Source organism: Buteo buteo, chromosome 21 (genome assembly GCF_964188355.1).
Source record: "Buteo buteo chromosome 21, bButBut1.hap1.1, whole genome shotgun sequence".
Classification (NCBI taxonomy): domain Eukaryota; kingdom Metazoa; phylum Chordata; class Aves; order Accipitriformes; family Accipitridae; genus Buteo; species Buteo buteo.
In genome coordinates, this window is record NC_134191.1 from 18,338,028 (window position 1) to 18,402,671 (window position 64,644).

Sequence of the window (64,644 nt, forward strand, 5' to 3'; positions counted from 1 at the left end):
TTGTCCAGATAAACAAGTGTCAAGCCTGCACTATGAATTAGTTGTGGTGGCTTAAGTTAGCCTTTATTATCAGCAGAAGAACACTTGTTATTTGATCTCTCAGAAGAATGCCTGGGCTGCTCCTTTGCTCACTCAGTTAAGTAACACATGGGATAAGGTTTTTATTGTGTCAGGTATTATTTTATACCACCTAGAGGAACAGATCTTTTGCTTAAAAAAAATAAAGTAAAAATCAAGATAGCTTCCTAAATTCCAGTGGGGGTCAGTCAGTTTAAAGCAGCTTTAGTCCTGAAGATGGAAAATGACTGTAACTTCAGACAGGGTTACTTTTTCTGTAGTCAAAGGTGATAAGTGATAAGATTTGAAGTTGAAAGTTGAATAAGGCAAGCTCATAGGTCAGAGACTGGTATAAGGAAAAGGAAAGAAGGCAGGTTAGCTATACTTTAAGATGCTGATTATGTATGGAAAAGTCACAGCCCTTGGGGAAAAAAAAAATTAAAAAAAATCAGTCTGTCTTTAGTAATACTACTCCAGAGTGTATCAATGTACTGGTGCCGAATGGGTGGCTGCAAAAAAACCCGAACCAAAACTCAAGGTGCTGGCAACTTTCCTCTTGTCTTCAGTGAAGAAATATCTGCTTGTTCACAGCCTGTGACGTAATCATTTGAAGGTGGTTTGTGAAAGGGTGAATGAGAAAAACAAGGACATTTGAGTAGGTTTTGCACCATGAGGATATGTATGCTATCACCTCTGCTAGTAAATCCTTGCAGTATATAACTTGAAGTGACTGCCTTAGCCCAGTGTCCTGGCTCAAACATGGATGCTGATAAAGATATTGGGTTTGGTTTGGTTTTTTTTTTTAAGGAACAGAAAATAAAATTATGGTCTTCCTATAGGCCCCAGTCCTATAAAGGCAGCCCGTCTTCTTTATTGTGCCAGTGGGGCTGCCTAGGTGAGTAAATTCTTGCTGGGTAGTTTATTGATGTTGATGCAAACAGTTGTGTTAACTTCAGAAGGCTTAAGATCAAGCTCCAGATTGAAAGAAAAGGTCCATAATCCTTACAGGTATGATTCATACTTCTGCAAAAGGTCAGTTTTAACTTGCCTATTGAAAAAAAATCTCAAAGTCCAGAAGCATAGTCAGTCTAAATGTATTCTGCCTGCCAGATGGAGATAATTTCTTGTCGACCCATGTAACACTACTGGCTCTCTGATACCACTGGTGAGTGGCCAGTTATGTAGACCAGTGTGGGTCCTGCTCTGCATAATAACCCCAAATTGTCATGTAGCACTTTCTATTCATAGATCTTCAAGCACTTTGCAGAAATACATTTCATTGTGTTTTACAGAAGGCAGAAAAGGCATACAAACTGCAGTTACTCATCTGAAGTTTGCCAGTGGCAAGCTGTGGACTAGAAAAGTTCTCGCTAGTTCTAGGCTAATACTTCTCAATAGATCACACTATTACTCCCAATATGGTAATTTATCAACAATTATTTAGAGTGCGTAGAATAGGAAAAATTCCTAGGCCAATCTAATGAAGATCCCTGCTGAAAGCTAAATGAGTGCAGGCGAGGAGGAATTCTTAATGTATGGCATTGGAAATCAGCATAATGGGTATTTGAGTGAATGCCTAGACTCTGATTCAATCCTGCAGCTGGTAAATGCGTGCTGTATATTATGGGAATGAGGCCCCTTTTGCCCTGGTAAGAAAACCACGTTAAGAGGAGCAAGTGACTGCTAGACTTGTCTTGCAGTTTGTGACATTTGGTGTGAAGTAAACTTTACTTCTTTTACCTTTCATGGAAACTGTATGGAGAGAGACTCTCCTGAGACTTCCCCCTGCCCTGAGTGTATCAGTCCTGGGACTGCCAGGAATCCAGAGCTGTGCAGCAGACTGAACCTGCTGAGGATTGCGTCCCGCTGTGCAGTGCCCAAGCCATTGCCTTGATGGGAAGCCACGCAGTGGGAAAGTGTGAAACGCTGTTGATCTTTCTGCTGAGAGACAAGGCAGATCTGGCACTTCTGTGCTCCTTAGAGGACATCCTAAATTTTATAGCAAAGGAGAAAACAAGACCAAACAGCACAAAACACAGGGTGCAAAAGGTTTCCTGTTCAGCCTTGTGGATTGTCCTAGGTTTTGGTACAGAGAGGTGAAAGAGGGCAGGGTGCTGGTGCAGGAAACTCAGATCTTGATTTGGTTTATTTTCCTTCTTTAAGGCAAAGGACAAATGTTGGAAGGTCAGGAGAAATGAGAAGTCACTTATTAGCAGGCATATTATTGCAAGTTTCTGAGTGACAGTAACACTTCCAGACAGAAGCGTTTACCTATATGTAAGAAACAGCCTTCATTGTAAAAGTTTACCTATGAAAGATGGGGCGCAAAAGGAAAACCATCAATTTCAATTTACAGATGCAGAGTTGAGCACAGAGGGATAACTGGCCTGCTTCAAACCACACAGGTGATATGTTAGAGGAGACCTGGCCCTGCTCCAGTGCCACTGCTTGCAGACTCGGTCCGGCTTTCAATCTCTTCCCCCCTCCTGCCCTTTCTCCTCCCCCATTGCAGCACTGTAGTAACATGCTCTTGGAGCCAGTCCATCAGCTAGGGAGAGGCTCACAGCTTGCTGTACCAGGGCCTCTGCCAAGTGGCTCCATTAAGAATTGCTTTCATGATTACAGCACTTATGCAAGCAGGGAGCAGGCTTTTGGGAGGATGTTTATATTGCACAGATCCTTTATCTGGCTTGGCTATCTCCTCATTACCTGCATCGAAGAATTACCTTAGTGGCCAATAAAACTAAATTGCTAAATCCAGCTTTGTGTAACCCTATTTACCTTTTGTACCAGATTAACCTTTATCATATTTGCAAGTGTGTTGGGAAAGTAACATAAACAGAGAGGTAGGTGGTGGAGGCAAAGGCTAGCCTGAGAGAGCCAGCAGTGCCCTGTTTGCCAAGGACCCACAGATAAGAGGAGACCTGTGCCAGGCAGGGAGTTGCAGAGAAGCTGTTGCTGAGCTTTTGCTGATCAACATGATAGCTGTAGGACTCTTCCATGCCTTCACTGGATTAACAGAAATGGCTGGGGTTTAAGGTAAACAGTGAGGAGCCCAAACATTGTAGAAATTATTGGTGGGGAAATGAGTCCTTAGGGCTGGCTTCGGCAGGCAGCTGCCCCGGGTGACTTGGCAGTTGGGCTGGTGCCAGCCTAATGCTAGCACACTCTTCCCAAAACATGCTCAAAGCACTGTCACCATGCTGCTGTGCTCAACTACATCTGGGGAAATATCCCAGGGAGTTTTGTGCTGAGGTGCTTGGAGAATCTGTTTTCTGTGAGCTACATATGAGAGTACTTCAGGTGGCAGGGATGTTGGCTGTCTGCTGGGGGAGACATGGCAGGAACCCAGGGGACTAGCTCTGGTGGAATGACATTGTGGCCTGTGTTTTTGCTGGTGTGTCCCTACTACTAGGGACGGGATGGTTTCCAAAAGTTCAAATGAGAGGAGCTTCCCATTTTTCTGAGAGCCTGCTCTATGGGGCTCACTTGGAGCAGGTCTGGTCTCTTGGTCAACTCAGTCACATTGTGCAATGGGAGCTGGACTGGTCCCTTTCATCTCTTCAGGAGGAAAAAAAAAATTCTTTTGCCTTAAGAATATTTATCAGTGAACAAAACAAGTACCACCTGGACAAATGATCTCCTTCCCCCCCCACTGCAGAATGTGTTCCTATGCCTTTTGCTTGCTAATGTATTTAAAATAAATGTGTGTCTATGAAACTCCACAACAATTACAGCCCTGGCAAAACTTTCTCGGATAGATTAGTCTTACAAATAGCTCTCACATGCAGTTGGAAGTTTGGATCATGTTGAGATCTTGCTGCTTAAAGTTCAGATGTGTTTCCTAAAAAGTGTGGCTGTATAGTTTTTAGACTGAGCAGCTGAGAAATGCATGGATTGATAGCTGTGTGGATACCTGTTCAAATTTTTTTCCCTAGTGTTTTGTTCTTTCTAAGAGTCAGAAAAAGAACTGAAGGAAAACTTGCATGGATTTGTTCACCAATACTTAATTTCATACCAGGATTTCTGGACTTGTGGAATAGTCAGTGAATTTGAGAGCAATTTTTGCAGCATTTGGACAAGCACTTGCCATTGAGAGCTGTATTGTACCATCACTGAGTTCACGAGGCTGAGTCCCATGAAAGGGAAACTGGAGCTCCCCTTGGTTGTCACTCCTGTTTAATTCAATGGGAATACTTGTCCCTTTAAACTCTGATCTCCTTAAGAGGCTGTGTTAAGCTGAATCCTGCAATTTCAATTGAGTGCCTTGCCTCATCCTTGGAAAAGGAGGTCCCAAACCCTTGTTTCCACTTAGATCCAACAGGACGGGAGAGGCTTCTGTTGTTGCTGAAAGGAAGAACAAAGATGGCACAAAGCACTGCTTGCCTGTAGGGCAAGGTTTCAGGGTCCTGCTGTCCTGAAGCAGGGACCAAAGGGAGGAGATTGCAAGACAAATCTTGGGAGTACCAGTGTTGCCAGTGAGAGGTGCGTCAGAAAGCTCATCTCCCATCCTTGACCTGGAAAACCCAAATTTGCTCTGGGGATGGGGAATCTGAGCAAGCTTCCAAGCAAGGTGCCTTTAATGAAATACCGTGGTTAAGTGTTTGCTTTCAGGAGAAGGGACTAAAGGATAGAGAATCGGCAATCTTGGACCTGGGACTAGACAAGCTGGTGGGCTCAGACTTCTCAGGGCTCCCATAGCAACATTTCTGATCAGGCTTAGGTTGCAGCAGAGTAACCTAAGCCGTTTGAAGAGCTTTTCTTATTTGGCTAGGGGTGGGGAAAAAAGGTGCTACACTTTAGTTCAGCTGTCTAAATAGCTTGCTGTACGCTAATATTTGGGAAAGTGTCTTCAATGAGGGGATTTGGAGATGCTGTCCCTTTGGGAATCTGTTTTGGTCTACATCTGCAGCTTCACGATGTCCTGAGAGTCTGTGGTGATAAATGGAGCAGCAGGATACAACTGAGTGCTGGCAGGGGATGATTTGGTGTAAACCAGTTTGTAGTGGAAAATATTTAAGTGGAAATTTTAGTCTTCAACTATTGCACGTGTTTCAGATTGCTTGAATGGACCTCGGGGATAAATGTTGTAGTGGCTCAGGACCTGGAGTCAGGTGTTACTTCTAGGCCACTGGTTTACACCTGAGCTAGTTTTATACTAAGGGAAGTCCCAAGCAGGTGCATGCAGCATCATCTCAATGCAGCATCATAGGCTTGCCTTGAATCTCTTCTTATAATTTATGTTCTAATATAGTCTTTTCTTACAATCACCTACCTTTGTCCATAAAATTTAATATAAATAATTTATATTTAATTTAATATAAACTCTTCCTTGTGTCCTGCTCCTGTCTGCTAACAGGATAGTGGTAATATTTAACCACTTGAATCTGTTTTCTTACCTGAGGTGTAAGTCGTGTTGCTGCTTGCATCACTACTGAATTTATCCTGAAGATGTACCTGGAAGCTGAACACAGGCCGTATCTGACCCAGCCTTCATCAAATTAATAGTAAACTTGTGTTGACAAACATCCATGTAATTTCAAAATGTGTTTTCCTTTTAACCTGTTTAAAGTATTAACTAGTAAGCTGACATAAACCAAAAGACATGAGAGAAGTGAGCACGTAAGCTTGTGAGCTTATTTTCTTTTGTGTTTCTGCTGATTGTAGAAGAGACTTGGAATTGGGCCCTGATAACAGCAAATTAAATACATTGAAACCAATGCCTTCTCCCTTTTTCAGTTTCAGCTCTGGTCTTGTTCTTGCAGCCATGTTATGTGATTCCGTCTGGGATAAATACTGTGCTCACTGAAACAATGACCAAACTCCCTGCATCCAGCGTGGATGCATCCAGAGTGGAACTGAGCTTCACCCAGTTCCAAGCCTGGGATGCAGTTTGGACATGGAAGAGGTGAACCAATGGGCATGTGGTACCCAAGGATACCCTACACTTGAATGAATAATTTGAACTCCTCATCCTCAGATGTTGTTAACAGTAGGAGTGTGGCTTGTATGCAGCTCCTATTTGGACACAGCTCTGTATCAGGTGTAACACAACTGATGCAATCAGGAGGAAAGAGGTGGAGCAACAGAGCCCATGCTTCACCAGTGCATCTGCATCTTGGCTACTTAGCTGTGTGCTTGCCTTTTATTGCTGATGGCTCTTTAGAGAGAAGCAATTGCTTTGTTCTGTTTCTGGGACACTTGAAATGTTGAGGAGATGAAGCTAGTGGGCATGGTGGCCTTGCAAAGGAAGAGTTGGGTCTCAGAGCTTCCCTGAGGAGCATTACCCCTTCCTTTGTGCTCAGGTTGAAACAGGCACATGCTTTAATCTATTTGCTGAACAAAAGCCTCCAGCTCCTCGGCATGTTAGTGGATTCTAACAGACCTAGTCACAAGTGACATAGTTTACATGGGATTTTGTCAGAAGCAGGTTTGCATTTTTTATTTTTTTTAAATAATTTAAGAGTGTTACATCACAGAAAATGCAAACTCAGTGGAAATTTTACTGTCCTGGACTTTGCAACTTTTCCAGAGCAAGCAGCAGCCAAGCAGATAATCCCATCTTCTCATATCTGTGACTTTGTCCTCCCTGTCCTAACATGAATTGGATTGTGATGCCTCTGTATGTACTGGCTCCTTGATGCTGGTGGGGACAAAGACATTGGGAAGGTATCAAAGAGCAGAAGAATACCAATAGAGACCCGCAGCTGTTGATTAACCAGTCTCACTTGCAAAGAAGGTTCACAGCAGTAGGTAATGGTTAATAGCTCCAGAGACTGGATATTGGCAGGACTAGGCTTGGCTTTTGGTTTGTTTGAGTGGTGAAATGGTGAAATCATGTATAAGTGTCAAGGCTCAGTTCTGAACCTGGGGAGGCAGAGGTACAGTCAAGTATCAGCCTCAGCCTTTTTCCATGAAGTTGTGAAAATCTTTGCTAGCAGAAATCAAAAGTGAAATGGAGCATTTCCAATTGTTGGGTGAGAAAAAAGTCCTTAAGCAAAACTGTTGCTTGCTAAAGTGAAAAATTTGCCTGTCTCCACTACAACTACCATCTTTTTTCAGGCCCATAAGGTGCATGTCCTAGGAATAGAATAAAATGCAAGCTGGCCACAAATGTTTCCATGAAAGTGTTTTTATTAGAAAATTTTGTTGAAATTGAGACCTTTGTGGGAAAGGATCATATTTAATGAACTTCCCGTTCTGAAAGTACTTATGAAAACAACTTTAAAGTTGTGGATATATGATTCCCTTTTTTATGAAGAGGGACTTTTATTTTTTTTCCCCCTTTCCCCTCCTCCCATTTTGCCACAAAAATCTGTTTGAAACTTAATTTTATTTGTAGTTTTAACAAGCTCCTGGAAAAAATGGCAATTAAATAAGAGTCAAAGGTCAGGCCTTTGTGGGCCTGTCTCCTTCTAGCTCCTTTCAGTGCTCCACTGCAGGGTACTGAGCCATCGCTGGGGTCTGTCCCCTGCAGCTGGTGGCGTGTTGGCCAGAGCAGGGAGGGGAATACAGGCAGGACTCTGGACACATAGTCCCGTGTCATCTCCTCCATCCTGCCCTTGAGGGAGGTAAAGGAGACATGGCTGCCTTAAGTTTTGTAGGGGATGAACAGGAGCTGGAAGGACACGTGGCCCTTGGGATGAGTATTGTGAACAGCTGTGTTGCATGGGTGTGCAGTTCCACCTGTCTTGGGTGCTGGACACTGCTTCCAAGACTGTGCAGAGCACCAGCAAACTACAGGAGTCTGTTTTGTTACATGATTTAACCCTCTACCAGGCTTCTCAACTGGCCTTTTTAACACTCGATAGTTGTCATTGTTTAAATTTTTCCTGTCTTCCTAGGGTTTACTACAGCGGTCCCAAAATGTAACAACTCACAGACTACAACGCCTCATACTTTTTTTTTTTTTTTTTTTTTTCCCCCTCTATCCCCTCTAAGGGCTGTCATGGAAGTGCCCCCCTCTCCTCCCCTGCCTTCTGCTTGCCTTACATTTACTTGTAACACTGTGCTCCTACCAGCCTATTACATGTATGCCAAGGAATCGCTTGGTATGGCTGCTGACCAGCAGAATGATGTTGTCCCTAGATTTTGCTGTGTTAGAGTTTTACATATAATACTATTTTTTGTTTTGTTATATAGTTTTCGTACTTCTCAGCATGTGTATACAGGGCAATCCAGCTTCCCAGCACTGCTATCCCAATGCTGTGTTGTGCTCTGTTGTACAGTGTAGACTTGCCCTGTGTTTCCTCCTCTCCCTATTCCTCTCATCTGCCTCATCCTCAGACGTGCACATGGTTCAATCTACTCCTTGGAATTTGCACTGGAATAGAAGCTAGGAGGTATGTAGCTTCAGCTGGGAGAAGCATTTCTGTAACCATACTGCAAATCAGAATTGTGCTTTCTAGACAAGGTTCAGTTTGCCCTTTGAGGCTTGATCTAACAAAGCTGGTGCTCAACTTCCATCCTGCTTTTAGTGAGGTTGCTCATGCGTGTGAATTTAGGCACATGGTTAAATGGTGTTTGGTGTCCTGTGGAGAAGCTGTATTTCAAGGTGAATGGTTCTCATGTTTTTTCTCCTCTATATCCAGTGTTCAGGACTGTAGTGTGAGTAACACAACAGACCTGACATGCTGTGGTGTACTGAAAACATAATAGTGTTCATGGCTGTTGTCCTATTCTCTTCAGCATCAGGGAGCATGGCTAGATCAGAGCTGCTCTAAACTGTATGAATTCCAAGAAGCTGGTGATCATCTCTCCCTTTTCCTTAACTTTGGCCCGATAATCAGCCTGCTGAAGCCAGAGAAAAGATTCCTGTTGAATGTAATGGATCAATTGCGTAGGCTGGATTTGCACTAGCATGTTTCAACCTTGTTCTCTTCAATATTTGGAATAAGCTTTTTTTGTCATGTTCCCAGGATGTGAGGGCTTGAGAAAATTCAGAGCAGTGCAGGCGGTACGTATGTGAGTCACTCAGTGTGTGAAGCCTTTGCCCAGTCATCCCTGGATTTTCCACACAATTTTGAGCAGGCAGGTTGTGTTATGGAACGGGAGCAGATGAGTAAGTTGCTTACGGAGGCTACTGTGCCCGTCTGCCGTAGACACGTGTCTCCCATTGCTCCATGATGACTGATCTGTTCACATGGGGTCTGCAAACCTGGCCAGACCTCTTCAGCCTGCGACCCGCTCTGAGTGGGTGTTTGGGGCAGATGAATCTAAATGATGGGAAAGGGCTCTTCCTTGCTGCTTTTCTGACAGGCCATAACATACAGACAGCTGGGGAGTTATGGCAAAATTCAAGTAGACTCTTGCCGTGTTCTTGCTTATGACCATTGTCTGCTTCCTCCACCCACTGGCTCAGTGGTTTCAGATGCATCCTGAGAGACATGATGTTTCTGGTCTGAGACTGCCACAAGTCTAAAGGTTTCCCCATCTGTCCAGGCCTGACTTCCCAGTGGCACTGCTGTCTCACTGCCAGCCTGCCAGTAATGCATGGCTTAAATGATGTTGCCACTGCCAGAACTGCTGCTGCCACTGTACAGGAGCTCTCCTGGAGCTTGTCGCAAAAGATTGTGAGGAATGAATAATTTGGGATTTTATCCCTGCTCGTGCTTAGCTGGTATCTGTATTCAACCCACATGCCTGTGAAGTTAATGGGCAAAACTCCTGCTGTTGTCCAGGGCACCAGGATTGATGAGAGAAAAAGTTGCGAATATATCTTGTCCAGTCTCTGCTGTTACCTCTGATAGGCTTCCCAGATGGCCCATCATGAGTGCAGGCATCAATAGAGAGATTAGGAAGAACTGGTGATACCACGTGTATGTGGCTTGTTGTTAAAGGACCAACAGGCAAATAAAAGGGGCTCTGTCAACAGTGTAACACAGCAGGATGTGGAAAACAGTTTGTATCATCTCTTTTTGAGTAGCTAAGAACAGTATGGGACGCTCTGAACTTACTATGTTATGTTTATAATTTTTCTCCACTTTTCCTTGCATATTCTCCAAGCTGTTAGTATCTTGACTGTAACTGGTCTACAGCAGGGAAATGGAATTTGTCCTGAACTTTCATTTCCCTTTCATTACAGTCTACCAATCTTTCCTCTTCTGTCATGCAGAGATAAATACTGGTTTCAGAATTAAAGACCATGCCAGGACTAGAATCTCTAGCTTGTCTTAATGATTTCATATGGTTTCATATGACAAAATTAATAAACATCTCTCATTTCAATGCATACTCTGTAGCATGTGTAGGAAACAAAGCCATTCTGATAATCACAGCTGTGCTGTGCTCCCCTTGGCTTGGGGAGTGTGTTGCTGAGCTCCGTACAGTACTGGCCAGAAACATCCTGCCTTCTGACAAAGTACCCTGCTGTAGAACAGAGAGACCTGACTGGTTCAGGAAAGCCTGTTTAACTCCATCTCCTAAATCACTGTTCTGTGATTAAAAACTTTCACACTTTATCCATTTAAAATAGCCACAAAAGTTTTGGCAGATTGAACTTGACTTAGTAAGAGAGAGAGCGCTTCTCGCTAGAGATATATTGGAGCCTTTAGTACTTCCCCAGGTTTCTTCCTCCTCCCCTCAATTTTGCTAGCAACTACTTCTACCTAATATTTTATAAAGACAATACTTTGTGGCAGCTTTCGAACACCTATGTTAAGTAGGAGTTCCCTGCAGTCAAATCAGCCCATTGCTGTCTCTGCCCAGTTTCACTGTCCCTCTCTGAGGAGGAAAGGAGCATAAGCCTCTCCTTGGCAGGTTCCCGTCACCTGATCTTTGGCATTAAACTGAATTGGAGACGTGTTTTCCGTTTGCCCACAATGCCTGCCTTCTGCAGTCAGCTTTGGCTCTTAGGAAGCTGAATCCCACCCCTTGAAGTTCTCCTGCCTTTTCATTGACTAGAGAGAGCATAGAGAGACAGAGGTCCTGCATGAGGAGGAAAAGATGAGGCCATTGACTAGCTGACATGGACTGAACTTGTCCTCTTATTCGTGGGCGACAGCTGGAGCTGCTGTTTGATCCTAAAAGAAAACAGTTCCTCGCTCAGACCATGCAGTCTGGGAAGATGCTTGGATTATTTCTCTTGCTTCTCCCTGGCAGTTCCCAGGCAGTGTACTGCCCCTTGCACTACAGGCAGAGAGGGAGGGAGGAAGAGGAGGCTGAAATGAAGGGTGAGGTTACATTATGCAGAGGACTGCACTGAACTCGTGCTCAAAAGCTGTGCAACAGACTGTCCTGGGAACACCACCCTCATCCTGGTCATGGATGCTGCTTTTCCTAACCTCTAACTGATCTCCCTCCACAGTCCTGATCTGCACGGAGTCTTTGTCTGCCTTCCCATTCCACAGCCAGGATGTGACTTTCTCTTCTAGTCTTACCTAGCCTGGGCTAAACCAGTTTTCCTTGTCAAGTGTGTGCCCTGCTTCCCCATGACGAGAAGTCTGCCTCGCTTCCAGTGAATTATATTTGACTTCAGTAGTTTGCATCATGTGCTCTGCTTCCTGCTGCGTTGCTGTAACAGCTTATTCCATCAATATATTTTATCAAAAAAAAAAAAGGTGCTGAGGGACAGTAAGCATTTAAATTTAAAGTAGTCCATGGCCAATGAGCCATCTCCAAGAGACACCCCATGAGGCCTGTGACTCCTATCTTCTCTCAGAGGAGTTCCGCTTCCACCTATGTTCTTTCACCCCCCAAAATCCCCTTCAGAGGAAGAGGAATGGTCGTTAGAGGCAGCCTGAAACAGAATTAGCAGGGTTGGAGAGGGAAAGTGTTTGGCTGTCTTGTCCTGTTTGATATGTTGCCATAAAGTTATTTACGCTTCCTGCTGTTTATCTTAGGACTAAATGAGATAATTAAGTGTATACAGAGATAGAACTCCATTCATCTGAGGTGCTTGGTATCTTGGAAATGGTGTTGTGGCTGCTTTGCAGACAAGCCACTCTCTCTCCCTTGCTTTCTTTAAGTGTTTTGCTTCTGCCACAGATCATATGGAAAGCTCTACCTGACCTTAGCTGGGGACAGGAGCAAAGTATGTTGCCCAAGGCCCCAGAGTGAATCCATAACATGAGGAGAGCCCTTGGCTGTGAATCCCTGCTCCTCAGCCCTCCCCCTCTCATTCCTGACCCTGGTGTTTCATACCCTTTCACACACAGTCTGTTATCTTCTGTTTCTTCCGCCTGTTTTTCAGAGTAAGTGACAGGAGATGTACTGCATGAGGTAATTAACTCATCTGTGAAAAAAGCTCTGCAAATGGTCTATCTGCGACAGTATAGGAGCACTGAAAAGGTGTCATTATTTCTCTTCTCCTTTATAAGTCCTTGGTTTTCCATAGCAGGGCCTGGGACATGCTGTGGAGAAAACCATGAATAGGCTGTCACACATTGCGACGTATGATCTCAAGAGTGAGGAAATCCCTGGGGGATAGTGCTGATACACTCTGGAAATACTATACCTGAGTGCATGAGGCACTGTGGTAAAGCCCCCAGGGCAGTATCCTGTATTCCAAGCAGAGCAAACACTTGCTTTTTCCAGGCCCTATTTCTACTATTCCATCCCTGTACCTTGAACAATCAATTTCGCTGTTAACTTTTGGCCAGGTCAGGCTGTTCTGTGTCAGAAATGTTAACCTCTCAGAAATTAAACGCTCCTGGTGGGTTCCCAGCCCTCACAGTAGTCAAATTTAAGACCTTGAGCTCCCCACAGCCTTTAAGGTGTTCAGTCATGGGGATGTTGCTGTTTAGTGGCAAAATTGGTGTAAGGCTTGTTCTATGATACCCTGCTATGATTGCAAGCATCCAGCCTCAGACAGTCAGACCTGCCTGTCCAAGCAAAGTCATCTCCTGAGTAGTGTACCTTGAGGAGGCCAGGGTAAACTTATGATGCTCCCAGCCTAGCTGTTGCTGGGAGAGGAGAAAGCTAAGCTGTGTGTGCATTTTCGGAGAAGAGTAGTGTCTGCCCCATGAGACACTGTTATCCTTTGGAGGTTTGTCTCGAAGTTCTGCGTTTTTAGTACTTTTTTTTTTTTTGTAGTATCCATTGAAGAAAGGTCTTCTTGCAAAAAGCCTGTCCTGGCGGAGGATGTCTTTGGGAGGACAGCAACTCCTTTTCCAGATGGAAGAAGCTGCAAAGCTTCCACAGTCTAGCTTTTTCTCTAGTGCAAAATAATTCTTTCTGAGCCATAGCTGTAGAAACTTGCTGTGCTGACTGATGTGGATGCTTGAAAGCACACACAGACACCAGGAACCTGTAGTTGTGAGAAATATATATATATGTCTATATATGTAAGTAGCTTAAACACTAATTCAGTCTTTCTGGCACTGCTAGGAAAGGGAGAAAATTTTACAAATTGCAAGAGACTGTTAAGGCAAGTATGTGTTCTTCTGAAGTCTCCATACCAGGCACAGTGCTCCTTCCTGCACAGAGGCCAGAGCTGGTCAGGAGAGGAATGCAATGACAGTGCTACATGTGCTCCCTGCTCTATAGCTGTGGTGGTTATGATCTTGAAAACCTGCTTACTGGTCTACAGAAGCAAACCCCTAACTCCTGACTCCTGAAATTCTTCATAAAAAACCCACTTCTGCCAAAAAAAGAGTTGGGTTTGATCTGCAGTCTCAAATATTTGTCTAGAACATCAAAGTGAGCTTGGAGAGGAAGGGTTACTTGGTAGAATTGATGTTGCAATTTACCTGACTCTTTTCCAACTCTAGATATTTCTGACACGGATGTTGTAATCTAATTTCTAAATACCCATATTTCCCAAATATTTGGCATTTGGCTTTGTTTTTCATTCGATCCTTCTGAAAAGTCAGTCCTTACCTAGGCAGTTTGGTATAAACAGTCACTGAATTATGATAGTGCTCTTCTATACACATTTATATGTGCTTATAGGAAGTAGGGTCATGATTTAAAGGGTGTTCTGATCAGTATCAGTGTGCAGGAAATTTAGGTAAATGCCTTTTTGATGGTTACTACAGTATAACTAAGCTGTTAACAATAGCGCTCTTCCAAATCATTAAAAATCTGCTTATAACTTCAAAAACAATAATGACATCTTACTTTGTTCTGTTGGTGCTTGTTGCCTTGAACTGCTGCAGTTTAAGGGCCCGATCCAGCCACTGCTGAAGTTGAAAGAGATTGTTTCGTTGGACTTGACTGGTTATTATAGAATCAAAGTTCTTTGGACACAGTGGCTGTAGTATTTCTCCCTTGAACAGAATTTTTTAAAGGCTGAAGATATGGGTGAAAGCTATTACTTGCAGGAAGGCTTCAAGGTCTTCCCCCTTCTCCCCCCACTCCTCCATCCCTGACTGTAAGAGAGAACAGCACCTTTTCTGTACACCATGCAGGTGGATCTTTTAAAATCAGGTACAGTCCTATAGCCAAGCTGCTGAGACTGAAAGTTATGTGCCTGTTAGAATATTTCATGAAGAGAAGCTGATCAGCGTGACCGTGAGACTAACTTGGGTTTGGAGGCATTAGGGTATGTGGTCGGTGACAGTGGGGAGTCACAGGTCAGGGAAGGGACTAATGAGTTTGAGTGAATCCATCTTCTAGTGTCCAGGAGGAGGAGACGAGGTGTCTGAGGGGGAGACGCCGGCATGTCCTGTGTGGAGCTGGTGCAAACGCCTCCTTCTCCACGCCAGCAGCGGCTCCCCACACAGGCTGAAGAGCTTGGTGGCTTCCTGAGGGGTGGCTTTCCTCCAGCTCCTCATCCAGGCCCAATGCAGCCAGGACTCTCCTTTTGCATCCCACTCTTGGCTTGCACCTTGCCAGCAGCTGGGGATGATCCCTCTGAAAGTTAGGGCTATAATAGGAGTATAAAAGCTAAAAAAATCTAAACCTCTCAACTTGATTATTAGGCAAAATGATTAAAGTGCTTGTGGACCTGTCCCTTCTACTTTGATGGGTGAAAGTCTGGTGATTCTATAAAGTCAGTCTGGGCTTCCGCTGTACAAACAGGACAGGACAACTGGAAAAGGTTTATTCATCAACAGTTTATTCTCAACTCCTCTAACCTCTATTTCTTACCGAGTCTATTAAGCTCTATTTGTTAGCAAAGTGATTAGACACTATGAACTGGCTATTGACTCTCTGTGTTCTCTTTAGAAGATGCCGCGCTGGGGTCCCGCGGCGCTGCCTGCATCTGCAAGGCTGGGGCTGCAGGTGCAGGTGGGGCAGTGGCGGACTCTGCGGCTTTGGCCGTGGGGTGGCCTTGGCTTCAGCAGAGCTGAGGCTGCTGCCAGCATGGGCAGTGCAAACCACGGAGCAGCGTGCTGGAAGCCACGTGGGGTTTGGCTGCCTGGTGGTGTTAGAAAGGCGGCGGCCAGAGAGGTGAACCTCTCGATGCCTGCTGCTCTGTCAGGCTCCGGAAGCCTGGGACCAGCTGCCGGTGGAGATGGATGGGCGCTGCTGAGGCCGGGAGGTGCTTCAGCCCGTCGCTTGGTGGGTGTGATCATCACGGGTGGAGACGCCTGCATGTCCCTTGCAGGCTGACCATCTGGGCTTGTGGAGGGGTGCCCTTCATCCACCTCTGGTGCATGCGGGGCTCTCCGTTTGAGGCCAGCTCCCCTCTTGCACTTTTCCAGCAGGTGGGGATGCTCTCTGTTAAAGGCGGGGTTGTAGTAGTAGAGTATCTGAAAAAAAAAGCAAAGGAGAAGAGTTAGTTGCCACCTTCCCAAGGCTAGAAAACCCCCAGCTACAAGAAGTAAGACTTGGAGTTTCAGAAGACAAGCCTGGATACTGAGAGGGCCTCGGAGGGGTGTTTGAAAACTAAAGCTTAGGCGAAAACGTTATGTGATGGTTCTCTCCAGTCATCGCCACCCCTGTTTTTTTGCTACCGGGGAGCAGAGCGGTGTAGGATTTTCAAAAGCGTAAGAACTAGTATCGAAAGCCAAATGCCACTAGTTTTCAGCAACTGCAGTGTGGCTATGAGCAGGCAGGTAATACTGTGATCCTTAGATGTTGGCATTCAGCAGGTGCCACAGGAAGGTTTCGGATTTGGTACGGCAAGACAGGTAGCAAAGACATTAAAAGAAATGAGGTTATGCTGAGTCTGTCCTTGCATGTAACGGGTTCAAACTCAGTGGGTATAGCCCAACGGTATTTTATCTGCACTTCTCCGAGGCAGAAAGACTAACTCCAACCTTTCTGAAAACGGCCTGAGAAGGAAATGAAAAACAGACTGCTCGCTACCAACCCCATCAGCTCTATTGCGAGGCCCGATTTGATGTGAAGGCCCTTCCCTTCCCCAAGACTATTGTGCGTGTTAGTTGATGTGCAGAGCAACTGCTGTACCTGGCTGTGAGCAGAAGCTGCGTCTTCTTCTGCCAGGAATTCCGGCAGGGAAGCAGATCTTTCGAAAGCCCGTCGCACTTTGGTGAATCCGTAGAGGTTGAGCTGTCGAAGGAAGCTCTTCATCTTCTGCGTGGCAAAAACCCGCAGAGGTCTTTCCCTGCCCAGCACCTCCTCTTTGAAGAGTTTTTCACTGATGGCCACGCATTGTCCACCCTGACTCCACCAAATGGACCGAAACTCGTCGCTTTCCAGCATTTTCCAAAGCTTCTCCGGAAAGGAGAGGGATGAGAATTCATTGGCTTTGCCTGCTCCCTTGGTGGAAACAGGACGGACTCGTTTGGCCTCGTGTCCATCACCGCCAGGTTGGCCATCCCGCTCCTCCTTTATCGCTCGTCCGGCAGCATCACGGGGTTCTCTTCCCCCCTGTCCTGGAGGGCCAGGAGAAGTCATGTCTGGCAGCTGGCCCATCTCGTCCGGAGCAGAGATGGATGGTGTTTCTGCAGCAGGCAGCTCCCTTTTCATCTCTCTTGTCCCAGTGGGACTAAAGAAGTTTCCCTCACTGGCCATCGCCCTGGACAGCCAGGCCTTCTCCTGCCAGTCAGCAAGCAAAGGCCACCTGGCGCTGGCTGGCTCTGAGTGCCAGTGGAACACCCTGAGCTGTTGCTGTGACACCTGTGTTGCAGAGTGGTGACATCACCGTGTGACATCTCGGTGATGCTTGACAGTGGTGCCCTGGCAGAAGGGAGCAGCCAGAGGAGAAATGGCTGAAGAGCACTTGTTGCTTTTCCCTCCCAGAGCCACCAGTGGTGGGACTCCAGAGCGCAGAAGTCAATAAAGCTGCGTTGAAGGGCTGTAGGCAGCGAGAGGACCGTGCTGTGTGCGGTTGCGTCCAGGAGTGGGTCCGCAGGGAGGAGCGGGGACAGCTGCAGCCTTGGGCATCCCAGTGCCCTGTTCAGGAATTTTTCCGGCTGGGCACCTCTGACCCATGCAGAGATGTCCTTATCCTCTTTGTTGTCTTGTCAGTGAGATGGTGTCTGTAAGGAAACACGATCCAAGATATTTGAGGTACCTAATCTGTGCAGTGATGTAAACACAAAGAGTAGCTGCAAGTTATGTAGGAAGAAGCCTCCCCTATGTGTAGGAGAAGGTAGTCCAAAGCACAGGGGAAGTGTTGGACAAAAGGAGGAGGACCATTTATCCAATCCTCAGCTTTTTCAAGTGGTACTAAAATAGTGAAGAAAACAGCAGGAAGAAAAACTTTTCTTAAAAAGCATAGAATCATTTAGGTTGGGAAAGACCCTTAAGATGATCAAGTGCAACCCTTAACCTAAGACGGCCAAGTTCACCACTAAACCCTGTCCCCAAGCACTACGTGTACATGTCTTTTAAATAGCTCCAGGGCTGGTGACTCAATCACACCCCTGGGCAGCCTGTTCCAAGGCCTGACAACCCTCTCGGTGAAGAAATTTTTCCTAATATCCAATGTAAACCTCCCCTGGTGCAACTTGAGGCCATTTCCTCTTGCCCCATCACTTGTTGCTTGGGAAAAGACATTGACAGCCATTGTTTTTGGGAACCTCCGAGGGGGAGACGCCGGCATGTCCTGTGTGGAGCTGGTGCAAACGCCGCCTCCTCCACGCCAGCAGCGGCTCCCCACACAGGCTGAAGAGCTTGGTGGTGGCTTCCTGAGGGGTGGCTTTCCTCCAGCTCCTCATCCAGGCCCAATGCAGCCAGGACTCTCCTTTTGCATCCCACTCTTGGCTTGCACCTTGCCAGCAGCTGGGGATGATCCCTCTGAAAGTTAGGGCTATAATAGGAGTATAAAAGCTAAAAAAATCTAAACCTCTCAACTTGATTATTAGGCAAAATGATTAAAGTGCTTGTGGACCTGTCCCTTCTACTTTGATGGGTGAAAGTCTGGTGATTCTATAAAGTCAGTCTGGGCTTCCGCTGTACAAACAGGACAGGACAACTGGAAAAGGTTTATTCATCAACAGTTTATTCTCAACTCCTCTAACCTCTATTTCTTACCGAGTCTATTAAGCTCTATTTGTTAGCAAAGTGATTAGACACTATGAACTGGCTATTGACTCTCTGTGTTCTCTTTAGAAGATGCCGCGCTGGGGTCCCGCGGCGCTGCCTGCATCTGCAAGGCTGGGGCTGCAGGTGCAGGTGGGGCAGTGGCGGACTCTGCGGCTTTGGCCGTGGGGTGGCCTTGGCTTCAGCAGAGCTGAGGCTGCTGCCAGCATGGGCAGTGCAAACCACGGAGCAGCGTGCTGGAAGCCACGTGGGGTTTGGCTGCCTGGTGGTGTTAGAAAGGCGGCGGCCAGAGAGGTGAACCTCTCGATGCCTGCTGCTCTGTCAGGCTCCGGAAGCCTGGGACCAGCTGCCGGTGGAGATGGATGGGCGCTGCTGAGGCCGGGAGGTGCTTCAGCCCGTCGCTTGGTGGGTGTGATCATCACGGGTGGAGACGCCTGCATGTCCCTTGCAGGCTGACCATCTGGGCTTGTGGAGGGGTGCCCTTCATCCACCTCTGGTGCATGCGGGGCTCTCCGTTTGAGGCCAGCTCCCCTCTTGCACTTTTCCAGCAGGTGGGGATGCTCTCTGTTAAAGGCGGGGTTGTAGTAGTAGAGTATCTGAAAAAAAAAGCAAAGGAGAAGAGTTAGTTGCCACCTTCCCAAGGCTGGAAAACCCCCAGCTACAAGAAGTAAGACTTGGAGTTTCAGAAGACAAGCCTGGATACTGAGAGGGCCTCGGAGGGGTGTTTGGAAACTAAAGCTTAGGCGAAAACGTTATGTGATGGTTCTCTCCAGTCATCGCCACCCCTGTTTTTTTGCTACCGGGGAGCAGAGCGGTGTAGGATTTTCAAAAGCGTAAGAACTAGTATCGAAAGCCAAATGCCACTAGTTTTCAGCAACTGCAGTGTGGCTATGAGCAGGCAGGTAATACTGTGATCCTTAGATGTTGGCATTCAGCAGGTGCCACAGGAAGGTTTCGGATTTGGTACGGCAAGACAGGTAGCAAAGACATTAAAAGAAATGAGGTTATGCTGAGTCTGTCCTTGCATGTAACGGGTTCAAACTCAGTGGGTATAGCCCAACGGTATTTTATCTGCACTTCTCCGAGGCAGAAAGACTAACTCCAACCTTTCTGAAAACGGCCTGAGAAGGAAATGAAAAACAGACTGCTCGCTACCAACCCCATCAGCTCTATTGCGAGGCCCGATTTGATGTGAAGGCCCTTCCCTTCCCCAAGACTATTGTGCGTGTTAGTTGATGTGCAGAGCAACTGCTGTACCTGGCTGTGAGCAGAAGCTGCGTCTTCTTCTGCCAGGAATTCCGGCAGGGAAGCAGATCTTTCGAAAGCCCGTCGCACTTTGGTGAATCCGTAGAGGTTGAGCTGTCGAAGGAAGCTCTTCATCTTCTGCGTGGCAAAAACCCGCAGAGGTCTTTCCCTGCCCAGCACCTCCTCTTTGAAGAGTTTTTCATTGATGGCCACGCATTGTCCACCCTGACTCCACCAAATGGACCGAAACTCGTCGCTTTCCAGCATTTTCCAAAGCTTCTCCGGAAAGGAGAGGGATGAGAATTCATTGGCTTTGCCTGCTCCCTTGGTGGAAACAGGACGGACTCGTTTGGCCTCGTGTCCATCACCGCCAGGTTGGCCATCCCGCTCCTCCTTTATCGCTCGTCCGGCAGCATCACGGGGTTCTCTTCCCCCCTGTCCTGGAGGGCCAGGAGAAGTCATGTCTGGCAGCTGGCCCATCTCGTCCGGAGCAGAGATGGATGGTGTTTCTGCAGCAGGCAGCTCCCTTTTCATCTCTCTTGTCCCAGTGGGACTAAAGAAGTTTCCCTCACTGGCCATCGCCCTGGACAGCCAGGCCTTCTCCTGCCAGTCAGCAAGCAAAGGCCACCTGGCGCTGGCTGGCTCTGAGTGCCAGTGGAACACCCTGAGCTGTTGCTGTGACACCTGTGTTGCAGAGTGGTGACATCACCGTGTGACATCTCGGTGATGCTTGACAGTGGTGCCCTGGCAGAAGGGAGCAGCCAGAGGAGAAATGGCTGAAGAGCACTTGTTGCTTTTCCCTCCCAGAGCCACCAGTGGTGGGACTCCAGAGCGCAGAAGTCAATAAAGCTGCGTTGAAGGGCTGTAGGCAGCGAGAGGACCGTGCTGTGTGCGGTTGCGTCCAGGAGTGGGTCCGCAGGGAGGAGCGGGGACAGCTGCAGCCTTGGGCATCCCAGTGCCCTGTTCAGGAATTTTTCCGGCTGGGCACCTCTGACCCATGCAGAGATGTCCTTATCCTCTTTGTTGTCTTGTCAGTGAGATGGTGTCTGTAAGGAAACACGATCCAAGATATTTGAGGTACCTAATCTGTGCAGTGATGTAAACACAAAGAGTAGCTGCAAGTTATGTAGGAAGAAGCCTCCCCTATGTGTAGGAGAAGGTAGTCCAAAGCACAGGGGAAGTGTTGGACAAAAGGAGGAGGACCATTTATCCAATCCTCAGCTTTTTCAAGTGGTACTAAAATAGTGAAGAAAACAGCAGGAAGAAAAACTTTTCTTAAAAAGCATAGAATCATTTAGGTTGGGAAAGACCCTTAAGATGATCAAGTGCAACCCTTAACCTAAGACGGCCAAGTTCACCACTAAACCCTGTCCCCAAGCACTACGTGTACATGTCTTTTAAATAGCTCCAGGGCTGGTGACTCAATCACACCCCTGGGCAGCCTGTTCCAAGGCCTGACAACCCTCTCGGTGAAGAAATTTTTCCTAATATCCAATGTAAACCTCCCCTGGTGCAACTTGAGGCCATTTCCTCTTGCCCCATCACCTGTTGCTTGGGAAAAGACATTGACAGCCATTGTTTTTGGGAACCTCCGAGGGGGAGACGCCGGCATGTCCTGTGTGGAGCTGGTGCAAACGCCTCCTTCTCCACGCCAGCAGCGGCTCCCCACACAGGCTGAAGAGCTTGGTGGTGGCTTCCTGAGGGGTGGCTTTCCTCCAGCTCCTCATCCAGGCCCAATGCAGCCAGGACTCTCCTTTTGCATCCCACTCTTGGCTTGCACCTTGCCAGCAGCTGGGGATGATCCCTCTGAAAGTTAGGGCTATAATAGGAGTATAAAAGCTAAAAAAATCTAAACCTCTCAACTTGATTATTAGGCAAAATGATTAAAGTGCTTGTGGACCTGTCCCTTCTACTTTGATGGGTGAAAGTCTGGTGATTCTATAAAGTCAGTCTGGGCTTCCGCTGTACAAACAGGACAGGACAACTGGAAAAGGTTTATTCATCAACAGTTTATTCTCAACTCCTCTAACCTCTATTTCTTACCGAGTCTATTAAGCTCTATTTGTTAGCAAAGTGATTAGACACTATGAACTGGCTATTGACTCTCTGTGTTCTCTTTAGAAGATGCCGCGCTGGGGTCCCGCGGCGCTGCCTGCATCTGCAAGGCTGGGGCTGCAGGTGCAGGTGGGGCAGTGGCGGACTCTGCGGCTTTGGCCGTGGGGTGGCCTTGGCTTCAGCAGAGCTGAGGCTGCTGCCAGCATGGGCAGTGCAAACCACGGAGCAGCGTGCTGGAAGCCACGTGGGGTTTGGCTGCCTGGTGGTGTTAGAAAGGCGGCGGCCAGAGAGGTGAACCTCTCGATGCCTGCTGCTCTGTCAGGCTCCGGAAGCCTGGGACCAGCTGCCGGTGGAGATGGATGGGCGCTGCTGAGGCCGGGAGGTGCTTCAGCCCGTCGCTTGGTGGGTGTGATCATCACGGGTGGAGACGCCTGCATGTCCCTTGCAGGCTGACCATCTGGGCTTGTGGAGGGGTGCCCTTCATCCACCTCTGGTGCATGCGGGGCTCTCCGTTTGAGGCCAGCTCCCCTCTTGCACTTTTCCAGCAGGTGGGGATGCTCTCTGTTAAAGGCGGGGTTGTAGTAGTAGAGTATCTGAAAAAAAAAGCAAAGGAGAAGAGTTAGTTGCCACCTTCCCAAGGCTGGAAAACCCCCAGCTACAAGAAGTAAGACTTGGAGTTTCAGAAGACAAGCCTGGATACTGAGAGGGCCTCGGAGGGGTGTTTGGAAACTAAAGCTTAGGCGAAAACGTTATGTGATGGTTCTCTCCAGTCATCGCCACCCCTGTTTTTTTGCTACCGGGGAGCAGAGCGGTGTAGGATTTTCAAAAGCGTAAGAACTAGTATCGAAAGCCAAATGCCACTAGTTTTCAGCAACTGCAGTGTGGCTATGAGCAGGCAGGTAATACTGTGATCCTTAGATGTTGGCATTCAGCAGGTGCCACAGGAAGGTTTCGGATTTGGTACGGCAAGACAGGTAGCAAAGACATTAAAAGAAATGAGGTTATGCTGAGTCTGTCCTTGCATGTAACGGGTTCAAACTCAGTGGGTATAGCCCAACGGTATTTTATCTGCACTTCTCCGAGGCAGAAAGACTAACTCCAACCTTTCTGAAAACGGCCTGAGAAGGAAATGAAAAACAGACTGCTCGCTACCAACCCCATCAGCTCTATTGCGAGGCCCGATTTGATGTGAAGGCCCTTCCCTTCCCCAAGACTATTGTGCGTGTTAGTTGATGTGCAGAGCAACTGCTGTACCTGGCTGTGAGCAGAAGCTGCGTCTTCTTCTGCCAGGAATTCCGGCAGGGAAGCAGATCTTTCGAAAGCCCGTCGCACTTTGGTGAATCCGTAGAGGTTGAGCTGTCGAAGGAAGCTCTTCATCTTCTGCGTGGCAAAAACCCGCAGAGGTCTTTCCCTGCCCAGCACCTCCTCTTTGAAGAGTTTTTCACTGATGGCCACGCATTGTCCACCCTGACTCCACCAAATGGACCGAAACTCGTCGCTTTCCAGCATTTTCCAAAGCTTCTCCGGAAAGGAGAGGGATGAGAATTCATTGGCTTTGCCTGCTCCCTTGGTGGAAACAGGACGGACTCGTTTGGCCTCGTGTCCATCACCGCCAGGTTGGCCATCCCGCTCCTCCTTTATCGCTCGTCCGGCAGCATCACGGGGTTCTCTTCCCCCCTGTCCTGGAGGGCCAGGAGAAGTCATGTCTGGCAGCTGGCCCATCTCGTCCGGAGCAGAGATGGATGGTGTTTCTGCAGCAGGCAGCTCCCTTTTCATCTCTCTTGTCCCAGTGGGACTAAAGAAGTTTCCCTCACTGGCCATCGCCCTGGACAGCCAGGCCTTCTCCTGCCAGTCAGCAAGCAAAGGCCACCTGGCGCTGGCTGGCTCTGAGTGCCAGTGGAACACCCTGAGCTGTTGCTGTGACACCTGTGTTGCAGAGTGGTGACATCACCGTGTGACATCTCGGTGATGCTTGACAGTGGTGCCCTGGCAGAAGGGAGCAGCCAGAGGAGAAATGGCTGAAGAGCACTTGTTGCTTTTCCCTCCCAGAGCCACCAGTGGTGGGACTCCAGAGCGCAGAAGTCAATAAAGCTGCGTTGAAGGGCTGTAGGCAGCGAGAGGACCGTGCTGTGTGCGGTTGCGTCCAGGAGTGGGTCCGCAGGGAGGAGCGGGGACAGCTGCAGCCTTGGGCATCCCAGTGCCCTGTTCAGGAATTTTTCCGGCTGGGCACCTCTGACCCATGCAGAAATGTCCTTATCCTCTTTGTTGTCTTGTCAGTGAGATGGTGTCTGTAAGGAAACACGATCCAAGATATTTGAGGTACCTAATCTGTGCAGTGATGTAAACACAAAGAGTAGCTGCAAGTTATGTAGGAAGAAGCCTCCCCTATGTGTAGGAGAAGGTAGTCCAAAGCACAGGGGAAGTGTTGGACAAAAGGAGGAGGACCATTTATCCAATCCTCAGCTTTTTCAAGTGGTACTAAAATAGTGAAGAAAACAGCAGGAAGAAAAACTTTTCTTAAAAAGCATAGAATCATTTAGGTTGGGAAAGACCCTTAAGATGATCAAGTGCAACCCTTAACCTAAGACGGCCAAGTTCACCACTAAACCCTGTCCCCAAGCACTACGTGTACATGTCTTTTAAATAGCTCCAGGGCTGGTGACTCAATCACACCCCTGGGCAGCCTGTTCCAAGGCCTGACAACCCTCTCGGTGAAGAAATTTTTCCTAATATCCAATGTAAACCTCCCCTGGTGCAACTTGAGGCCATTTCCTCTTGCCCCATCACCTGTTGCTTGGGAAAAGACATTGACAGCCATTGTTTTTGGGAACCTCCGAGGGGGAGACGCCGGCATGTCCTGTGTGGAGCTGGTGCAAACGCCTCCTTCTCCACGCCAGCAGCGGCTCCCCACACAGGCTGAAGAGCTTGGTGGTGGCTTCCTGAGGGGTGGCTTTCCTCCAGCTCCTCATCCAGGCCCAATGCAGCCAGGACTCTCCTTTTGCATCCCACTCTTGGCTTGCACCTTGCCAGCAGCTGGGGATGATCCCTCTGAAAGTTAGGGCTATAATAGGAGTATAAAAGCTAAAAAAATCTAAACCTCTCAACTTGATTATTAGGCAAAATGATTAAAGTGCTTGTGGACCTGTCCCTTCTACTTTGATGGGTGAAAGTCTGGTGATTCTATAAAGTCAGTCTGGGCTTCCGCTGTACAAACAGGACAGGACAACTGGAAAAGGTTTATTCATCAACAGTTTATTCTCAACTCCTCTAACCTCTATTTCTTACCAAGTCTATTAAGCTCTATTTGTTAGCAAAGTGATTAGACACTATGAACTGGCTATTGACTCTCTGTGTTCTCTTTAGAAGATGCCGCGCTGGGGTCCCGCGGCGCTGCCTGCATCTGCAAGGCTGGGGCTGCAGGTGCAGGTGGGGCAGTGGCGGACTCTGCGGCTTTGGCCGTGGGGTGGCCTTGGCTTCAGCAGAGCTGAGGCTGCTGCCAGCATGGGCAGTGCAAACCACGGAGCAGCGTGCTGGAAGCCACGTGGGGTTTGGCTGCCTGGTGGTGTTAGAAAGGCGGCGGCCAGAGAGGTGAACCTCTCGATGCCTGCTGCTCTGTCAGGCTCCGGAAGCCTGGGACCAGCTGCCGGTGGAGATGGATGGGCGCTGCTGAGGCCGGGAGGTGCTTCAGCCCGTCGCTTGGTGGGTGTGATCATCACGGGTGGAGACGCCTGCATGTCCCTTGCAGGCTGACCATCTGGGCTTGTGGAGGGGTGCCCTTCATCCACCTCTGGTGCATGCGGGGCTCTCCGTTTGAGGCCAGCTCCCCTCTTGCACTTTTCCAGCAGGTGGGGATGCTCTCTGTTAAAGGCGGGGTTGTAGTAGTAGAGTATCTGAAAAAAAAAGCAAAGGAGAAGAGTTAGTTGCCACCTTCCCAAGGCTGGAAAACCCCCAGCTACAAGAAGTAAGACTTGGAGTTTCAGAAGACAAGCCTGGATACTGAGAGGGCCTCGGAGGGGTGTTTGGAAACTAAAGCTTAGGCGAAAACGTTATGTGATGGTTCTCTCCAGTCATCGCCACCCCTGTTTTTTTGCTACCGGGGAGCAGAGCGGTGTAGGATTTTCAAAAGCGTAAGAACTAGTATCGAAAGCCAAATGCCACTAGTTTTCAGCAACTGCAGTGTGGCTATGAGCAGGCAGGTAATACTGTGATCCTTAGATGTTGGCATTCAGCAGGTGCCACAGGAAGGTTTCGGATTTGGTACGGCAAGACAGGTAGCAAAGACATTAAAAGAAATGAGGTTATGCTGAGTCTGTCCTTGCATGTAACGGGTTCAAACTCAGTGGGTATAGCCCAACGGTATTTTATCTGCACTTCTCCGAGGCAGAAAGACTAACTCCAACCTTTCTGAAAACGGCCTGAGAAGGAAATGAAAAACAGACTGCTCGCTACCAACCCCATCAGCTCTATTGCGAGGCCCGATTTGATGTGAAGGCCCTTCCCTTCCCCAAGACTATTGTGCGTGTTAGTTGATGTGCAGAGCAACTGCTGTACCTGGCTGTGAGCAGAAGCTGCGTCTTCTTCTGCCAGGAATTCCGGCAGGGAAGCAGATCTTTCGAAAGCCCGTCGCACTTTGGTGAATCCGTAGAGGTTGAGCTGTCGAAGGAAGCTCTTCATCTTCTGCGTGGCAAAAACCCGCAGAGGTCTTTCCCTGCCCAGCACCTCCTCTTTGAAGAGTTTTTCACTGATGGCCACGCATTGTCCACCCTGACTCCACCAAATGGACCGAAACTCGTCGCTTTCCAGCATTTTCCAAAGCTTCTCCGGAAAGGAGAGGGATGAGAATTCATTGGCTTTGCCTGCTCCCTTGGTGGAAACAGGACGGACTCGTTTGGCCTCGTGTCCATCACCGCCAGGTTGGCCATCCCGCTCCTCCTTTATCGCTCGTCCGGCAGCATCACGGGGTTCTCTTCCCCCCTGTCCTGGAGGGCCAGGAGAAGTCATGTCTGGCAGCTGGCCCATCTCGTCCGGAGCAGAGATGGATGGTGTTTCTGCAGCAGGCAGCTCCCTTTTCATCTCTCTTGTCCCAGTGGGACTAAAGAAGTTTCCCTCACTGGCCATCGCCCTGGACAGCCAGGCCTTCTCCTGCCAGTCAGCAAGCAAAGGCCACCTGGCGCTGGCTGGCTCTGAGTGCCAGTGGAACACCCTGAGCTGTTGCTGTGACACCTGTGTTGCAGAGTGGTGACATCACCGTGTGACATCTCGGTGATGCTTGACAGTGGTGCCCTGGCAGAAGGGAGCAGCCAGAGGAGAAATGGCTGAAGAGCACTTGTTGCTTTTCCCTCCCAGAGCCACCAGTGGTGGGACTCCAGAGCGCAGAAGTCAATAAAGCTGCGTTGAAGGGCTGTAGGCAGCGAGAGGACCGTGCTGTGTGCGGTTGCGTCCAGGAGTGGGTCCGCAGGGAGGAGCGGGGACAGCTGCAGCCTTGGGCATCCCAGTGCCCTGTTCAGGAATTTTTCCGGCTGGGCACCTCTGACCCATGCAGAAATGTCCTTATCCTCTTTGTTGTCTTGTCAGTGAGATGGTGTCTGTAAGGAAACACGATCCAAGATATTTGAGGTACCTAATCTGTGCAGTGATGTAAACACAAAGAGTAGCTGCAAGTTATGTAGGAAGAAGCCTCCCCTATGTGTAGGAGAAGGTAGTCCAAAGCACAGGGGAAGTGTTGGACAAAAGGAGGAGGACCATTTATCCAATCCTCAGCTTTTTCAAGTGGTACTAAAATAGTGAAGAAAACAGCAGGAAGAAAAACTTTTCTTAAAAAGCATAGAATCATTTAGGTTGGGAAAGACCCTTAAGATGATCAAGTGCAACCCTTAACCTAAGACGGCCAAGTTCACCACTAAACCCTGTCCCCAAGCACTACGTGTACATGTCTTTTAAATAGCTCCAGGGCTGGTGACTCAATCACACCCCTGGGCAGCCTGTTCCAAGGCCTGACAACCCTCTCGGTGAAGAAATTTTTCCTAATATCCAATGTAAACCTCCCCTGGTGCAACTTGAGGCCATTTCCTCTTGCCCCATCACCTGTTGCTTGGGAAAAGACATTGACAGCCATTGTTTTTGGGAACCTCCGAGGGGGAGACGCCGGCATGTCCTGTGTGGAGCTGGTGCAAACGCCTCCTTCTCCACGCCAGCAGCGGCTCCCCACACAGGCTGAAGAGCTTGGTGGTGGCTTCCTGAGGGGTGGCTTTCCTCCAGCTCCTCATCCAGGCCCAATGCAGCCAGGACTCTCCTTTTGCATCCCACTCTTGGCTTGCACCTTGCCAGCAGCTGGGGATGATCCCTCTGAAAGTTAGGGCTATAATAGGAGTATAAAAGCTAAAAAAATCTAAACCTCTCAACTTGATTATTAGGCAAAATGATTAAAGTGCTTGTGGACCTGTCCCTTCTACTTTGATGGGTGAAAGTCTGGTGATTCTATAAAGTCAGTCTGGGCTTCCGCTGTACAAACAGGACAGGACAACTGGAAAAGGTTTATTCATCAACAGTTTATTCTCAACTCCTCTAACCTCTATTTCTTACCGAGTCTATTAAGCTCTATTTGTTAGCAAAGTGATTAGACACTATGAACTGGCTATTGACTCTCTGTGTTCTCTTTAGAAGATGCCGCGCTGGGGTCCCGCGGCGCTGCCTGCATCTGCAAGGCTGGGGCTGCAGGTGCAGGTGGGGCAGTGGCGGACTCTGCGGCTTTGGCCGTGGGGTGGCCTTGGCTTCAGCAGAGCTGAGGCTGCTGCCAGCATGGGCAGTGCAAACCACGGAGCAGCGTGCTGGAAGCCACGTGGGGTTTGGCTGCCTGGTGGTGTTAGAAAGGCGGCGGCCAGAGAGGTGAACCTCTCGATGCCTGCTGCTCTGTCAGGCTCCGGAAGCCTGGGACCAGCTGCCGGTGGAGATGGATGGGCGCTGCTGAGGCCGGGAGGTGCTTCAGCCCGTCGCTTGGTGGGTGTGATCATCACGGGTGGAGACGCCTGCATGTCCCTTGCAGGCTGACCATCTGGGCTTGTGGAGGGGTGCCCTTCATCCACCTCTGGTGCATGCGGGGCTCTCCGTTTGAGGCCAGCTCCCCTCTTGCACTTTTCCAGCAGGTGGGGATGCTCTCTGTTAAAGGCGGGGTTGTAGTAGTAGAGTATCTGAAAAAAAAAGCAAAGGAGAAGAGTTAGTTGCCACCTTCCCAAGGCTGGAAAACCCCCAGCTACAAGAAGTAAGACTTGGAGTTTCAGAAGACAAGCCTGGATACTGAGAGGGCCTCGGAGGGGTGTTTGGAAACTAAAGCTTAGGCGAAAACGTTATGTGATGGTTCTCTCCAGTCATCGCCACCCCTGTTTTTTTGCTACCGGGGAGCAGAGCGGTGTAGGATTTTCAAAAGCGTAAGAACTAGTATCGAAAGCCAAATGCCACTAGTTTTCAGCAACTGCAGTGTGGCTATGAGCAGGCAGGTAATACTGTGATCCTTAGATGTTGGCATTCAGCAGGTGCCACAGGAAGGTTTCGGATTTGGTACGGCAAGACAGGTAGCAAAGACATTAAAAGAAATGAGGTTATGCTGAGTCTGTCCTTGCATGTAACGGGTTCAAACTCAGTGGGTATAGCCCAACGGTATTTTATCTGCACTTCTCCGAGGCAGAAAGACTAACTCCAACCTTTCTGAAAACGGCCTGAGAAGGAAATGAAAAACAGACTGCTCGCTACCAACCCCATCAGCTCTATTGCGAGGCCCGATTTGATGTGAAGGCCCTTCCCTTCCCCAAGACTATTGTGCGTGTTAGTTGATGTGCAGAGCAACTGCTGTACCTGGCTGTGAGCAGAAGCTGCGTCTTCTTCTGCCAGGAATTCCGGCAGGGAAGCAGATCTTTCGAAAGCCCGTCGCACTTTGGTGAATCCGTAGAGGTTGAGCTGTCGAAGGAAGCTCTTCATCTTCTGCGTGGCAAAAACCCGCAGAGGTCTTTCCCTGCCCAGCACCTCCTCTTTGAAGAGTTTTTCACTGATGGCCACGCATTGTCCACCCTGACTCCACCAAATGGACCGAAACTCGTCGCTTTCCAGCATTTTCCAAAGCTTCTCCGGAAAGGAGAGGGATGAGAATTCATTGGCTTTGCCTGCTCCCTTGGTGGAAACAGGACGGACTCGTTTGGCCTCGTGTCCATCACCGCCAGGTTGGCCATCCCGCTCCTCCTTTATCGCTCGTCCGGCAGCATCACGGGGTTCTCTTCCCCCCTGTCCTGGAGGGCCAGGAGAAGTCATGTCTGGCAGCTGGCCCATCTCGTCCGGAGCAGAGATGGATGGTGTTTCTGCAGCAGGCAGCTCCCTTTTCATCTCTCTTGTCCCAGTGGGACTAAAGAAGTTTCCCTCACTGGCCATCGCCCTGGACAGCCAGGCCTTCTCCTGCCAGTCAGCAAGCAAAGGCCACCTGGCGCTGGCTGGCTCTGAGTGCCAGTGGAACACCCTGAGCTGTTGCTGTGACACCTGTGTTGCAGAGTGGTGACATCACCGTGTGACATCTCGGTGATGCTTGACAGTGGTGCCCTGGCAGAAGGGAGCAGCCAGAGGAGAAATGGCTGAAGAGCACTTGTTGCTTTTCCCTCCCAGAGCCACCAGTGGTGGGACTCCAGAGCGCAGAAGTCAATAAAGCTGCGTTGAAGGGCTGTAGGCAGCGAGAGGACCGTGCTGTGTGCGGTTGCGTCCAGGAGTGGGTCCGCAGGGAGGAGCGGGGACAGCTGCAGCCTTGGGCATCCCAGTGCCCTGTTCAGGAATTTTTCCGGCTGGGCACCTCTGACCCATGCAGAAATGTCCTTATCCTCTTTGTTGTCTTGTCAGTGAGATGGTGTCTGTAAGGAAACACGATCCAAGATATTTGAGGTACCTAATCTGTGCAGTGATGTAAACACAAAGAGTAGCTGCAAGTTATGTAGGAAGAAGCCTCCCCTATGTGTAGGAGAAGGTAGTCCAAAGCACAGGGGAAGTGTTGGACAAAAGGAGGAGGACCATTTATCCAATCCTCAGCTTTTTCAAGTGGTACTAAAATAGTGAAGAAAACAGCAGGAAGAAAAACTTTTCTTAAAAAGCATAGAATCATTTAGGTTGGGAAAGACCCTTAAGATGATCAAGTGCAACCCTTAACCTAAGACGGCCAAGTTCACCACTAAACCCTGTCCCCAAGCACTACGTGTACATGTCTTTTAAATAGCTCCAGGGCTGGTGACTCAATCACACCCCTGGGCAGCCTGTTCCAAGGCCTGACAACCCTCTCGGTGAAGAAATTTTTCCTAATATCCAATGTAAACCTCCCCTGGTGCAACTTGAGGCCATTTCCTCTTGCCCCATCACCTGTTGCTTGGGAAAAGACATTGACAGCCATTGTTTTTGGGAACCTCCGAGGGGGAGACGCCGGCATGTCCTGTGTGGAGCTGGTGCAAACGCCTCCTTCTCCACGCCAGCAGCGGCTCCCCACACAGGCTGAAGAGCTTGGTGGTGGCTTCCTGAGGGGTGGCTTTCCTCCAGCTCCTCATCCAGGCCCAATGCAGCCAGGACTCTCCTTTTGCATCCCACTCTTGGCTTGCACCTTGCCAGCAGCTGGGGATGATCCCTCTGAAAGTTAGGGCTATAATAGGAGTATAAAAGCTAAAAAAATCTAAACCTCTCAACTTGATTATTAGGCAAAATGATTAAAGTGCTTGTGGACCTGTCCCTTCTACTTTGATGGGTGAAAGTCTGGTGATTCTATAAAGTCAGTCTGGGCTTCCGCTGTACAAACAGGACAGGACAACTGGAAAAGGTTTATTCATCAACAGTTTATTCTCAACTCCTCTAACCTCTATTTCTTACCAAGTCTATTAAGCTCTATTTGTTAGCAAAGTGATTAGACACTATGAACTGGCTATTGACTCTCTGTGTTCTCTTTAGAAGATGCCGCGCTGGGGTCCCGCGGCGCTGCCTGCATCTGCAAGGCTGGGGCTGCAGGTGCAGGTGGGGCAGTGGCGGACTCTGCGGCTTTGGCCGTGGGGTGGCCTTGGCTTCAGCAGAGCTGAGGCTGCTGCCAGCATGGGCAGTGCAAACCACGGAGCAGCGTGCTGGAAGCCACGTGGGGTTTGGCTGCCTGGTGGTGTTAGAAAGGCGGCGGCCAGAGAGGTGAACCTCTCGATGCCTGCTGCTCTGTCAGGCTCCGGAAGCCTGGGACCAGCTGCCGGTGGAGATGGATGGGCGCTGCTGAGGCCGGGAGGTGCTTCAGCCCGTCGCTTGGTGGGTGTGATCATCACGGGTGGAGACGCCTGCATGTCCCTTGCAGGCTGACCATCTGGGCTTGTGGAGGGGTGCCCTTCATCCACCTCTGGTGCATGCGGGGCTCTCCGTTTGAGGCCAGCTCCCCTCTTGCACTTTTCCAGCAGGTGGGGATGCTCTCTGTTAAAGGCGGGGTTGTAGTAGTAGAGTATCTGAAAACAAAAGCAAAGGAGAAGAGTTAGTTGCCACCTTCCCAAGGCTGGAAAACCCCCAGCTACAAGAAGTAAGACTTGGAGTTTCAGAAGACAAGCCTGGATACTGAGAGGGCCTCGGAGGGGTGTTTGGAAACTAAAGCTTAGGCGAAAACGTTATGTGATGGTTCTCTCCAGTCATCGCCACCCCTGTTTTTTTGCTACCGGGGAGCAGAGCGGTGTAGGATTTTCAAAAGCGTAAGAACTAGTATCGAAAGCCAAATGCCACTAGTTTTCAGCAACTGCAGTGTGGCTATGAGCAGGCAGGTAATACTGTGATCCTTAGATGTTGGCATTCAGCAGGTGCCACAGGAAGGTTTCGGATTTGGTACGGCAAGACAGGTAGCAAAGACATTAAAAGAAATGAGGTTATGCTGAGTCTGTCCTTGCATGTAACGGGTTCAAACTCAGTGGGTATAGCCCAACGGTATTTTATCTGCACTTCTCCGAGGCAGAAAGACTAACTCCAACCTTTCTGAAAACGGCCTGAGAAGGAAATGAAAAACAGACTGCTCGCTACCAACCCCATCAGCTCTATTGCGAGGCCCGATTTGATGTGAAGGCCCTTCCCTTCCCCAAGATTATTGTGCGTGTTAGTTGATGTGCAGAGCAACTGCTGTACCTGGCTGTGAGCAGAAGCTGCGTCTTCTTCTGCCAGGAATTCCGGCAGGGAAGCAGATCTTTCGAAAGCCCGTCGCACTTTGGTGAATCCGTAGAGGTTGAGCTGTCGAAGGAAGCTCTTCATCTTCTGCGTGGCAAAAACCCGCAGAGGTCTTTCCCTGCCCAGCACCTCCTCTTTGAAGAGTTTTTCACTGATGGCCACGCATTGTCCACCCTGACTCCACCAAATGGACCGAAACTCGTCGCTTTCCAGCATTTTCCAAAGCTTCTCCGGAAAGGAGAGGGATGAGAATTCATTGGCTTTGCCTGCTCCCTTGGTGGAAACAGGACGGACTCGTTTGGCCTCGTGTCCATCACCGCCAGGTTGGCCATCCCGCTCCTCCTTTATCGCTCGTCCGGCAGCATCACGGGGTTCTCTTCCCCCCTGTCCTGGAGGGCCAGGAGAAGTCATGTCTGGCAGCTGGCCCATCTCGTCCGGAGCAGAGATGGATGGTGTTTCTGCAGCAGGCAGCTCCCTTTTCATCTCTCTTGTCCCAGTGGGACTAAAGAAGTTTCCCTCACTGGCCATCGCCCTGGACAGCCAGGCCTTCTCCTGCCAGTCAGCAAGCAAAGGCCACCTGGCGCTGGCTGGCTCTGAGTGCCAGTGGAACACCCTGAGCTGTTGCTGTGACACCTGTGTTGCAGAGTGGTGACATCACCGTGTGACATCTCGGTGATGCTTGACAGTGGTGCCCTGGCAGAAGGGAGCAGCCAGAGGAGAAATGGCTGAAGAGCACTTGTTGCTTTTCCCTCCCAGAGCCACCAGTGGTGGGACTCCAGAGCGCAGAAGTCAATAAAGCTGCGTTGAAGGGCTGTAGGCAGCGAGAGGACCGTGCTGTGTGCGGTTGCGTCCAGGAGTGGGTCCGCAGGGAGGAGCGGGGACAGCTGCAGCCTTGGGCATCCCAGTGCCCTGTTCAGGAATTTTTCCGGCTGGGCACCTCTGACCCATGCAGAAATGTCCTTATCCTCTTTGTTGTCTTGTCAGTGAGATGGTGTCTGTAAGGAAACACGATCCAAGATATTTGAGGTACCTAATCTGTGCAGTGATGTAAACACAAAGAGTAGCTGCAAGTTATGTAGGAAGAAGCCTCCCCTATGTGTAGGAGAAGGTAGTCCAAAGCACAGGGGAAGTGTTGGACAAAAGGAGGAGGACCATTTATCCAATCCTCAGCTTTTTCAAGTGGTACTAAAATAGTGAAGAAAACAGCAGGAAGAAAAACTTTTCTTAAAAAGCATAGAATCATTTAGGTTGGGAAAGACCCTTAAGATGATCAAGTGCAACCCTTAACCTAAGACGGCCAAGTTCACCACTAAACCCTGTCCCCAAGCACTACGTGTACATGTCTTTTAAATAGCTCCAGGGCTGGTGACTCAATCACACCCCTGGGCAGCCTGTTCCAAGGCCTGACAACCCTCTCGGTGAAGAAATTTTTCCTAATATCCAATGTAAACCTCCCCTGGTGCAACTTGAGGCCATTTCCTCTTGCCCCATCACTTGTTGCTTGGGAAAAGACATTGACAGCCATTGTTTTTGGGAACCTCCGAGGGGGAGACGCCGGCATGTCCTGTGTGGAGCTGGTGCAAACGCCGCCTCCTCCACGCCAGCAGCGGCTCCCCACACAGGCTGAAGAGCTTGGTGGTGGCTTCCTGAGGGGTGGCTTTCCTCCAGCTCCTCATCCAGGCCCAATGCAGCCAGGACTCTCCTTTTGCATCCCACTCTTGGCTTGCACCTTGCCAGCAGCTGGGGATGATCCCTCTGAAAGTTAGGGCTATAATAGGAGTATAAAAGCTAAAAAAATCTAAACCTCTCAACTTGATTATTAGGCAAAATGATTAAAGTGCTTGTGGACCTGTCCCTTCTACTTTGATGGGTGAAAGTCTGGTGATTCTATAAAGTCAGTCTGGGCTTCCGCTGTACAAACAGGACAGGACAACTGGAAAAGGTTTATTCATCAACAGTTTATTCTCAACTCCTCTAACCTCTATTTCTTACCGAGTCTATTAAGCTCTATTTGTTAGCAAAGTGATTAGACACTATGAACTGGCTATTGACTCTCTGTGTTCTCTTTAGAAGATGCCGCGCTGGGGTCCCGCGGCGCTGCCTGCATCTGCAAGGCTGGGGCTGCAGGTGCAGGTGGGGCAGTGGCGGACTCTGCGGCTTTGGCCGTGGGGTGGCCTTGGCTTCAGCAGAGCTGAGGCTGCTGCCAGCATGGGCAGTGCAAACCACGGAGCAGCGTGCTGGAAGCCACGTGGGGTTTGGCTGCCTGGTGGTGTTAGAAAGGCGGCGGCCAGAGAGGTGAACCTCTCGATGCCTGCTGCTCTGTCAGGCTCCGGAAGCCTGGGACCAGCTGCCGGTGGAGATGGATGGGCGCTGCTGAGGCCGGGAGGTGCTTCAGCCCGTCGCTTGGTGGGTGTGATCATCACGGGTGGAGACGCCTGCATGTCCCTTGCAGGCTGACCATCTGGGCTTGTGGAGGGGTGCCCTTCATCCACCTCTGGTGCATGCGGGGCTCTCCGTTTGAGGCCAGCTCCCCTCTTGCACTTTTCCAGCAGGTGGGGATGCTCTCTGTTAAAGGCGGGGTTGTAGTAGTAGAGTATCTGAAAACAAAAGCAAAGGAGAAGAGTTAGTTGCCACCTTCCCAAGGCTGGAAAACCCCCAGCTACAAGAAGTAAGACTTGGAGTTTCAGAAGACAAGCCTGGATACTGAGAGGGCCTCGGAGGGGTGTTTGGAAACTAAAGCTTAGGCGAAAACGTTATGTGATGGTTCTCTCCAGTCATCGCCACCCCTGTTTTTTTGCTACCGGGGAGCAGAGCGGTGTAGGATTTTCAAAAGCGTAAGAACTAGTATCGAAAGCCAAATGCCACTAGTTTTCAGCAACTGCAGTGTGGCTATGAGCAGGCAGGTAATACTGTGATCCTTAGATGTTGGCATTCAGCAGGTGCCACAGGAAGGTTTCGGATTTGGTACGGCAAGACAGGTAGCAAAGACATTAAAAGAAATGAGGTTATGCTGAGTCTGTCCTTGCATGTAACGGGTTCAAACTCAGTGGGTATAGCCCAACGGTATTTTATCTGCACTTCTCCGAGGCAGAAAGACTAACTCCAACCTTTCTGAAAACGGCCTGAGAAGGAAATGAAAAACAGACTGCTCGCTACCAACCCCATCAGCTCTATTGCGAGGCCCGATTTGATGTGAAGGCCCTTCCCTTCCCCAAGACTATTGTGCGTGTTAGTTGATGTGCAGAGCAACTGCTGTACCTGGCTGTGAGCAGAAGCTGCGTCTTCTTCTGCCAGGAATTCCGGCAGGGAAGCAGATCTTTCGAAAGCCCGTCGCACTTTGGTGAATCCGTAGAGGTTGAGCTGTCGAAGGAAGCTCTTCATCTTCTGCGTGGCAAAAACCCGCAGAGGTCTTTCCCTGCCCAGCACCTCCTCTTTGAAGAGTTTTTCACTGATGGCCACGCATTGTCCACCCTGACTCCACCAAATGGACCGAAACTCGTCGCTTTCCAGCATTTTCCAAAGCTTCTCCGGAAAGGAGAGGGATGAGAATTCATTGGCTTTGCCTGCTCCCTTGGTGGAAACAGGACGGACTCGTTTGGCCTCGTGTCCATCACCGCCAGGTTGGCCATCCCGCTCCTCCTTTATCGCTCGTCCGGCAGCATCACGGGGTTCTCTTCCCCCCTGTCCTGGAGGGCCAGGAGAAGTCATGTCTGGCAGCTGGCCCATCTCGTCCGGAGCAGAGATGGATGGTGTTTCTGCAGCAGGCAGCTCCCTTTTCATCTCTCTTGTCCCAGTGGGACTAAAGAAGTTTCCCTCACTGGCCATCGCCCTGGACAGCCAGGCCTTCTCCTGCCAGTCAGCAAGCAAAGGCCACCTGGCGCTGGCTGGCTCTGAGTGCCAGTGGAACACCCTGAGCTGTTGCTGTGACACCTGTGTTGCAGAGTGGTGACATCACCGTGTGACATCTCGGTGATGCTTGACAGTGGTGCCCTGGCAGAAGGGAGCAGCCAGAGGAGAAATGGCTGAAGAGCACTTGTTGCTTTTCCCTCCCAGAGCCACCAGTGGTGGGACTCCAGAGCGCAGAAGTCAATAAAGCTGCGTTGAAGGGCTGTAGGCAGCGAGAGGACCGTGCTGTGTGCGGTTGCGTCCAGGAGTGGGTCCGCAGGGAGGAGCGGGGACAGCTGCAGCCTTGGGCATCCCAGTGCCCTGTTCAGGAATTTTTCCGGCTGGGCACCTCTGACCCATGCAGAAATGTCCTTATCCTCTTTGTTGTCTTGTCAGTGAGATGGTGTCTGTAAGGAAACACGATCCAAGATATTTGAGGTACCTAATCTGTGCAGTGATGTAAACACAAAGAGTAGCTGCAAGTTATGTAGGAAGAAGCCTCCCCTATGTGTAGGAGAAGGTAGTCCAAAGCACAGGGGAAGTGTTGGACAAAAGGAGGAGGACCATTTATCCAATCCTCAGCTTTTTCAAGTGGTACTAAAATAGTGAAGAAAACAGCAGGAAGAAAAACTTTTCTTAAAAAGCATAGAATCATTTAGGTTGGGAAAGACCCTTAAGATGATCAAGTGCAACCCTTAACCTAAGACGGCCAAGTTCACCACTAAACCCTGTCCCCAAGCACTACGTGTACATGTCTTTTAAATAGCTCCAGGGCTGGTGACTCAATCACACCCCTGGGCAGCCTGTTCCAAGGCCTGACAACCCTCTCGGTGAAGAAATTTTTCCTAATATCCAATGTAAACCTCCCCTGGTGCAACTTGAGGCCATTTCCTCTTGCCCCATCACCTGTTGCTTGGGAAAAGACATTGACAGCCATTGTTTTTGGGAACCTCCGAGGGGGAGACGCCGGCATGTCCTGTGTGGAGCTGGTGCAAACGCCTCCTTCTCCACGCCAGCAGCGGCTCCCCACACAGGCTGAAGAGCTTGGTGGTGGCTTCCTGAGGGGTGGCTTTCCTCCAGCTCCTCATCCAGGCCCAATGCAGCCAGGACTCTCCTTTTGCATCCCACTCTTGGCTTGCACCTTGCCAGCAGCTGGGGATGATCCCTCTGAAAGTTAGGGCTATAATAGGAGTATAAAAGCTAAAAAAATCTAAACCTCTCAACTTGATTATTAGGCAAAATGATTAAAGTGCTTGTGGACCTGTCCCTTCTACTTTGATGGGTGAAAGTCTGGTGATTCTATAAAGTCAGTCTGGGCTTCCGCTGTACAAACAGGACAGGACAACTGGAAAAGGTTTATTCATCAACAGTTTATTCTCAACTCCTCTAACCTCTATTTCTTACCGAGTCTATTAAGCTCTATTTGTTAGCAAAGTGATTAGACACTATGAACTGGCTATTGACTCTCTGTGTTCTCTTTAGAAGATGCCGCGCTGGGGTCCCGCGGCGCTGCCTGCATCTGCAAGGCTGGGGCTGCAGGTGCAGGTGGGGCAGTGGCGGACTCTGCGGCTTTGGCCGTGGGGTGGCCTTGGCTTCAGCAGAGCTGAGGCTGCTGCCAGCATGGGCAGTGCAAACCACGGAGCAGCGTGCTGGAAGCCACGTGGGGTTTGGCTGCCTGGTGGTGTTAGAAAGGCGGCGGCCAGAGAGGTGAACCTCTCGATGCCTGCTGCTCTGTCAGGCTCTGGAAGCCTGGGACCAGCTGCCGGTGGAGATGGATGGGCGCTGCTGAGGCCGGGAGGTGCTTCAGCCCGTCGCTTGGTGGGTGTGATCATCACGGGTGGAGACGCCTGCATGTCCCTTGCAGGCTGACCATCTGGGCTTGTGGAGGGGTGCCCTTCATCCACCTCTGGTGCATGCGGGGCTCTCCGTTTGAGGCCAGCTCCCCTCTTGCACTTTTCCAGCAGGTGGGGATGCTCTCTGTTAAAGGCGGGGTTGTAGTAGTAGAGTATCTGAAAACAAAAGCAAAGGAGAAGAGTTAGTTGCCACCTTCCCAAGGCTGGAAAACCCCCAGCTACAAGAAGTAAGACTTGGAGTTTCAGAAGACAAGCCTGGATACTGAGAGGGCCTCGGAGGGGTGTTTGGAAACTAAAGCTTAGGCGAAAACGTTATGTGATGGTTCTCTCCAGTCATCGCCACCCCTGTTTTTTTGCTACCGGGGAGCAGAGCGGTGTAGGATTTTCAAAAGCGTAAGAACTAGTATCGAAAGCCAAATGCCACTAGTTTTCAGCAACTGCAGTGTGGCTATGAGCAGGCAGGTAATACTGTGATCCTTAGATGTTGGCATTCAGCAGGTGCCACAGGAAGGTTTCGGATTTGGTACGGCAAGACAGGTAGCAAAGACATTAAAAGAAATGAGGTTATGCTGAGTCTGTCCTTGCATGTAACGGGTTCAAACTCAGTGGGTATAGCCCAACGGTATTTTATCTGCACTTCTCCGAGGCAGAAAGACTAACTCCAACCTTTCTGAAAACGGCCTGAGAAGGAAATGAAAAACAGACTGCTCGCTACCAACCCCATCAGCTCTATTGCGAGGCCCGATTTGATGTGAAGGCCCTTCCCTTCCCCAAGACTATTGTGCGTGTTAGTTGATGTGCAGAGCAACTGCTGTACCTGGCTGTGAGCAGAAGCTGCGTCTTCTTCTGCCAGGAATTCCGGCAGGGAAGCAGATCTTTCGAAAGCCCGTCGCACTTTGGTGAATCCGTAGAGGTTGAGCTGTCGAAGGAAGCTCTTCATCTTCTGCGTGGCAAAAACCCGCAGAGGTCTTTCCCTGCCCAGCACCTCCTCTTTGAAGAGTTTTTCATTGATGGCCACGCATTGTCCACCCTGACTCCACCAAATGGACCGAAACTCGTCGCTTTCCAGCATTTTCCAAAGCTTCTCCGGAAAGGAGAGGGATGAGAATTCATTGGCTTTGCCTGCTCCCTTGGTGGAAACAGGACGGACTCGTTTGGCCTCGTGTCCATCACCGCCAGGTTGGCCATCCCGCTCCTCCTTTATCGCTCGTCCGGCAGCATCACGGGGTTCTCTTCCCCCCTGTCCTGGAGGGCCAGGAGAAGTCATGTCTGGCAGCTGGCCCATCTCGTCCGGAGCAGAGATGGATGGTGTTTCTGCAGCAGGCAGCTCCCTTTTCATCTCTCTTGTCCCAGTGGGACTAAAGAAGTTTCCCTCACTGGCCATCGCCCTGGACAGCCAGGCCTTCTCCTGCCAGTCAGCAAGCAAAGGCCACCTGGCGCTGGCTGGCTCTGAGTGCCAGTGGAACACCCTGAGCTGTTGCTGTGACACCTGTGTTGCAGAGTGGTGACATCACCGTGTGACATCTCGGTGATGCTTGACAGTGGTGCCCTGGCAGAAGGGAGCAGCCAGAGGAGAAATGGCTGAAGAGCACTTGTTGCTTTTCCCTCCCAGAGCCACCAGTGGTGGGACTCCAGAGCGCAGAAGTCAATAAAGCTGCGTTGAAGGGCTGTAGGCAGCGAGAGGACCGTGCTGTGTGCGGTTGCGTCCAGGAGTGGGTCCGCAGGGAGGAGCGGGGACAGCTGCAGCCTTGGGCATCCCAGTGCCCTGTTCAGGAATTTTTCCGGCTGGGCACCTCTGACCCATGCAGAAGTGTCCTTATCCTCTTTGTTGTCTTGTCAGTGAGATGGTGTCTGTAAGGAAACACGATCCAAGATATTTGAGGTACCTAATCTGTGCAGTGATGTAAACACAAAGAGTAGCTGCAAGTTATGTAGGAAGAAGCCTCCACTATGTGTAGGAGAAGGTAGTCCAAAGCACAGGGGAAGTGTTGGACAAAAGGAGGAGGACCATTTATCCAATCCTCAGCTTTTTCAAGTGGTACTAAAATAGTGAAGAAAACAGCAGGAAGAAAAACTTTTCTTAAAAAGCATAGAATCATTTAGGTTGGGAAAGACCCTTAAGATGATCAAGTGCAACCCTTAACCTAAGACGGCCAAGTTCACCACTAAACCCTGTCCCCAAGCACTACGTGTACATGTCTTTTAAATAGCTCCAGGGCTGGTGACTCAATCACACCCCTGGGCAGCCTGTTCCAAGGCCTGACAACCCTCTCGGTGAAGAAATTTTTCCTAATATCCAATGTAAACCTCCCCTGGTGCAACTTGAGGCCATTTCCTCTTGCCCCATCACCTGTTGCTTGGGAAAAGACATTGACAGCCATTGTTTTTGGGAACCTCCGAGGGGGAGACGCCGGCATGTCCTGTGTGGAGCTGGTGCAAACGCCTCCTTCTCCACGCCAGCAGCGGCTCCCCACACAGGCTGAAGAGCTTGGTGGTGGCTTCCTGAGGGGTGGCTTTCCTCCAGCTCCTCATCCAGGCCCAATGCAGCCAGGACTCTCCTTTTGCATCCCACTCTTGGCTTGCACCTTGCCAGCAGCTGGGGATGATCCCTCTGAAAGTTAGGGCTATAATAGGAGTATAAAAGCTAAAAAAATCTAAACCTCTCAACTTGATTATTAGGCAAAATGATTAAAGTGCTTGAGGACCTGTCCCTTCTACTTTGATGGGTGAAAGTCTGGTGATTCTATAAAGTCAGTCTGGGCTTCCGCTGTACAAACAGGACAGGACAACTGGAAAAGGTTTATTCATCAACAGTTTATTCTCAACTCCTCTAACCTCTATTTCTTACCGAGTCTATTAAGCTCTATTTGTTAGCAAAGTGATTAGACACTATGAACTGGCTATTGACTCTCTGTGTTCTCTTTAGAAGATGCCGCGCTGGGGTCCCGCGGCGCTGCCTGCATCTGCAAGGCTGGGGCTGCAGGTGCAGGTGGGGCAGTGGCGGACTCTGCGGCTTTGGCCGTGGGGTGGCCTTGGCTTCAGCAGAGCTGAGGCTGCTGCCAGCATGGGCAGTGCAAACCACGGAGCAGCGTGCTGGAAGCCACGTGGGGTTTGGCTGCCTGGTGGTGTTAGAAAGGCGGCGGCCAGAGAGGTGAACCTCTCGATGCCTGCTGCTCTGTCAGGCTCTGGAAGCCTGGGACCAGCTGCCGGTGGAGATGGATGGGCGCTGCTGAGGCCGGGAGGTGCTTCAGCCCGTCGCTTGGTGGGTGTGATCATCACGGGTGGAGACGCCTGCATGTCCCTTGCAGGCTGACCATCTGGGCTTGTGGAGGGGTGCCCTTCATCCACCTCTGGTGCATGCGGGGCTCTCCGTTTGAGGCCAGCTCCCCTCTTGCACTTTTCCAGCAGGTGGGGATGCTCTCTGTTAAAGGCGGGGTTGTAGTAGTAGAGTATCTGAAAACAAAAGCAAAGGAGAAGAGTTAGTTGCCACCTTCCCAAGGCTGGAAAACCCCCAGCTACAAGAAGTAAGACTTGGAGTTTCAGAAGACAAGCCTGGATACTGAGAGGGCCTCGGAGGGGTGTTTGAAAACTAAAGCTTAGGCGAAAACGTTATGTGATGGTTCTCTCCAGTCATCGCCACCCCTGTTTTTTTGCTACCGGGGAGCAGAGCGGTGTAGGATTTTCAAAAGCGTAAGAACTAGTATCGAAAGCCAAATGCCACTAGTTTTCAGCAACTGCAGTGTGGCTATGAGCAGGCAGGTAATACTGTGATCCTTAGATGTTGGCATTCAGCAGGTGCCACAGGAAGGTTTCGGATTTGGTACGGCAAGACAGGTAGCAAAGACATTAAAAGAAATGAGGTTATGCTGAGTCTGTCCTTGCATGTAACGGGTTCAAACTCAGTGGGTATAGCCCAACGGTATTTTATCTGCACTTCTCCGAGGCAGAAAGACTAACTCCAACCTTTCTGAAAACGGCCTGAGAAGGAAATGAAAAACAGACTGCTCGCTACCAACCCCATCAGCTCTATTGCGAGGCCCGATTTGATGTGAAGGCCCTTCCCTTCCCCAAGACTATTGTGCGTGTTAGTTGATGTGCAGAGCAACTGCTGTACCTGGCTGTGAGCAGAAGCTGCGTCTTCTTCTGCCAGGAATTCCGGCAGGGAAGCAGATCTTTCGAAAGCCCGTCGCACTTTGGTGAATCCGTAGAGGTTGAGCTGTCGAAGGAAGCTCTTCATCTTCTGCGTGGCAAAAACCCGCAGAGGTCTTTCCCTGCCCAGCACCTCCTCTTTGAAGAGTTTTTCACTGATGGCCACGCATTGTCCACCCTGACTCCACCAAATGGACCGAAACTCGTCGCTTTCCAGCATTTTCCAAAGCTTCTCCGGAAAGGAGAGGGATGAGAATTCATTGGCTTTGCCTGCTCCCTTGGTGGAAACAGGACGGACTCGTTTGGCCTCGTGTCCATCACCGCCAGGTTGGCCATCCCGCTCCTCCTTTATCGCTCGTCCGGCAGCATCACGGGGTTCTCTTCCCCCCTGTCCTGGAGGGCCAGGAGAAGTCATGTCTGGCAGCTGGCCCATCTCGTCCGGAGCAGAGATGGATGGTGTTTCTGCAGCAGGCAGCTCCCTTTTCATCTCTCTTGTCCCAGTGGGACTAAAGAAGTTTCCCTCACTGGCCATCGCCCTGGACAGCCAGGCCTTCTCCTGCCAGTCAGCAAGCAAAGGCCACCTGGCGCTGGCTGGCTCTGAGTGCCAGTGGAACACCCTGAGCTGTTGCTGTGACACCTGTGTTGCAGAGTGGTGACATCACCGTGTGACATCTCGGTGATGCTTGACAGTGGTGCCCTGGCAGAAGGGAGCAGCCAGAGGAGAAATGGCTGAAGAGCACTTGTTGCTTTTCCCTCCCAGAGCCACCAGTGGTGGGACTCCAGAGCGCAGAAGTCAATAAAGCTGCGTTGAAGGGCTGTAGGCAGCGAGAGGACCGTGCTGTGTGCGGTTGCGTCCAGGAGTGGGTCCGCAGGGAGGAGCGGGGACAGCTGCAGCCTTGGGCATCCCAGTGCCCTGTTCAGGAATTTTTCCGGCTGGGCACCTCTGACCCATGCAGAAATGTCCTTATCCTCTTTGTTGTCTTGTCAGTGAGATGGTGTCTGTAAGGAAACACGATCCAAGATATTTGAGGTACCTAATCTGTGCAGTGATGTAAACACAAAGAGTAGCTGCAAGTTATGTAGGAAGAAGCCTCCCCTATGTGTAGGAGAAGGTAGTCCAAAGCACAGGGGAAGTGTTGGACAAAAGGAGGAGGACCATTTATCCAATCCTCAGCTTTTTCAAGTGGTACTAAAATAGTGAAGAAAACAGCAGGAAGAAAAACTTTTCTTAAAAAGCATAGAATCATTTAGGTTGGGAAAGACCCTTAAGATGATCAAGTGCAACCCTTAACCTAAGACGGCCAAGTTCACCACTAAACCCTGTCCCCAAGCACTACGTGTACATGTCTTTTAAATAGCTCCAGGGCTGGTGACTCAATCACACCCCTGGGCAGCCTGTTCCAAGGCCTGACAACCCTCTCGGTGAAGAAATTTTTCCTAATATCCAATGTAAACCTCCCCTGGTGCAACTTGAGGCCATTTCCTCTTGCCCCATCACTTGTTGCTTGGGAAAAGACATTGACAGCCATTGTTTTTGGGAACCTCCGAGGGGGAGACGCTGGCATGTCCTGTGTGGAGCTGGTGCAAACGCCGCCTCCTCCACGCCAGCAGCGGCTCCCCACACAGGCTGAAGAGCTTGGTGGCTTCCTGAGGGGTGGCTTTCCTCCAGCTCCTCATCCAGGCCCAATGCAGCCAGGACTCTCCTTTTGCATCCCACTCTTGGCTTGCACCTTGCCAGCAGCTGGGGATGATCCCTCTGAAAGTTAGGGCTATAATAGGAGTATAAAAGCTAAAAAAATCTAAACCTCTCAACTTGATTATTAGGCAAAATGATTAAAGTGCTTGTGGACCTGTCCCTTCTACTTTGATGGGTGAAAGTCTGGTGATTCTATAAAGTCAGTCTGGGCTTCCGCTGTACAAACAGGACAGGACAACTGGAAAAGGTTTATTCATCAACAGTTTATTCTCAACTCCTCTAACCTCTATTTCTTACCGAGTCTATTAAGCTCTATTTGTTAGCAAAGTGATTAGACACTATGAACTGGCTATTGACTCTCTGTGTTCTCTTTAGAAGATGCCGCGCTGGGGTCCCGCGGCGCTGCCTGCATCTGCAAGGCTGGGGCTGCAGGTGCAGGTGGGGCAGTGGCGGACTCTGCGGCTTTGGCCGTGGGGTGGCCTTGGCTTCAGCAGAGCTGAGGCTGCTGCCAGCATGGGCAGTGCAAACCACGGAGCAGCGTGCTGGAAGCCACGTGGGGTTTGGCTGCCTGGTGGTGTTAGAAAGGCGGCGGCCAGAGAGGTGAACCTCTCGATGCCTGCTGCTCTGTCAGGCTCTGGAAGCCTGGGACCAGCTGCCGGTGGAGATGGATGGGCGCTGCTGAGGCCGGGAGGTGCTTCAGCCCGTCGCTTGGTGGGTGTGATCATCACGGGTGGAGACGCCTGCATGTCCCTTGCAGGCTGACCATCTGGGCTTGTGGAGGGGTGCCCTTCATCCACCTCTGGTGCATGCGGGGCTCTCCGTTTGAGGCCAGCTCCCCTCTTGCACTTTTCCAGCAGGTGGGGATGCTCTCTGTTAAAGGCGGGGTTGTAGTAGTAGAGTATCTGAAAACAAAAGCAAAGGAGAAGAGTTAGTTGCCACCTTCCCAAGGCTGGAAAACCCCCAGCTACAAGAAGTAAGACTTGGAGTTTCAGAAGACAAGCCTGGATACTGAGAGGGCCTCGGAGGGGTGTTTGGAAACTAAAGCTTAGGCGAAAACGTTATGTGATGGTTCTCTCCAGTCATCGCCACCCCTGTTTTTTTGCTACCGGGGAGCAGAGCGGTGTAGGATTTTCAAAAGCGTAAGAACTAGTATCGAAAGCCAAATGCCACTAGTTTTCAGCAACTGCAGTGTGGCTATGAGCAGGCAGGTAATACTGTGATCCTTAGATGTTGGCATTCAGCAGGTGCCACAGGAAGGTTTCGGATTTGGTACGGCAAGACAGGTAGCAAAGACATTAAAAGAAATGAGGTTATGCTGAGTCTGTCCTTGCATGTAACGGGTTCAAACTCAGTGGGTATAGCCCAACGGTATTTTATCTGCACTTCTCCGAGGCAGAAAGACTAACTCCAACCTTTCTGAAAACGGCCTGAGAAGGAAATGAAAAACAGACTGCTCGCTACCAACCCCATCAGCTCTATTGCGAGGCCCGATTTGATGTGAAGGCCCTTCCCTTCCCCAAGACTATTGTGCGTGTTAGTTGATGTGCAGAGCAACTGCTGTACCTGGCTGTGAGCAGAAGCTGCGTCTTCTTCTGCCAGGAATTCCGGCAGGGAAGCAGATCTTTCGAAAGCCCGTCGCACTTTGGTGAATCCGTAGAGGTTGAGCTGTCGAAGGAAGCTCTTCATCTTCTGCGTGGCAAAAACCCGCAGAGGTCTTTCCCTGCCCAGCACCTCCTCTTTGAAGAGTTTTTCACTGATGGCCACGCATTGTCCACCCTGACTCCACCAAATGGACCGAAACTCGTCGCTTTCCAGCATTTTCCAAAGCTTCTCCGGAAAGGAGAGGGATGAGAATTCATTGGCTTTGCCTGCTCCCTTGGTGGAAACAGGACGGACTCGTTTGGCCTCGTGTCCATCACCGCCAGGTTGGCCATCCCGCTCCTCCTTTATCGCTCGTCCAGCAGCATCACGGGGTTCTCTTCCCCCCTGTCCTGGAGGGCCAGGAGAAGTCATGTCTGGCAGCTGGCCCATCTCGTCCGGAGCAGAGATGGATGGTGTTTCTGCAGCAGGCAGCTCCCTTTTCATCTCTCTTGTCCCAGTGGGACTAAAGAAGTTTCCCTCACTGGCCATCGCCCTGGACAGCCAGGCCTTCTCCTGCCAGTCAGCAAGCAAAGGCCACCTGGCGCTGGCTGGCTCTGAGTGCCAGTGGAACACCCTGAGCTGTTGCTGTGACACCTGTGTTGCAGAGTGGTGACATCACCGTGTGACATCTCGGTGATGCTTGACAGTGGTGCCCTGGCAGAAGGGAGCAGCCAGAGGAGAAATGGCTGAAGAGCACTTGTTGCTTTTCCCTCCCAGAGCCACCAGTGGTGGGACTCCAGAGCGCAGAAGTCAATAAAGCTGCGTTGAAGGGCTGTAGGCAGCGAGAGGACCGTGCTGTGTGCGGTTGCGTCCAGGAGTGGGTCCGCAGGGAGGAGCGGGGACAGCTGCAGCCTTGGGCATCCCAGTGCCCTGTTCAGGAATTTTTCCGGCTGGGCACCTCTGACCCATGCAGAAGTGTCCTTATCCTCTTTGTTGTCTTGTCAGTGAGATGGTGTCTGTAAGGAAACACGATCCAAGATATTTGAGGTACCTAATCTGTGCAGTGATGTAAACACAAAGAGTAGCTGCAAGTTATGTAGGAAGAAGCCTCCCCTATGTGTAGGAGAAGGTAGTCCAAAGCACAGGGGAAGTGTTGGACAAAAGGAGGAGGACCATTTATCCAATCCTCAGCTTTTTCAAGTGGTACTAAAATAGTGAAGAAAACAGCAGGAAGAAAAACTTTTCTTAAAAAGCATAGAATCATTTAGGTTGGGAAAGACCCTTAAGATGATCAAGTGCAACCCTTAACCTAAGACGGCCAAGTTCACCACTAAACCCTGTCCCCAAGCACTACGTGTACATGTCTTTTAAATAGCTCCAGGGCTGGTGACTCAATCACACCCCTGGGCAGCCTGTTCCAAGGCCTGACAACCCTCTCGGTGAAGAAATTTTTCCTAATATCCAATGTAAACCTCCCCTGGTGCAACTTGAGGCCATTTCCTCTTGCCCCATCACCTGTTGCTTGGGAAAAGACATTGACAGCCATTGTTTTTGGGAACCTCCGAGGGGGAGACGCCGGCATGTCCTGTGTGGAGCTGGTGCAAACGCCTCCTTCTCCACGCCAGCAGCGGCTCCCCACACAGGCTGAAGAGCTTGGTGGTGGCTTCCTGAGGGGTGGCTTTCCTCCAGCTCCTCATCCAGGCCCAATGCAGCCAGGACTCTCCTTTTGCATCCCACTCTTGGCTTGCACCTTGCCAGCAGCTGGGGATGATCCCTCTGAAAGTTAGGGCTATAATAGGAGTATAAAAGCTAAAAAAATCTAAACCTCTCAACTTGATTATTAGGCAAAATGATTAAAGTGCTTGTGGACCTGTCCCTTCTACTTTGATGGGTGAAAGTCTGGTGATTCTATAAAGTCAGTCTGGGCTTCCGCTGTACAAACAGGACAGGACAACTGGAAAAGGTTTATTCATCAACAGTTTATTCTCAACTCCTCTAACCTCTATTTCTTACCAAGTCTATTAAGCTCTATTTGTTAGCAAAGTGATTAGACACTATGAACTGGCTATTGACTCTCTGTGTTCTCTTTAGAAGATGCCGCGCTGGGGTCCCGCGGCGCTGCCTGCATCTGCAAGGCTGGGGCTGCAGGTGCAGGTGGGGCAGTGGCGGACTCTGCGGCTTTGGCCGTGGGGTGGCCTTGGCTTCAGCAGAGCTGAGGCTGCTGCCAGCATGGGCAGTGCAAACCACGGAGCAGCGTGCTGGAAGCCACGTGGGGTTTGGCTGCCTGGTGGTGTTAGAAAGGCGGCGGCCAGAGAGGTGAACCTCTCGATGCCTGCTGCTCTGTCAGGCTCTGGAAGCCTGGGACCAGCTGCCGGTGGAGATGGATGGGCGCTGCTGAGGCCGGGAGGTGCTTCAGCCCGTCGCTTGGTGGGTGTGATCATCACGGGTGGAGACGCCTGCATGTCCCTTGCAGGCTGACCATCTGGGCTTGTGGAGGGGTGCCCTTCATCCACCTCTGGTGCATGCGGGGCTCTCCGTTTGAGGCCAGCTCCCCTCTTGCACTTTTCCAGCAGGTGGGGATGCTCTCTGTTAAAGGCGGGGTTGTAGTAGTAGAGTATCTGAAAACAAAAGCAAAGGAGAAGAGTTAGTTGCCACCTTCCCAAGGCTGGAAAACCCCCAGCTACAAGAAGTAAGACTTGGAGTTTCAGAAGACAAGCCTGGATACTGAGAGGGCCTCGGAGGGGTGTTTGGAAACTAAAGCTTAGGCGAAAACGTTATGTGATGGTTCTCTCCAGTCATCGCCACCCCTGTTTTTTTGCTACCGGGGAGCAGAGCGGTGTAGGATTTTCAAAAGCGTAAGAACTAGTATCGAAAGCCAAATGCCACTAGTTTTCAGCAACTGCAGTGTGGCTATGAGCAGGCAGGTAATACTGTGATCCTTAGATGTTGGCATTCAGCAGGTGCCACAGGAAGGTTTCGGATTTGGTACGGCAAGACAGGTAGCAAAGACATTAAAAGAAATGAGGTTATGCTGAGTCTGTCCTTGCATGTAACGGGTTCAAACTCAGTGGGTATAGCCCAACGGTATTTTATCTGCACTTCTCCGAGGCAGAAAGACTAACTCCAACCTTTCTGAAAACGGCCTGAGAAGGAAATGAAAAACAGACTGCTCGCTACCAACCCCATCAGCTCTATTGCGAGGCCCGATTTGATGTGAAGGCCCTTCCCTTCCCCAAGACTATTGTGCGTGTTAGTTGATGTGCAGAGCAACTGCTGTACCTGGCTGTGAGCAGAAGCTGCGTCTTCTTCTGCCAGGAATTCCGGCAGGGAAGCAGATCTTTCGAAAGCCCGTCGCACTTTGGTGAATCCGTAGAGGTTGAGCTGTCGAAGGAAGCTCTTCATCTTCTGCGTGGCAAAAACCCGCAGAGGTCTTTCCCTGCCCAGCACCTCCTCTTTGAAGAGTTTTTCACTGATGGCCACGCATTGTCCACCCTGACTCCACCAAATGGACCGAAACTCGTCGCTTTCCAGCATTTTCCAAAGCTTCTCCGGAAAGGAGAGGGATGAGAATTCATTGGCTTTGCCTGCTCCCTTGGTGGAAACAGGACGGACTCGTTTGGCCTCGTGTCCATCACCGCCAGGTTGGCCATCCCGCTCCTCCTTTATCGCTCGTCCGGCAGCATCACGGGGTTCTCTTCCCCCCTGTCCTGGAGGGCCAGGAGAAGTCATGTCTGGCAGCTGGCCCATCTCGTCCGGAGCAGAGATGGATGGTGTTTCTGCAGCAGGCAGCTCCCTTTTCATCTCTCTTGTCCCAGTGGGACTAAAGAAGTTTCCCTCACTGGCCATCGCCCTGGACAGCCAGGCCTTCTCCTGCCAGTCAGCAAGCAAAGGCCACCTGGCGCTGGCTGGCTCTGAGTGCCAGTGGAACACCCTGAGCTGTTGCTGTGACACCTGTGTTGCAGAGTGGTGACATCACCGTGTGACATCTCGGTGATGCTTGACAGTGGTGCCCTGGCAGAAGGGAGCAGCCAGAGGAGAAATGGCTGAAGAGCACTTGTTGCTTTTCCCTCCCAGAGCCACCAGTGGTGGGACTCCAGAGCGCAGAAGTCAATAAAGCTGCGTTGAAGGGCTGTAGGCAGCGAGAGGACCGTGCTGTGTGCGGTTGCGTCCAGGAGTGGGTCCGCAGGGAGGAGCGGGGACAGCTGCAGCCTTGGGCATCCCAGTGCCCTGTTCAGGAATTTTTCCGGCTGGGCACCTCTGACCCATGCAGAAATGTCCTTATCCTCTTTGTTGTCTTGTCAGTGAGATGGTGTCTGTAAGGAAACACGATCCAAGATATTTGAGGTACCTAATCTGTGCAGTGATGTAAACACAAAGAGTAGCTGCAAGTTATGTAGGAAGAAGCCTCCCCTATGTGTAGGAGAAGGTAGTCCAAAGCACAGGGGAAGTGTTGGACAAAAGGAGGAGGACCATTTATCCAATCCTCAGCTTTTTCAAGTGGTACTAAAATAGTGAAGAAAACAGCAGGAAGAAAAACTTTTCTTAAAAAGCATAGAATCATTTAGGTTGGGAAAGACCCTTAAGATGATCAAGTGCAACCCTTAACCTAAGACGGCCAAGTTCACCACTAAACCCTGTCCCCAAGCACTACGTGTACATGTCTTTTAAATAGCTCCAGGGCTGGTGACTCAATCACACCCCTGGGCAGCCTGTTCCAAGGCCTGACAACCCTCTCGGTGAAGAAATTTTTCCTAATATCCAATGTAAACCTCCCCTGGTGCAACTTGAGGCCATTTCCTCTTGCCCCATCACCTGTTGCTTGGGAAAAGACATTGACAGCCATTGTTTTTGGGAACCTCCGAGGGGGAGACGCCGGCATGTCCTGTGTGGAGCTGGTGCAAACGCCTCCTTCTCCACGCCAGCAGCGGCTCCCCACACAGGCTGAAGAGCTTGGTGGTGGCTTCCTGAGGGGTGGCTTTCCTCCAGCTCCTCATCCAGGCCCAATGCAGCCAGGACTCTCCTTTTGCATCCCACTCTTGGCTTGCACCTTGCCAGCAGCTGGGGATGATCCCTCTGAAAGTTAGGGCTATAATAGGAGTATAAAAGCTAAAAAAATCTAAACCTCTCAACTTGATTATTAGGCAAAATGATTAAAGTGCTTGTGGACCTGTCCCTTCTACTTTGATGGGTGAAAGTCTGGTGATTCTATAAAGTCAGTCTGGGCTTCCGCTGTACAAACAGGACAGGACAACTGGAAAAGGTTTATTCATCAACAGTTTATTCTCAACTCCTCTAACCTCTATTTCTTACCGAGTCTATTAAGCTCTATTTGTTAGCAAAGTGATTAGACACTATGAACTGGCTATTGACTCTCTGTGTTCTCTTTAGAAGATGCCGCGCTGGGGTCCCGCGGCGCTGCCTGCATCTGCAAGGCTGGGGCTGCAGGTGCAGGTGGGGCAGTGGCGGACTCTGCGGCTTTGGCCGTGGGGTGGCCTTGGCTTCAGCAGAGCTGAGGCTGCTGCCAGCATGGGCAGTGCAAACCACGGAGCAGCGTGCTGGAAGCCACGTGGGGTTTGGCTGCCTGGTGGTGTTAGAAAGGCGGCGGCCAGAGAGGTGAACCTCTCGATGCCTGCTGCTCTGTCAGGCTCCGGAAGCCTGGGACCAGCTGCCGGTGGAGATGGATGGGCGCTGCTGAGGCCGGGAGGTGCTTCAGCCCGTCGCTTGGTGGGTGTGATCATCACGGGTGGAGACGCCTGCATGTCCCTTGCAGGCTGACCATCTGGGCTTGTGGAGGGGTGCCCTTCATCCACCTCTGGTGCATGCGGGGCTCTCCGTTTGAGGCCAGCTCCCCTCTTGCACTTTTCCAGCAGGTGGGGATGCTCTCTGTTAAAGGCGGGGTTGTAGTAGTAGAGTATCTGAAAACAAAAGCAAAGGAGAAGAGTTAGTTGCCACCTTCCCAAGGCTGGAAAACCCCCAGCTACAAGAAGTAAGACTTGGAGTTTCAGAAGACAAGCCTGGATACTGAGAGGGCCTCGGAGGGGTGTTTGAAAACTAAAGCTTAGGCGAAAACGTTATGTGATGGTTCTCTCCAGTCATCGCCACCCCTGTTTTTTTGCTACCGGGGAGCAGAGCGGTGTAGGATTTTCAAAAGCGTAAGAACTAGTATCGAAAGCCAAATGCCACTAGTTTTCAGCAACTGCAGTGTGGCTATGAGCAGGCAGGTAATACTGTGATCCTTAGATGTTGGCATTCAGCAGGTGCCACAGGAAGGTTTCGGATTTGGTACGGCAAGACAGGTAGCAAAGACATTAAAAGAAATGAGGTTATGCTGAGTCTGTCCTTGCATGTAACGGGTTCAAACTCAGTGGGTATAGCCCAACGGTATTTTATCTGCACTTCTCCGAGGCAGAAAGACTAACTCCAACCTTTCTGAAAACGGCCTGAGAAGGAAATGAAAAACAGACTGCTCGCTACCAACCCCATCAGCTCTATTGCGAGGCCCGATTTGATGTGAAGGCCCTTCCCTTCCCCAAGACTATTGTGCGTGTTAGTTGATGTGCAGAGCAACTGCTGTACCTGGCTGTGAGCAGAAGCTGCGTCTTCTTCTGCCAGGAATTCCGGCAGGGAAGCAGATCTTTCGAAAGCCCGTCGCACTTTGGTGAATCCGTAGAGGTTGAGCTGTCGAAGGAAGCTCTTCATCTTCTGCGTGGCAAAAACCCGCAGAGGTCTTTCCCTGCCCAGCACCTCCTCTTTGAAGAGTTTTTCACTGATGGCCACGCATTGTCCACCCTGACTCCACCAAATGGACCGAAACTCGTCGCTTTCCAGCATTTTCCAAAGCTTCTCCGGAAAGGAGAGGGATGAGAATTCATTGGCTTTGCCTGCTCCCTTGGTGGAAACAGGACGGACTCGTTTGGCCTCGTGTCCATCACCGCCAGGTTGGCCATCCCGCTCCTCCTTTATCGCTCGTCCGGCAGCATCACGGGGTTCTCTTCCCCCCTGTCCTGGAGGGCCAGGAGAAGTCATGTCTGGCAGCTGGCCCATCTCGTCCGGAGCAGAGATGGATGGTGTTTCTGCAGCAGGCAGCTCCCTTTTCATCTCTCTTGTCCCAGTGGGACTAAAGAAGTTTCCCTCACTGGCCATCGCCCTGGACAGCCAGGCCTTCTCCTGCCAGTCAGCAAGCAAAGGCCACCTGGCGCTGGCTGGCTCTGAGTGCCAGTGGAACACCCTGAGCTGTTGCTGTGACACCTGTGTTGCAGAGTGGTGACATCACCGTGTGACATCTCGGTGATGCTTGACAGTGGTGCCCTGGCAGAAGGGAGCAGCCAGAGGAGAAATGGCTGAAGAGCACTTGTTGCTTTTCCCTCCCAGAGCCACCAGTGGTGGGACTCCAGAGCGCAGAAGTCAATAAAGCTGCGTTGAAGGGCTGTAGGCAGCGAGAGGACCGTGCTGTGTGCGGTTGCGTCCAGGAGTGGGTCCGCAGGGAGGAGCGGGGACAGCTGCAGCCTTGGGCATCCCAGTGCCCTGTTCAGGAATTTTTCCGGCTGGGCACCTCTGACCCATGCAGAAATGTCCTTATCCTCTTTGTTGTCTTGTCAGTGAGATGGTGTCTGTAAGGAAACACGATCCAAGATATTTGAGGTACCTAATCTGTGCAGTGATGTAAACACAAAGAGTAGCTGCAAGTTATGTAGGAAGAAGCCTCCCCTATGTGTAGGAGAAGGTAGTCCAAAGCACAGGGGAAGTGTTGGACAAAAGGAGGAGGACCATTTATCCAATCCTCAGCTTTTTCAAGTGGTACTAAAATAGTGAAGAAAACAGCAGGAAGAAAAACTTTTCTTAAAAAGCATAGAATCATTTAGGTTGGGAAAGACCCTTAAGATGATCAAGTGCAACCCTTAACCTAAGACGGCCAAGTTCACCACTAAACCCTGTCCCCAAGCACTACGTGTACATGTCTTTTAAATAGCTCCAGGGCTGGTGACTCAATCACACCCCTGGGCAGCCTGTTCCAAGGCCTGACAACCCTCTCGGTGAAGAAATTTTTCCTAATATCCAATGTAAACCTCCCCTGGTGCAACTTGAGGCCATTTCCTCTTGCCCCATCACCTGTTGCTTGGGAAAAGACATTGACAGCCATTGTTTTTGGGAACCTCCGAGGGGGAGACGCCGGCATGTCCTGTGTGGAGCTGGTGCAAACGCCTCCTTCTCCACGCCAGCAGCGGCTCCCCACACAGGCTGAAGAGCTTGGTGGTGGCTTCCTGAGGGGTGGCTTTCCTCCAGCTCCTCATCCAGGCCCAATGCAGCCAGGACTCTCCTTTTGCATCCCACTCTTGGCTTGCACCTTGCCAGCAGCTGGGGATGATCCCTCTGAAAGTTAGGGCTATAATAGGAGTATAAAAGCTAAAAAAATCTAAACCTCTCAACTTGATTATTAGGCAAAATGATTAAAGTGCTTGTGGACCTGTCCCTTCTACTTTGATGGGTGAAAGTCTGGTGATTCTATAAAGTCAGTCTGGGCTTCCGCTGTACAAACAGGACAGGACAACTGGAAAAGGTTTATTCATCAACAGTTTATTCTCAACTCCTCTAACCTCTATTTCTTACCAAGTCTATTAAGCTCTATTTGTTAGCAAAGTGATTAGACACTATGAACTGGCTATTGACTCTCTGTGTTCTCTTTAGAAGATGCCGCGCTGGGGTCCCGCGGCGCTGCCTGCATCTGCAAGGCTGGGGCTGCAGGTGCAGGTGGGGCAGTGGCGGACTCTGCGGCTTTGGCCGTGGGGTGGCCTTGGCTTCAGCAGAGCTGAGGCTGCTGCCAGCATGGGCAGTGCAAACCACGGAGCAGCGTGCTGGAAGCCACGTGGGGTTTGGCTGCCTGGTGGTGTTAGAAAGGCGGCGGCCAGAGAGGTGAACCTCTCGATGCCTGCTGCTCTGTCAGGCTCTGGAAGCCTGGGACCAGCTGCCGGTGGAGATGGATGGGCGCTGCTGAGGCCGGGAGGTGCTTCAGCCCGTCGCTTGGTGGGTGTGATCATCACGGGTGGAGACGCCTGCATGTCCCTTGCAGGCTGACCATCTGGGCTTGTGGAGGGGTGCCCTTCATCCACCTCTGGTGCATGCGGGGCTCTCCGTTTGAGGCCAGCTCCCCTCTTGCACTTTTCCAGCAGGTGGGGATGCTCTCTGTTAAAGGCGGGGTTGTAGTAGTAGAGTATCTGAAAAAAAAAGCAAAGGAGAAGAGTTAGTTGCCACCTTCCCAAGGCTGGAAAACCCCCAGCTACAAGAAGTAAGACTTGGAGTTCCAGAAGACAAGCCTGGATACTGAGAGGGCCTCGGAGGGGTGTTTGGAAACTAAAGCTTAGGCGAAAACGTTATGTGATGGTTCTCTCCAGTCATCGCCACCCCTGTTTTTTTGCTACCGGGGAGCAGAGCGGTGTAGGATTTTCAAAAGCGTAAGAACTAGTATCGAAAGCCAAATGCCACTAGTTTTCAGCAACTGCAGTGTGGCTATGAGCAGGCAGGTAATACTGTGATCCTTAGATGTTGGCATTCAGCAGGTGCCACAGGAAGGTTTCGGATTTGGTACGGCAAGACAGGTAGCAAAGACATTAAAAGAAATGAGGTTATGCTGAGTTTGTCCTTGCATGTAACGGGTTCAAACTCAGTGGGTATAGCCCAACGGTATTTTATCTGCACTTCTCCGAGGCAGAAAGACTAACTCCAACCTTTCTGAAAACGGCCTGAGAAGGAAATGAAAAACAGACTGCTCGCTACCAACCCCATCAGCTCTATTGCGAGGCCCGATTTGATGTGAAGGCCCTTCCCTTCCCCAAGACTATTGTGCGTGTTAGTTGATGTGCAGAGCAACTGCTGTACCTGGCTGTGAGCAGAAGCTGCGTCTTCTTCTGCCAGGAATTCCGGCAGGGAAGCAGATCTTTCGAAAGCCCGTCGCACTTTGGTGAATCCGTAGAGGTTGAGCTGTCGAAGGAAGCTCTTCATCTTCTGCGTGGCAAAAACCCGCAGAGGTCTTTCCCTGCCCAGCACCTCCTCTTTGAAGAGTTTTTCACTGATGGCCACGCATTGTCCACCCTGACTCCACCAAATGGACCGAAACTCGTCGCTTTCCAGCATTTTCCAAAGCTTCTCCGGAAAGGAGAGGGATGAGAATTCATTGGCTTTGCCTGCTCCCTTGGTGGAAACAGGACGGACTCGTTTGGCCTCGTGTCCATCACCGCCAGGTTGGCCATCCCGCTCCTCCTTTATCGCTCGTCCAGCAGCATCACGGGGTTCTCTTCCCCCCTGTCCTGGAGGGCCAGGAGAAGTCATGTCTGGCAGCTGGCCCATCTCGTCCGGAGCAGAGATGGATGGTGTTTCTGCAGCAGGCAGCTCCCTTTTCATCTCTCTTGTCCCAGTGGGACTAAAGAAGTTTCCCTCACTGGCCATCGCCCTGGACAGCCAGGCCTTCTCCTGCCAGTCAGCAAGCAAAGGCCACCTGGCGCTGGCTGGCTCTGAGTGCCAGTGGAACACCCTGAGCTGTTGCTGTGACACCTGTGTTGCAGAGTGGTGACATCACCGTGTGACATCTCGGTGATGCTTGACAGTGGTGCCCTGGCAGAAGGGAGCAGCCAGAGGAGAAATGGCTGAAGAGCACTTGTTGCTTTTCCCTCCCAGAGCCACCAGTGGTGGGACTCCAGAGCGCAGAAGTCAATAAAGCTGCGTTGAAGGGCTGTAGGCAGCGAGAGGACCGTGCTGTGTGCGGTTGCGTCCAGGAGTGGGTCCGCAGGGAGGAGCGGGGACAGCTGCAGCCTTGGGCATCCCAGTGCCCTGTTCAGGAATTTTTCCGGCTGGGCACCTCTGACCCATGCAGAAGTGTCCTTATCCTCTTTGTTGTCTTGTCAGTGAGATGGTGTCTGTAAGGAAACACGATCCAAGATATTTGAGGTACCTAATCTGTGCAGTGATGTAAACACAAAGAGTAGCTGCAAGTTATGTAGGAAGAAGCCTCCCCTATGTGTAGGAGAAGGTAGTCCAAAGCACAGGGGAAGTGTTGGACAAAAGGAGGAGGACCATTTATCCAATCCTCAGCTTTTTCAAGTGGTACTAAAATAGTGAAGAAAACAGCAGGAAGAAAAACTTTTCTTAAAAAGCATAGAATCATTTAGGTTGGGAAAGACCCTTAAGATGATCAAGTGCAACCCTTAACCTAAGACGGCCAAGTTCACCACTAAACCCTGTCCCCAAGCACTACGTGTACATGTCTTTTAAATAGCTCCAGGGCTGGTGACTCAATCACACCCCTGGGCAGCCTGTTCCAAGGCCTGACAACCCTCTCGGTGAAGAAGTTTTTCCTAATATCCAATGTAAACCTCCCCTGGTGCAACTTGAGGCCATTTCCTCTTGCCCTGTCTCTTGTTACTTTGGAAAAGACATTGACACCTGCCTTGCTACAACCTCTTTTGTGGTAGTTGTAGAGAGTAATAAGGTCTCCCGTCAGCCTTCTTTTCCCAACTAAACACCCCCAGTTCCCTCAGCCAGTCCTTATAGGACTTGTTCTCCAAACCCTTCACCAGCTTTGTTGCTCTTCTTTGGACGTGATCCAGCACCTCAATGTCTGTCTTGTAGTGAGAGGCCCAAGAGTGATTCAGAATGAAAGAAGGGAGGAAAGTTATTAGGCAAAGATGTGACAGGATCAGCATCATCTTACACATTTTCACTGTGTTAATGCATTGAAGAAGCATTATCTCTAATACAAAGACTCGTTTTTCCTGACATCTCCTGCTCTAAAGGTGCCACTTCCTAGCACAAGACAGGAGCCAGGGCCAACCTGTTGCCTCTACCTCATTTCTGCCAGAGATTGACAAGGCAGCAGTGCTCACACTGAACCAGCTCCATTTCCAACCATTATATGCTCCACATTGAAGGAGTGACCACAGTCCATCTGCTTATCAAAGCAGTGCTGAAAAGAGCAGCTACATTCTTAGTAGTCTTAGTTGAGAGAAACAACACGTTCTTTGTTGTAATTAAGAAACAATTCAGTTGGACAGGCTACGTTTCAAAGACTAATTTCTCCAAAGCATCTGTAATCCAAGAAAATCTATTAAATCTCTCGTCAAATGAGAAAATGCTCTAACAACACTGACCAGTTCATATTTTAAATAGTGTAATCATTGACACTAAAGGTATATTGCAGAAATTTGGTAATTAAGACTGAGTGATGATATTTATACCAGCTAAGTAACAGCTATAAAGTCTACAGCTAATGTTTCTGGCATAGATTACACGCACAGTACAAGTGGAAATGGTTTATTAAACAGCTGAACAAATGGGGGGTGGGTGTTGCTCAAGAGGAATTAGAACATTAGAGTGGAAAAGCAACACTAAACTCCCAAGCCAGTGGAAAAGTTGAAATATTGACATAGCTAACTTAAAAATATCATGTCAGCTGTTAACCATTCTAGTGCCAAAAAAAGCATTCAATTCTTGCCTGAGAAGCTGAACACTCCAGTGATGATGATGATTGTGGCTGAATAGAATAAGCAATGAGGTGCTGTACTGACATACCCAAAATCACCACTAAGAGAAATCAACTGTACATTGAGGACCTGAAAGACACAGGCATTTCATACAGTTTTTTTAGAAAAATACTTTTAGATAATGTTTATGCTCTACCAGGACTAGACTTTGAAACAATATCTGACATTGCTAAAATGTTCATCTAAATACTAGAAAGGCAAGCGTGAAACCAACCCGTTAGGAAGGTTCACAAATTATACAGCTCTTATATCTCTGGACAAGAAGTGCCAGAATGGTTAGAGCATTAAACCTGGAAAATAAGAAAAGAGCCAAGGTTTAGGGAATGTTTTCCAGAATGTTTGGGTCATCACAAGTCAAATATTCTCAAACATAATTGTAGCTTGGTCAAAAACATGGTGTAGTAGGTCTGGGTTTTGTAGTTTTGTAACAGTGGTGAAAAGTACAGGTTAAAGACCATGGTCATTGTTATGAAAAGGAATATGGCCTTTTAGAAGGTACTTAGACAAAACAGTGGTTTTAATAGATCAATGCAAAGTTTTACGTCAGCAGAATTGAGAAAGTCTTGGAAAAAATCTGCGCTGCTAAAGTGCATTTGCTGTTTACAAAATATAGCTAATCTTAGTGAGTGGGAGCAGTCAATATTGTACATAATGATGAAGAGTAAAAAGAGAAGCTATTTGTATTTCACAACTCTCCTACCACTGCGTTAGAAGAAAATACAAACCGTACACAAGGAAGTGAGCTAAACAAAGAATATGAGTATATTCTTTTTTACTTGCTTCCAAGAGAGTATGGGTTTTAGTACAAAATTATTTAAAATATTTTTATATAGTATACATACTGGGTACTTGGTGTGTACAATTTATATCTGTAAAATATTATCCACTGTAACATTTTCATTACAATCCTGCATTTGACTGAAATCTCTGAAGGCTGATCAAAAACTGTGGGGAATGGAACTGCCCAGGCCATGTTCTTTCTTACTCTTTCTCTGAAGAACCTCCTCTTTCTTCTCCTGTCTCTTGCTTTTGGTGGTGTAATAACTGTCCTTTGTCAAGTCCAGCAGAGTCCTAGGGAAAGTTTGTGATTCAGATCCACAAAAGCCTGACCTTTGTAGGAGACTGTGCAAGTCAGTTGTTGCTTGCAAGTCCAGTGAAGAGCATGGTGATCATGGTGGTTGTTTCTGTGGTGTTAGGAGAGCACTAGGATGCAAGAACTGGGCAAAAGGTTTGCAGACTTTCATGGTGAGTGAATGTGGCTGTTTTTAAGGAACATCCCCAAACTGTCATCGAATACTAAATACTGTGGGAAATGGTTAGGAAGGATGGATTACCCAGTGGAGGTGAGGGCAGGCACACTTCTTCTGGAGGTCAGAGTGGATCTCTGGAGGTAGATATGACTGGGGTGAGTTTGTGAGCCATACTGATGGAGGGCCAGAAGAAAAAGCCAGTCTGGTACAAGACTCAGGCAGAAGTTGCTTTAGCTCCATTTTCATTTGGCAAATCCCTTGTTATTGCAGGGGCCTGCCTAGGTCTGGGTATGGGCAGCACTGTTTGTTTCTCCTGCTCCCTCCTTATGGTACACCATAGATATTGTCTCTTCTGTTACAGGCGTTCAGCTCCCTGTGAGGCTGGGGAAGTGTCTGGGCATGGAGTGGAAGAGTCCTGGTCCAGATGCTCTGTGGGCACTAGTAGAGGAAAAGCTTTGCTGTAAGGCTTCCTACAGTTTTAGGGAGAGTGATTTTGGTGACTCCCATGTCCTCTTCTCACCTTGCGTGTGCCAATATAATTCTTTGTGAGGAAGTCAAAGTTGTAGAGAAAAAGGGAACGGGCAACTGACTCAGCCGTGTGTGTGGCCTTCACTAGCCATGTGTAGCTAGTTGGAGTGGTGTGGGACTTCTGCCCAACTCCTGATGTTTGCCCATTTTGAAGGTGTCTGGGCTTGGGACCCTCAGATGTATAGCTTAATGTCCATGCCCTTGGTGGCCTCTGTCCCACAGCAGGTTGGAAACAGTGCCTGGTAATGGAGTTAATGAGGTTATTCATCAAAGCACATTTTCGGGAAGTTAGTACGTGACTGCTTTTCCTATTGGCCTCCTGGGCACAGCTGTGGAGCCCATCTCTGTGGCACAGAAAGGCAAGTTTTCCTTCACTGGGTGTTGTTGAAATCGTTGTGTTGTATTTTTTGTACAAACACCCATTACCACAGCATCTAAACACCTGTGAGGAGTTGCTGCGCCAGGATGTGGTCAGGTTCAGAGGCACACAAACTGATGAATATCACATTCTACCTCTTTAATTGCCACCCCACACAAATCTTTTTTTGGCAAATAAATCAAGGAGGGAGGTTGGTGCATGATTCATTAAACATAATGCTCAGTACAAGGAAGGCAGGAGTGGACAGGTGGAGACAGGACTTCCAAATGCTGTGGCAGCAGCTCTCTGCAGCAGCAGCCTGGAAATGACCGAAGCTTACTTGAAGTTGACAGTAGGTTTCCTGTTCCACGTTTTACTGAAGGATCTGAAGCAGCAAAGCCCAATGTTTTTGGAGTAGGCCTCACTGCCACCACCTTCCTCCCTAGCCCAAGCCTGCCCACCTCTGGTCTCCCTCTCCTTCCTGTCCACCCCCCTACAACTGCTCCTGCCTTATTCCCACCTCAGGCTTCTCTCTTCTTGCCCAACACTGCTACTAGGTGCAGCCAAGCAAATGAGGTCCCCAAGTTGGTAGGCCTGGGGTATGCAGCAGCTTGAGCCCTGCTCCACATCATGCCTCACTTCTGGTTTTGGGTTATGTGACCTTGGAGACCTGCCTATTGAAAAGAGAGAGGCTTCTTGTAGCTTCCAGGAAATTTCACAGCTACCTGAAAATCACAAGGATGACTTGTAAGATTGTAGGAATGTGGGAATGAGAAATAAATGGAAATGTTTAACTTTGTTATGTAAATAACTGTTTACAAACAGGAGAAACTTGTCTCTGCTGATAGTAAGATGTCCATACATGAGCAATGAGAACCTCACCAGGCCAACCTTTTGGTTGAGCATAGCTCAGTGGAACAGCAGTGCTGCCTGCTAGACATCCTGCCCTTCCCTTCCCTATCTGCCTGTTCTCTTGACTGCAAAATGAGGATGATGGTGTCTAGCCACATTTGCATCAGCCAGTGGAGACCCAGTGATGAACAGTAGCCAGAAAAAAAGTGTGAAGCCTAGACTGACCTTTGGTATTCATACTGCTTCAAGCTTGTGGTTTTTTCCCAAAGTGTATTTTCAACCAGTCTTAAGCTGCTTGCAGCTTTTGTTTGTGTTTAACAAATAACAACAGCTAAACTAATAATTCAGAAATTAGGTATTTCATATGGAAATATTCAGAAAACCAATGTGTGGTGGTGCTCTTCCCTGTAGTTAGCTGGTGAGAGCACTGCTAGGTGGGGCACAAGACCCAGTTTCAAATCCCCTCTCTATATTTAGATGCAGAATCTGTATTTAAAAGCATCCTGTACCACAGAATGGCCTTGTCAGTTGACTGGGGGCCATTTTGTGATGGGTTTTTCTGCCTTTCTAGCCAAGCTCCTTGTGGATGTGGGTGCAGTCACTAGAGGCCAATCTGTCACCAATCTGAAAAATGACTAGCCCATCTCTAGTGTGCTGGAACAGCTGTCGCTGGGCAGACATGCCACTGAAAAATACGCTGTTCAGCTGTGTATACCTTCCTCATAAGTAGATGTTCCTTTTCCTCTAATTACCTCTGTGCTACTGTTACTCCCAAGCACCTTGGAGCACTATTAAGTAGTAATAACTACTGATACATGTGGGAGAAATCAAGGTTAATATGTAGCTCGTTAAGAGAGCTCCAGGAGGAGCACAGAAAGGGGGTGTTGTCTTTTACAATGCATAAAGCTCCCATCGGTGCATGTGAATGCAGGCTTACTAGCAGAAGAGTTATACTCAGAAGACAAGGGGTTTGGTTCCTGGGTATTGGACTCTGTCAGGTCAGTGAGTGGGAGAGCAATACTTACAAGTTGAGCCTCTGTGGTTTGTTTTATTTTTGTATTTATTTTGGATTGTTTTGTATCCAGAGGTCTTTGAAGCCAAATGGAAGCTCCAAACTTGTGTTGGGTCAAGCCCTTGGGTCTGTCTGTGGGTATGTGGAAATGAGCTGGAGTGGTCAAGATGGGCCGTATCACTCTAACCTGTGTTGACTACCGTACCGCAGACCTCTTTCCTGTACTTTACGGAGTCTTGGTCTCCCTATTATGCTGAGGCACTGAAATGAAAAGCCAAGTAAGCTGCACCTCTGCACAACACAGTTGCACGGGGAAGGGTTTGTGGGTAAGAATGCAGCGGGATGCTTGCGCTTGCCAGCTGGAGCTCTTGGTTTGGTGCAGCACTTGCAGTGTCCCTGCAGTAACTCTCGTTTAGCTGGGACAGAGCCTGCAGGTGCCATGGTCTGTGCTGCAGGGCAAGAGTTGATGGGGAGAAGCAAAGGCCAGCAAAATAGTATTTTGGCACCCAGATTCCTGTTGTAGGCCATGTCCTGTCAGTGTTTTGTTGCCCTCTAGCTACTAGCATAGTGAATTTAACTGTACACAGGTCAAAAGCGGGGCAAAGAATGCAGAAGCTGTTTGGGTTGAGGTACTGGGTACTACGCCTCAAAAGCTAGGCATCCAGCCCCATCTGTAACTGTGGTGTTCTGCAACTCTAGCTACCCTGTGCAGCTGTTTGGAAAAGGACACATAGGAAAGGTTTCTTGCAAGGACCTCTGGGATTGCTTAGTACATACTAGTTATATTTGCCCAAGTGTTGTGGCTGACCATAAAAAGTGAGTGGAACAACATCAGAAAGCTCTTGCAGTTCTGTTCTAGTCCTAGCAGTGCTGCTCCACCACAGTTACCATCCTGGTCTTCACCTCTGCTTTCAGTGCCTCCTCTCTGAGGTGCCCGGAACCGCAGCTGTCCTGCTCAGATTGATTGTTCTTAACTTGAACTAGCTGGTTTAGAGTGAAGTCCTCGTATGGAGAGGGCCATCTGTAGCTGTCTCATGGGTCAGCAGCTCAGTCCAAGACCACACTCCTCTAAAGGGCACAGGCTTGAAAATGGGGACTTAAATGTACGTGTTTGACTTTGCAGCTGTGGTAGATGTTGGGTCCCATAGGAAGCCTAGCACCTAAGTGGTGAATTAATGAACTATGGTGCTGCATTTGCTTTCAGTTCAGTGTTCTTGTAACTAAGTCTAAATTGAGCTGCTTACGGTTTTTGCACCAGCTGGAGTGGTCACACTCTTCCTTAGAAGTTTTTACCTCTCTGCTTTTTTCCTTAATGATGACGAAGGCCCTAGTTGTGTGACCTTCCACAGCTGTGAAAGTGGCCTTGTGTGCTGCTTGGAGCCTGCCTTCAACACCACTTCTCAAGGCTGCCATGCATGGCCTTCTGGTGCTCCCTCCTTGTGGAAAGCGTGTGAGCGTGTGTGTGTCGACCTATGAGCGTAGCACAGGTGATGCACACTCAACTGTAGCTTCTTAACGTGTAACTTCAGGACTTCCTGGCTGCACACCTAATCCTTCTCTTCCTTTTGCCCTACTCTGAGAGAAGAACAGGCTCTGGTACTGCTGTCTGTCCATGTGATGTTCTTGCTGAGGCTTGCTCTAGTCTGTGGCATTAAAAAATAGAAAGGATGTACCCTGTTATCACTGTGCTGTGGCAATAACACAGTTGTATTCATGTAGAACTATTGCAGTCTGTTTGTAAGACATGATATAATTGAAAAGTCTGGCACATTTCCCACAGCAAACATTGTTAATCCCCACTAGCTAGGATTAGTCACCACTTCTTACAAGCCTTGACACAAAGCTAGCAAGTTATTCAGTTAATCCGCACTTACAGGATAAATATTGCATCCTATGGGAAATTAGGCAGTGTCTTCTTCCTCTCCTATTGTACAGTGATGCATTGTGTCTCTTACACCTGAAGGTGGAAGGGAAAAATGCAATAACATGTGATTGATGTTAGCAGACACCTGCTATCACAATGCAGCTGGATCAGCAGGGAAATTTAGTACAAAATAGCTTGCTGAAACCAGG

At 49.7% G+C, this 64,644-nt stretch overlaps 13 protein-coding genes across 13 annotated transcripts; all 13 read right to left on the minus strand.

The window, feature by feature from the left end:
* Positions 1-14,849: 14,849 nt before the first annotated feature.
* On the minus strand, positions 14,850-17,259 carry LOC142042730 (uncharacterized). The gene is made up of 2 exons (XM_075052941.1): positions 16,354-17,259; positions 14,850-15,692 (listed from the first exon to the last, which is right to left on the minus strand). Exons 1-2 carry the CDS (start codon positions 16,918-16,920, stop codon positions 15,162-15,164), a joined length of 1,098 nt encoding a protein of 365 aa, XP_074909042.1. The 5' UTR covers positions 16,921-17,259; the 3' UTR covers positions 14,850-15,161.
* An 887-nt stretch (positions 17,260-18,146) lies between these two features.
* Positions 18,147-20,556, minus strand: LOC142042736 (uncharacterized). The gene is made up of 2 exons (XM_075052954.1): positions 19,651-20,556; positions 18,147-18,989 (listed from the first exon to the last, which is right to left on the minus strand). The coding sequence occupies exons 1-2, from the start codon at positions 20,215-20,217 to the stop codon at positions 18,459-18,461; spliced, it is 1,098 nt and encodes a 365-aa protein (XP_074909055.1). The 5' UTR covers positions 20,218-20,556; the 3' UTR covers positions 18,147-18,458.
* An 870-nt stretch (positions 20,557-21,426) lies between these two features.
* LOC142042698 (uncharacterized) lies at positions 21,427-24,056 on the minus strand. Its single transcript, XM_075052885.1, has 2 exons — positions 22,948-24,056; positions 21,427-22,286 (listed from the first exon to the last, which is right to left on the minus strand). The coding sequence occupies exons 1-2, from the start codon at positions 23,512-23,514 to the stop codon at positions 21,756-21,758; spliced, it is 1,098 nt and encodes a 365-aa protein (XP_074908986.1). The 5' UTR covers positions 23,515-24,056; the 3' UTR covers positions 21,427-21,755.
* A 966-nt stretch (positions 24,057-25,022) lies between these two features.
* LOC142042711 (uncharacterized) lies at positions 25,023-27,353 on the minus strand. Its single transcript, XM_075052908.1, has 2 exons — positions 26,245-27,353; positions 25,023-25,583 (listed from the first exon to the last, which is right to left on the minus strand). Exons 1-2 carry the CDS (start codon positions 26,809-26,811, stop codon positions 25,053-25,055), a joined length of 1,098 nt encoding a protein of 365 aa, XP_074909009.1. The 5' UTR covers positions 26,812-27,353; the 3' UTR covers positions 25,023-25,052.
* Positions 27,354-28,020: 667 nt separating this feature from the next.
* Positions 28,021-30,650, minus strand: LOC142042697 (uncharacterized). Its single transcript, XM_075052884.1, has 2 exons — positions 29,542-30,650; positions 28,021-28,880 (listed from the first exon to the last, which is right to left on the minus strand). The coding sequence occupies exons 1-2, from the start codon at positions 30,106-30,108 to the stop codon at positions 28,350-28,352; spliced, it is 1,098 nt and encodes a 365-aa protein (XP_074908985.1). The 5' UTR covers positions 30,109-30,650; the 3' UTR covers positions 28,021-28,349.
* Positions 30,651-31,616: 966 nt separating this feature from the next.
* On the minus strand, positions 31,617-33,947 carry LOC142042716 (uncharacterized). Its single transcript, XM_075052924.1, has 2 exons — positions 32,839-33,947; positions 31,617-32,177 (listed from the first exon to the last, which is right to left on the minus strand). Exons 1-2 carry the CDS (start codon positions 33,403-33,405, stop codon positions 31,647-31,649), a joined length of 1,098 nt encoding a protein of 365 aa, XP_074909025.1. The 5' UTR covers positions 33,406-33,947; the 3' UTR covers positions 31,617-31,646.
* Positions 33,948-34,631: 684 nt separating this feature from the next.
* On the minus strand, positions 34,632-37,244 carry LOC142042690 (uncharacterized). The gene is made up of 2 exons (XM_075052875.1): positions 36,136-37,244; positions 34,632-35,474 (listed from the first exon to the last, which is right to left on the minus strand). Exons 1-2 carry the CDS (start codon positions 36,700-36,702, stop codon positions 34,944-34,946), a joined length of 1,098 nt encoding a protein of 365 aa, XP_074908976.1. The 5' UTR covers positions 36,703-37,244; the 3' UTR covers positions 34,632-34,943.
* Positions 37,245-38,240: 996 nt separating this feature from the next.
* LOC142042909 (uncharacterized) lies at positions 38,241-40,338 on the minus strand. Its single transcript, XM_075053482.1, has 2 exons — positions 39,433-40,338; positions 38,241-38,771 (listed from the first exon to the last, which is right to left on the minus strand). Exons 1-2 carry the CDS (start codon positions 39,997-39,999, stop codon positions 38,241-38,243), a joined length of 1,098 nt encoding a protein of 365 aa, XP_074909583.1. The 5' UTR covers positions 40,000-40,338.
* A 1,199-nt stretch (positions 40,339-41,537) lies between these two features.
* LOC142042910 (uncharacterized) lies at positions 41,538-43,838 on the minus strand. The gene is made up of 2 exons (XM_075053483.1): positions 42,730-43,838; positions 41,538-42,068 (listed from the first exon to the last, which is right to left on the minus strand). The coding sequence occupies exons 1-2, from the start codon at positions 43,294-43,296 to the stop codon at positions 41,538-41,540; spliced, it is 1,098 nt and encodes a 365-aa protein (XP_074909584.1). The 5' UTR covers positions 43,297-43,838.
* Positions 43,839-44,831: 993 nt separating this feature from the next.
* On the minus strand, positions 44,832-46,929 carry LOC142042911 (uncharacterized). Its single transcript, XM_075053484.1, has 2 exons — positions 46,024-46,929; positions 44,832-45,362 (listed from the first exon to the last, which is right to left on the minus strand). Exons 1-2 carry the CDS (start codon positions 46,588-46,590, stop codon positions 44,832-44,834), a joined length of 1,098 nt encoding a protein of 365 aa, XP_074909585.1. The 5' UTR covers positions 46,591-46,929.
* A 1,199-nt stretch (positions 46,930-48,128) lies between these two features.
* LOC142042912 (uncharacterized) lies at positions 48,129-50,429 on the minus strand. The gene is made up of 2 exons (XM_075053486.1): positions 49,321-50,429; positions 48,129-48,659 (listed from the first exon to the last, which is right to left on the minus strand). Exons 1-2 carry the CDS (start codon positions 49,885-49,887, stop codon positions 48,129-48,131), a joined length of 1,098 nt encoding a protein of 365 aa, XP_074909587.1. The 5' UTR covers positions 49,888-50,429.
* Positions 50,430-51,096: 667 nt separating this feature from the next.
* On the minus strand, positions 51,097-53,726 carry LOC142042694 (uncharacterized). Its single transcript, XM_075052883.1, has 2 exons — positions 52,618-53,726; positions 51,097-51,956 (listed from the first exon to the last, which is right to left on the minus strand). The coding sequence occupies exons 1-2, from the start codon at positions 53,182-53,184 to the stop codon at positions 51,426-51,428; spliced, it is 1,098 nt and encodes a 365-aa protein (XP_074908984.1). The 5' UTR covers positions 53,185-53,726; the 3' UTR covers positions 51,097-51,425.
* Positions 53,727-54,722: 996 nt separating this feature from the next.
* On the minus strand, positions 54,723-56,820 carry LOC142042913 (uncharacterized). Its single transcript, XM_075053487.1, has 2 exons — positions 55,915-56,820; positions 54,723-55,253 (listed from the first exon to the last, which is right to left on the minus strand). The coding sequence occupies exons 1-2, from the start codon at positions 56,479-56,481 to the stop codon at positions 54,723-54,725; spliced, it is 1,098 nt and encodes a 365-aa protein (XP_074909588.1). The 5' UTR covers positions 56,482-56,820.
* Positions 56,821-64,644: the final 7,824 nt, after the last annotated feature.

Excerpts from the sequence above, each read along its gene's own strand:
- LOC142042730 (XM_075052941.1), bottom strand. The coding sequence starts at position 16,920 with ATGGCCAGTGAGGGAAACTTCTTTAGTCCCACTGGGACAAGAGAGATG. Across the intron at positions 15,693-16,353 it reads CAGCTTCTGCTCACAGCCAG|ATACTCTACTACTACAACCC; the intron begins GTACAGCAGTTG and ends TTTTTTTTTCAG.
- LOC142042716 (XM_075052924.1), bottom strand. The coding sequence starts at position 33,405 with ATGGCCAGTGAGGGAAACTTCTTTAGTCCCACTGGGACAAGAGAGATG. Across the intron at positions 32,178-32,838 it reads CAGCTTCTGCTCACAGCCAG|ATACTCTACTACTACAACCC; the intron begins GTACAGCAGTTG and ends TTTTGTTTTCAG.
- LOC142042910 (XM_075053483.1), bottom strand. The coding sequence starts at position 43,296 with ATGGCCAGTGAGGGAAACTTCTTTAGTCCCACTGGGACAAGAGAGATG. Across the intron at positions 42,069-42,729 it reads CAGCTTCTGCTCACAGCCAG|ATACTCTACTACTACAACCC; the intron begins GTACAGCAGTTG and ends TTTTGTTTTCAG.
- LOC142042690 (XM_075052875.1), bottom strand. The coding sequence starts at position 36,702 with ATGGCCAGTGAGGGAAACTTCTTTAGTCCCACTGGGACAAGAGAGATG. Across the intron at positions 35,475-36,135 it reads CAGCTTCTGCTCACAGCCAG|ATACTCTACTACTACAACCC; the intron begins GTACAGCAGTTG and ends TTTTGTTTTCAG.
- LOC142042911 (XM_075053484.1), bottom strand. The coding sequence starts at position 46,590 with ATGGCCAGTGAGGGAAACTTCTTTAGTCCCACTGGGACAAGAGAGATG. Across the intron at positions 45,363-46,023 it reads CAGCTTCTGCTCACAGCCAG|ATACTCTACTACTACAACCC; the intron begins GTACAGCAGTTG and ends TTTTGTTTTCAG.
- LOC142042698 (XM_075052885.1), bottom strand. The coding sequence starts at position 23,514 with ATGGCCAGTGAGGGAAACTTCTTTAGTCCCACTGGGACAAGAGAGATG. Across the intron at positions 22,287-22,947 it reads CAGCTTCTGCTCACAGCCAG|ATACTCTACTACTACAACCC; the intron begins GTACAGCAGTTG and ends TTTTTTTTTCAG.
- LOC142042909 (XM_075053482.1), bottom strand. The coding sequence starts at position 39,999 with ATGGCCAGTGAGGGAAACTTCTTTAGTCCCACTGGGACAAGAGAGATG. Across the intron at positions 38,772-39,432 it reads CAGCTTCTGCTCACAGCCAG|ATACTCTACTACTACAACCC; the intron begins GTACAGCAGTTG and ends TTTTGTTTTCAG.
- LOC142042711 (XM_075052908.1), bottom strand. The coding sequence starts at position 26,811 with ATGGCCAGTGAGGGAAACTTCTTTAGTCCCACTGGGACAAGAGAGATG. Across the intron at positions 25,584-26,244 it reads CAGCTTCTGCTCACAGCCAG|ATACTCTACTACTACAACCC; the intron begins GTACAGCAGTTG and ends TTTTTTTTTCAG.
- LOC142042913 (XM_075053487.1), bottom strand. The coding sequence starts at position 56,481 with ATGGCCAGTGAGGGAAACTTCTTTAGTCCCACTGGGACAAGAGAGATG. Across the intron at positions 55,254-55,914 it reads CAGCTTCTGCTCACAGCCAG|ATACTCTACTACTACAACCC; the intron begins GTACAGCAGTTG and ends TTTTTTTTTCAG.
- LOC142042694 (XM_075052883.1), bottom strand. The coding sequence starts at position 53,184 with ATGGCCAGTGAGGGAAACTTCTTTAGTCCCACTGGGACAAGAGAGATG. Across the intron at positions 51,957-52,617 it reads CAGCTTCTGCTCACAGCCAG|ATACTCTACTACTACAACCC; the intron begins GTACAGCAGTTG and ends TTTTGTTTTCAG.
- LOC142042912 (XM_075053486.1), bottom strand. The coding sequence starts at position 49,887 with ATGGCCAGTGAGGGAAACTTCTTTAGTCCCACTGGGACAAGAGAGATG. Across the intron at positions 48,660-49,320 it reads CAGCTTCTGCTCACAGCCAG|ATACTCTACTACTACAACCC; the intron begins GTACAGCAGTTG and ends TTTTGTTTTCAG.
- LOC142042736 (XM_075052954.1), bottom strand. The coding sequence starts at position 20,217 with ATGGCCAGTGAGGGAAACTTCTTTAGTCCCACTGGGACAAGAGAGATG. Across the intron at positions 18,990-19,650 it reads CAGCTTCTGCTCACAGCCAG|ATACTCTACTACTACAACCC; the intron begins GTACAGCAGTTG and ends TTTTTTTTTCAG.
- LOC142042697 (XM_075052884.1), bottom strand. The coding sequence starts at position 30,108 with ATGGCCAGTGAGGGAAACTTCTTTAGTCCCACTGGGACAAGAGAGATG. Across the intron at positions 28,881-29,541 it reads CAGCTTCTGCTCACAGCCAG|ATACTCTACTACTACAACCC; the intron begins GTACAGCAGTTG and ends TTTTTTTTTCAG.